Raw genomic sequence first — 72,089 nt, forward strand, 5'->3', positions numbered from 1 at the left:
CTTCCTGGAAAAATTACCAAATGGAAATGCAATGAAATAAAACTGCAGCATTTCAGACACGACTGATGAACTGTATGCTTTTAACTTATGGTTATTTGAACTAATTTAACGACTGAGAGACTTCAGGGAAGCCTTACTTCTTAATTCTCTACACGATCTGCCTAATCAGAAGCCAGGCAGTGGCGCTGCATAAGAAATGCAATGCTATCTCTGTATCTAGGCCTCACATGTTTACTGCTCCGTCTGGAGTCCCTCCTGAAGTGAAAGTGTGTCATCTAATGTATGCAGCCAACAGTCGCTGCTCCTGAGCTGTTCTGGGTATTGGGGATTACATAAACTAAACAGATATGCAGTGTGGAAATGGCCTCCTGTCAGAGTGTGTGCCTCTCTTATACGGTTCCTCTCGCTCCCTGGCAACTGCAGCCATAGCGTCTCAGAAGACTTGCACTATGGGGAGACTTGTTCTGCATTATCATTAAAGACACATATGGGGTGTGGGGCACCGCAGCGCTGCATGTATGTCACACTGGATCAAAAAGTAGGCGTACGCTATGTGCAGATTGCAGCCTCTCCGTAGGCGCATTTGCTGAATATCAGTATATTTTCTGCTATTTTGTATGGCATATCACACAGAGAAGCACCCATAGGTTATGATGAGACAGAGCTAGAGAATCACAGCCCTCTGAAGTGCCTCTCATATTCCTAGGAAGCAGCATCTAGGCAGCAATTGTCAGAATGTGAAGATTTCTGGCAAGTTTTCCATCAGAGCATGTCATCCTGTGCGAGGGAGAAACCAGCGTGTCTCATGTCGAGTGCAAATGTTCCCTTTCAATATTTCCAGCAGCGTGCTACACTTTAACAGCTGGCACAATCTCACCTTCGATACTATTATAAAAAGGCAGCTGTTTTTATGTTATTTTTACCATCCTAAAAAAGCTTCTATGGCTCTGTCTTTTATCCACCGTCCACCACGGCGTTGTCACTAAGACGCACACACTCCACATGCCACGAAGCACACAGCAAAGCATCATCAGTGAGTAATTGAGAGTGACTGCAGGGCAGAGCGTCAACACCAGGGGGAACAGAGCGACCTGGCGCTGGCTCCACATTTCACCATCTCACTCAGCAGCTGGTGATCAAACCAATCCGATATGGCTGGAAAACTCACTCCCCCCCCCCCCTTTTCTATTTCTCTTTTTCTTCTCTCATTACCCTCGGAGCAGCTTGATTCACGTCTCCATCGCAGCTATATGTGGATGATAGCCTGTTTTTCTCTGATGAGTCACACTTAAATGGATACGCAATGATTTACAGTGAGAGCAAAAGTATTTTCTGGGTTGCATTTCATGAAACAAAGCCTTCCAGTGGTGATACACATTTTAAAGGGGCCCAATTATGCTTTTTGGGGTTGTCCCTTTCCTGTAGTGTTTTATATAAGTTTTTGTGCATGTTAATAGTCTGCAAAGGCTTAAATCCTAAAGTACTCTCGAGAGGGAGTTTCTCTCCCATGCCTGAAACACCTCCATTGGACTCCTTTGTTTGCTTCTGTAATATAATGACATCATTACGTAACACTTTTGCTTCTACTGGCTAGGGCTCCAACACATTGTACCTGATAGGCCAAGGGGCGGGACATCTATAAGCGGTTGATACATCACAAACAGAGCCGGCCAGCTAACCAATCAGAACAGACTAGGCTCTGGTTTGAGACAGAGGGTGAAAAGAGGTGCTGCATCACATGAGAAAAATGAAGACCTTTTTGAACATTAAAGCATGTAACATGTCACAGTAGAGGCACAGAATACATGTATGAAACCTGAAAATGAGCAATAAAGGGCCCATAATAGGCAGAAAACACATTTTCAACATTATGATTACTTAACTTACAATTAAAAACAGCTAAATGGATACATTGACATCAGATATGGTCAGTTTATTGCTTTATTTATCACAAAAATATTGTTAATCACATCCTTCACTTCCTTTTTTACAACATAAGGCCGCTTGAGTTACTGACAGCTTTATTACACCAGTCACAATATTGAATTCCAGCATTATTATTTGTGCATGTTTACCACAACTGAAATGTCTCCACTGGGAATTGTATCATTATAAACAGAAGATATGTTCACGGTATTGGAAAGCAGCACTGCACGGTCCATTAGTGCTGGGTGATAATCAGCTACTTTACAGGTTCAAGTGCTCCACAGATCCATGGAAAGTCACAACTGTTTACGACCTGGGCTTAGTTGATATAAAAGCACTGTATGACCTGCCAGAGAGATATGATCCTCGACTGGAGAATATCAGTTTTATTGCAGCCAAGTGTCCCGTATCAAATTAGCATACAATATAACGGCAGCGTAAATTGTATTTTACTACGGACGACATGTCTGGCATAACAGATGGCCACAGGGGACAATAAATAACCCTTTTAATAACAGACAGAATATTTATACTGCACTCACTGGCTAAAGACACAAACTGATAGGAATGGAAAAGCTGTCACTTCTTAAGTGTTCAATACATAAAGCATGAGCACTATATTAAAAGGGTGATCTCTCCTGTTCCTGTTTGATCCAATCTCTGATGGTTAATACTCATGAAGCAGCTTTTTTTAAGTCTTAAATCATATCAGGGTCTTGCTAGGGCCCGTGGACACCTAAAGAACCACCTGTTTTAAAACCTTTCTGGGCATGTGATACTCTTCTGTTAATATGAGATCAAGCTTTATCACCAAAAACATTTATACAATGCCGAGACAGCTGCCCAACTCCTTCCCTCTATGGAGCTGGCTATAATCTTCCTACAGTCATTTGGTCAATTCCACTTATCAGCTAGCTCTGTCTGCACACTCGTGTAGCACTCACAAGCCCGCAAAAGCTTTTATGGATTACTGGGAACTTCAACCCCACAAATTACGTCCGTCTTTCAATATTGTCTTTTGTGCCTTTTATCCTACACAGTTCAGCTATCACATGACACAATGCCCTGCACACTGCACTAAATATATGTTCAGAGCGGTAAGAGAGTGAAATACAGTAAAGCACATCTTGCGCTGTCCCTTTAAGCTTGTATATGAGCTCATACGCACAGATGTTACGATGTTCATGCACATAATTGTACAATCATAATATTTGGCAAATGAAAAGATTCTGATTCCACTGTGGGACTGGCAAAATGGTGTTTTTCCATCTTCTACTTATCCTTCATGGAGTTTACATTCATGTTTCAGTTGGATAGTTTTCTAACAAAGCTCCTTTGAGAGCAAGGGGCCAGCAGCTTGTGAAGGTTAATGGTAAGGAAGAGGTCACAAATTGCTTCATTCAGGCTCCTCCATTATCTGCTCCTGCTGCCAAAAAACGGTACTCTTGATGGCTTCCATTCATAAATCAAATCTCAAGCAGACGAGTAACAAGTGCTCATCTGAGGAGGATTGGGCTGGCGCGAGACCAAAAGATAAGTCCTCCGCTGCACACCTCTGACACGGAGAGGGAGAGCTGGTGATAAAGAATTGGGAGAGGACCAGAAAATCAATCAGGACGCCATCTGGCAGCCCGGCGCTCTGGAGACAACCAACAACTGTGTCCTCCTCCTCCTCCGCTGTGTTTCCCTCGGTCCCTCTGCATCGCCTGAGGGAGAGCCACACAAGTGACCGCAACAACAGGGAGATCTATAGCCGTCTGGTTCTGACCGATGGAAGCAGGAGGCAGTGTGCACAAATCAGTACAACTACCAGAGTCACACCTGTGCACTCAAAGGGGGAAAACATCGTCCCTGTGCGTGCAGTAGGAGCATACATACATGTGGTAAGCAGCTTTGTAACAATTCTTCCTTCCGTACTCATTATATCTGAGACATCATTTAGATTCAGTACAAAAGTATCCTCCTCAAGTGATATCTTAAATTATAATGATACAGTTTGTTTTACATTAAGGCACTCTATGGGCTTCAAGTGTGAAGTTAAGATGGGGAAGAGGATGTTATTATTGCAATTTGCACTTATGATCATTAAGTGAATACATTCCCACTTATTTATAATTAAAGTATTTAGTTTTATGTAGAAATTAAATATTTTAAATAAACATAGTTGACACGACATGACAGAAAATATGGCTATGATTTAGTCTTTTGAAGCTACAAATCATTTAAAGACCACATGACAGAGGCAAGTACATTACGTTGAAAACAAGGAAGCCAAAACCTCCCGAATGACGAATTTCATTTTTACCTCAAAGTTTCATTTGAAAAGCAAAATGACTTGGAGTCTCCTGTTATCAGTAGTTAGGTGATTCAGTTAAAGAAGTACTGGGTACTTGCATAACGCCTGTGATTTAAAGGTCACCTATCATGCAATATTTAGGCAATAGCATAGGTCTCAGATATATAAAAATGTATAAAAAACATCTCTATGAAGTGTTTTGCTCAAAATACCAAACAGATCACCCATTCTAGCCATGCCTCATATCCCTCTATTTCACTTCCTGTTACTAAAGTGCTGATTCGGGGTATAAAGCTTTAAAAAAAAAATTAAAAAAGAGGGGGCGGAGCTTATGCGGGAACCGGCAGATACTGTCTAAAATAAATGCTGCGGTGATGAAACGCCAAAACCACATCAAGGATTATTTCTGAAACAGTATGGAGCTCAAGGGCTTTCTCTCTTGCCGGTTATACCACAAGGCGAGTTCCTTTTTATTTCCTGCTTCTTCACACATGTGCTCTCTCCAGTACTGGTTAGCTCTGAGAGTTAGCGATGCTTGCTAATGTAAACAAAGGCCATATTACGTCCAAAACACGTCGGGCCTTGATTCTGATAGCAACTTTCTGATAGGGCCGTGGGTCCACCACGTGGGTGCCGATATTACGTAAATAACGTCATATCGGATGGCAAATCTAGATCAGCTCGTTGTAGCCCCGTTTTTCAGAGATATGCGGAGGAAAAGAGAGAGGGTTTTATTTTCTGACACTTTGTGAGTTCCCTGACATGCCGGGGGCACATATTTATGTATAAAAGACATCAAAAAGGGCATTTTGCATGATAGGTCCCCTTTAAGGCTTTTCCTAAGCCACTGTGTGTAAGAGTATAAAGCACTCAAAAGATTCCTAACGAAATACCTGAATATTTCTCCAACTTTCTCTCTACGAAGAGAGAAAACAGTAAAAGAGAGGAACTTGCAGAGAGGAGCGTTGGCCCCCTCTACAGGAGAAGTTGAAACATTTTGAAAATGCCTCATGATGATGCGGCTCTGCAAATGTCAGCCACTAGCACATGAGAGGCTTTGAGTTTGTTAAAAGAGATGTAAAACTGTTATTTTCATTAAGACCGACACACAGACGTTTCAGTGTCCATGTGTGCGTGAAGCAAGTGCTAAGTTGAGCTAAAAGATTGCCCTACTAGAGAAGTGTGCAAAGGAGAAAAAAATGCAAAATATCAGCATGTAAAAGTGCCTTCTTGATTAGAAAAAACAATGCATATTTCAGTTGGCTCCTGTCTCCCAGCAACAGCATCCTAGAAAAAATATCCCCCTATATATTTACAAAGTACTTAAAGTAAGTACTTGTCGGTATCATTTCTAATTGGTCCATTGAGTCCAGCTGGCACAAAAATGTGTGGAAAACATATCCCTCCACAGGATATCAGCCCTGAATGAAAAATATAAATATCTGCTAGTTTGATACCATTACATTCTCTCCTCAAAGAACCACTTCTGGTGCGGGCTGTCGGAGCAGGGCTGGAGTGAGGGGGCTGGGGTCCCGTTTTCTGTCTTGTCTACCGCCTGCACACACTTCTGGCTCAGCTCATGGTACAGGCTACCGTCCTGAAACAGAGAGGTGGAGAGAATGCATTTTAAATCAAAGTTATTTGCTGGTTATTCGCTCGAATGGCAAGAGCAGTTAGAAAGTAGCTATTAGCGCTATCCAAGACATGTTTAAATAATCAGCTGCTCAATAAAGTGATATTATCTTTGTCAGTTTACTTCTCTCTCTATATACAACATATATATATTCTGATGCAACAAAGACAGAAAGAGAGGTTAAGCCTTGACACAGCACGGTGTAACTACCCTGAAAACAGGCTTAACAAGTAGCAGTGTTGTGCGGAAAAGAATGCTAACACGGTGTGATTTACAGTTTGGTATCAGCTACACAACTGTGGAGTATCTCTGTATGTGCTTGATAAGAGTTTGACATGAATTACAGCAGATTGTGGCCGTGCAAGGACGTCGTGATTCAAATATCTCAGCTTCAATCCAGTAATAACACTTTTGAGATTATTATATTGTAGCAGATTTGTAAGGACATAATTCACCATTGTCTGTGGTTAAAAACTAGCAATCAACTTATGTGCCTTTTCTGGGATGTTTTACCTTCACACAAGAGTTGGACAGTGTCAATGTGTTACTATGGAAACAGAGTGTTGAAAGTAACGTTTTCACATACTTGCTGAGCTTTTAGCTGGTCAATAAACAACACAAGCGTTGTATAGTCAAAAATACAGGTTGTTCTCGTCTCTTTTTTTTCACAACTTCTACAGTAGTATCAATAAAATAAAATAAAATAAGAATGATAAGAATGTATGAATAGGACAACTTTATATATTGCCAAAAACACTAAGGATATTTTAAAACAAATGAAGATAATAAAATCATCACAGGATGTTCTTGTATGGGGCAAAAGAATCACATCCCTACTAATAAAAGAGGAAAGGCTTTTAGATGATTGGATTGGTTAAGAGCTGGAAAACAGGGGATAGAAACAGTAAGAGCATTAGTGGTGGTTCAAGAAGGAAAGTAATAAATAAATGTGAACGTATGAAAAAAAGAGTCAAACATTAAAAAGGAAAGCTATTCAGAACGTCATTTCATCCTCCATTTTCACTGCCACCATGATGTCACTTCCTGTCTCTCCACACACACTCCCTCTTTGGGATACCTGGGTTGAAGTCCTTACCTCCCGGAGGACAAACTTCTGGTCTTGAGGCATGGGTTGTCCTCGTTTCCGACACAGCTGGAGGGTCAGGTAGGTGCTGATGGGGTCACCCACAACGCACCCAGCAGGCTCCCTGGTGTTGTAGCGGATCTCCCCTTCTGTGGAGTACTCAAAGAACTGCGGGAGGAAGTGCAAAATGTGTAATGTAAATTCAACTTTTTTGCCTTTTTTTTTTAAATCTCACTTAAAATTCCACATGATATAGACTCAAAGAAATATCATGTCATGCATGTAACTTAATTGTTCATTTTTCCACTGCAACTCAACTGATTGCTATAACCAAAACAAAAATGCATTTAGGTTTTGCAATATTTCAGAGGGTCATTTTAGACACAGAGAATGCCCATGTATGTTTGCATGTTTATGTATGACTCAGAAGAAGGCATGTAGCAGGAAGGATAACGGACCCAGCATACTGAGAGATGGCTTGTGAGTGGTTTTTTTATTGTATTACACATACATACAAACATGTGTAATGCAGGTGTGTGTTTAGGGTGAGTTTACATCATGCAGTCCCATAAGGCAGACAGCAAAAGCCTTGGTTCCTATGATACGTGTGTGTGTGTGTGTGTGTGTGTGTGTGTGTGTGTGTGTGTGTGTGTGTGTGTGTGTGTGTGTGTGTGTGTGTGTGTGTGTGTGTGTGTGTGTGTGTGTGTGTGTATGTATGTGTGTGTGTGTGTGTGTACAGAGGGCTGCTGGAGAAACAGTGGTACATTTCTGCGTCCTTGACCACAGAGCATAAAGGTGTGTCACAAAGGTCGACATATCATTTTTCAACAAGGGAAAAGGCTAACTAGTTCCCTAATGCAAGATTTGTAAGATAGAAATACAAACCTTTGTCAAGTTAAGAGGACTGAAGTCTTAGATGTGATGATAATGATTGATTAAATAGTTCTCCGGTAAAACTAAGGCTAATCAAACATTTCATAATGCTAAAGGAAGACATGTAATGCCCATTCCAACGGACTGAAGTGACCCTTTAATGGCTGATGGCCTGAGAGACTGGCGTGCATTACCTGATTCTGCCCCATGCCGTGACACTGGTACAGGATGACTCTTTGTCCCACCACGTTGTGCTCGTCTGTAGGGTTGTAGTCGAAACAGTAGTTGGATTTGCCGCGGCTCTTCAGCTATAATGGAGAAACTAATAAGGTCAATAAATCTTTGAAATGAGATGATGCCAAAAGACTCCTAGACAGACTACACATTAAAAATTGAAAAGTATGGACTATATTTTTCGCTAATGAATGTATATGTGTACAAAGAGTTTGTGCAAACGCTTTTTTGTTTTTGTTGTGTGCCACATTAAAAAACACAACATATTTCCACTCGACTTTAAATGTAGCATTATCTGATTATTTGCATGTGTGCACCTATACCTGTGTGTATGTGTACTGTATTTGCAGAGTGGACAACTGAATATACCCTGAGGAAAGATCTTCATTATAAAAAAGAAATAATGTAATTGAACTTTCTTACAAAAAAAACAGACACAAGCTTCTCAGATGTGTTCTCACCATTCCAAACATGCCCGGCTTATCCTCTGGGACGTGAATGTCGGGGTAAATATTATCCAGATACCACCTGAAGTCCTTACAGCCCAGCTTCTCTCTAAGCTTCCTCCGCGCTGTCACATCTCCAAAGGCCTCCTGAAATCAAAGACCACAAATGTAATAACCTGAGAATCAAAACACTCACAGGAATAACAAAATTGGTACGGTGTTCAAATTAAAACTTGTGTGTGTGTGTGTGTGTGTACTCTTGATACTGCAGTGTCAGAGAGGACACACTCAGAGGATAGCTTTGTGCTGAAATGGTATACAACAGCACCATCTATAGTTGTAATATAGTAATAATAGGACACTTACAAGGCTTGTTTAAAGTGAAAAACCAGACGGTAAACACAAGGTTTAAGATACTTCAATATAAATGTACATACTGCTCGTCAGACTTCATAATAAGTCTGCTGATTCGACCAGCTGTTTGCACTGAATGTTCGAACGAGGTACTATTTCACTTTCTATGGGAATTCCCAAAAGATCAAAACTTTTTAAGGACGTAATAAAACATTTGTTCTTCAAGTTTAATACAAACTTTTTTTTAAATGTCAAATTTCTATATTAAGTCCTCCTGATATATTCCAAACACACAAACATCGGAGCAGACTAAACTTCTGGATTGATCCTAGCAAAGACAGCCATGGCATTTTGAAAGATTAGGACGCTCCTTCCTTGAGGATGTGGAGATTTCAAAATGTATCCGTCTTGAAAAACTAGTTTACATTGCTAAAGGGCAAAAATAATGACTTTGTTCAGCTGTGGGAACCTTAATAAACACCATGGAAGTTGAAAAAAGTAGGCTCTACCTGAAAGGAAATTACAAACTGTTGCAGTGGAATGATTTTGTTGTAATCTTTCTTTCTGATATTTGTGAAATATACATTTTAGGGTAAGTACTGCTTTTTCTACATCATGGTCGAGTATCCATGTGTGTCTTGGCATGTCAGTATGTATGTCTTGTATTTTCTTATGTAAATACCTTTGTGTTAAGGAATAATTCTTCTAGATATCTAACCTTTTGCTCTGTGACGTTTTATGATCTACTCTGACGTCTGTTATCTCCTTTAAGGAAAGGCCTTGGTGCCATATGTGTTGTTGTCATCAGTTTGTGACCGGTCAACTTGTCTGGCACGAAGGGTAATTGTTGTGAGAACGCTGAGGCACTTCTTTATCGGTGTTTGTGGGCTCTAGGATGTGAAATCCTTGAGGCCATGAGTGTCGGACGCAGGTGGCTCAGTGTTCCCAGCTGTTTAGTCTACTCCTTCAGAGATGTTGATTACTCTCTGTGAACCAGTTAAAAGGTCTAGCATAGAGAGAGGCTCTTCAGAATTGACGTGGCAACTCTACCGTGTAGTCAGAACCTCTGACTCTTTGATTTGTGATGTGAATCCTCCGGCCGAATACTCTGAATAAACCCATCAGTGTTTGACATCAAAGCTCCAAATTCCTGAGTCGGTGACTCCATGCATTGCTACACAGAAGTTTCCTCCACAAATTGGCGTTGTCGGCAGGATACCAACAGATCTTCAGAACTGGTAAGTGTGATTTCAAATCTACATTTGGACATTGCCTTACCAGAATCTGTGATTGACGGTATCCTAAAATTATCTGTGAAGCTAAGCGGCTGCGTTTCGTTTTGGTTAATGAACATTTGGGGCTAGTAACCCCAGGGGATCATCCAGGGACTCTGTCCTGGCTGGTTCCCTCTGTGTGTGCTGCTCGGGACGTATGTGCCGTGCCGGCATACACGGAGATGTTTAAAAAGACCTTAATGAGGGCAGCAGTAAAGTGGAACTTCTGTGTGAAATCAAAATAGAGATTTGTAATGAACAAATCGCCGAGATTCCGGGGGTTTCAGCGGCCAACACTAGCAGTTAACACAAGCAGCCAGAGATATTACCCCCAGCGCCTCTAAAAAAAACACGGCTCCAGCTGCGGCTCCGGGGGATGTGTGTAAAATACCTCCCCGTATGGCAGGTGGCTCAGTGTTCCCAGCTGTTTAGTCTACTCCTTCAGAGATGTTGATTTCTCTCTGTGAACCCGTTAAAAGGTCTAGCATAGAGAGAGGCTCTTCAGAATTGACGTGGCAACTCTACCGTGTAGTCAGAACCTCTGACTCTTTGATTTGTGATGTGAATCCTCCGGCCGAATACTCTGAATAAACCCATCAGTGTTTGACATCAAAGCTCCAACTTCCTGAGTCGGTGACTCCATGCATTGCTACACAGAAGTTTCCTCCACACTTTGTGCATACATAGCTGTGCATACACACAACAGTAACCATGACTAGTGATCTATGATGCAGGGAGGATGACAGAGCATATGCTCACCACACCTTCCCTGCTGGAGGAAGAGTTCAGACGCTCTGCAGGATGATGGATGATGGTTAGGGATGTCCCGATCACCTTTTTTTGCTCCCGATCCGATTCCGATCATTTGATTTTGACAATCTGCCGATACCGATTTTTCCCGATCCGATCTTTATGCAATGCATTAAGAGGAAAAAAAAGGTAACAGATAACGGCTGGTCATCCAACGCGATGAATTCAGCTATCTTGGCTGTTATTTTGTTGGCCTTTTCACTGTTCTGGGGTAGTTTCTCTTTCCTTTTAAAAGTCTCTGAAAGTGTCGGTTGTTTCAGTGCCGTTACCTGAGTGGCCGCTGTGTACTCGTCGTGTTGTTGTTGGTGGTGTTTGTATTAGATTGGTCATGTTGAACGTAGCTCTGTTCTTTCCACCACGCGGAACCTCCGCCTTGCAAACATTGCATCTGGCTGTTACACTGCCTTCGCTTTCAATTTTATAATACTTCCAAACTCCTGACATTTTCTCTGTCCCGACTCCCGAGGCACCAGCTGAACGTAGCCTCTTGTTAGCTTACTGCTACTATTAGACACTGCGCCCACTCTGTTGCCAGATTTGAGAGAAATAAGCAACCAGGTCTATGAAAACAAGCCCAAAAGAAGCAACACATACATGATGTTGTGTAATTTTAACCCAAAACTAAGGCCTCAGGATGACTTTAAGACGTGAACATGGTCATTTTTGTTTTGTAACATTAAATAAAATGTATAAAAATATTTTATAAAAAAAAAGAAAAAAATTCCGATCCCCGATTTTTTTCTCCCGATCCCCGATCACGTGAAAATCACGTGATCGGCTCCGATCCCCGATCACGTGATCGGATCGGGACATCCCTAATGATGGTGGTTCGCCCAAACACAGCTTTAATTGGCCCTTCATCAATTAACTTTCTCAATAGACGGATTCCCAAAGGACAGAGTCAGCTGACAATGTGGAGGACCAGTGCGGGCCACTACAGCTTATGAGGCCAATAACAGGCCAATTGAGAGATGGTATTTAAATGACAGTAAAGAGCAAATGTAAGAGTGACACGCAATGACAACCCAGTATATGGATTAGTAAGGGAGTCACAAATAAGGAAGTGTAAACAGATCATGGGAAAACATTGGATATAGATTCACTTTTGTATCCGAGTCATGTCTGAAAACGATACACTGTTGCAATTTGAATCTACTTTATTTAGGTTGCACACCGCCTTATTACTTATTTACCAAGAGTTGTAAACATGAGACTCATCAACTCGACAATTCAGCGATCAATCATCCTGTAACCGTAATGTAATGTTCTGTAGCGTAGCTTTTTTTGGGTAAGATGACAATGTTGCTGCTTTATAAATATTGAAATGATCCATCAATATATTATGTTTAAGACTGACTCAAATGACATACATAGAGGGCTTGGATCCAAAAACTATAATGTGAAGTTGTGATTTAGTCATACCAGACCTAAATTAATTAATTATTTACACAAATAAAAATCTGATAGTTCCTGAAGAGAACAAAGGAAGATCTTTGTGTGTGTGTAGTGTCTGCTTTGACATGTCTGCCAGCGTCACGTAGCAGGAAGTGGGAATATGCCAAAAATATCTTCAGAAAGATACTTGGGTTGATAATCTCTTCAAAAGGTTTGATAAAATCTCTACCAGTGTATATCAAAAACTGCTAAAAATGCCAGAAAAAGTGTCATGAAACCTATGAGATAAAGGCTGTCATAGGAAAGTTTAACAGCATCAAGAAAATAAAACATCTTGAATATAACATTTCTCAAAATGCTGCATGTATGACCATGTGTCTATCTATTAGAAGAGGAGTGTTTGTTTAGAGAGTTTGGTTTATTAGCTTTGCCGAGCCATTGCGAATTTGGCAAGACTTCCTCCTCTCAGGGACATAAGTGCCACCTGATCTGTGTTTAGAGAGCCTCTCCTCTTAACTACACTGCCACACACACACACACACACGTTAGTGCTGCTCTCACTCAAGGACAGGTGGGTGACACCTGTTGGCACGGAGGGACATGGAAAGGTGGTAATCACACACCGGAACGCCTTGACGCCCCTGTCACCTGGCGTGTCTGCCACTCATGTATCCCAAGTGTCACTTAATCAGGGAAGCTTTTACACCACAGCGGGGGGGGCAGGCAGTGTGTGTAGTTTGTGTAAATATTCAAATGTGTGCATGTGTGTGTTGAAATCATGTGATAAATCATCAGTTTTGTGGTGAGTGCAGCTCCATCTCCCATTTCTCCATAAAGAAAAATAAACAATTCAGTCATTGCTATACTCTAACGCTTACTTGAAAATGCAAGTTGTATTTGATTCCACTTGCACGTACAAACACTCGCCATCTGTGCGGACTCACCAGTCGTGCGTGGGGGTTTCGATGGTAGTAGACGTCTTTGAATTCATCCATCCAGACCTCAGCGGCTCTCACACTGTTTGCCAGAGCTTTGCTGCGTGAGTAGGGGGCCTTTTTAGGGAACACGTGGCCCACATGGGAGCATGGGTGGACCTCCAGGCTGCCTCCACACTGCCAAATCTAAGAGACATCACAAACACCAGCACCACGAGGGTTTGGTTAGCCACAGAGCCATGATTCACTGACTCCAGACAAAGCACAGCCTTGTTGGGGCAGAACTTGGAGACAGAAAAGCTGTTTTGTTGTTGAAGGGAAATGTATTTGGGTGACTTCCCTTTGGGAAATTGCAGTTACTGAAAAAAAGGATGTTCAGATTCTTCACTGAAATTAAACTATAAAAATATTTGGCCTGTTCACACTGGTTGATATAATTATTTCAGGATGTTTGGGGAAACTATAAGTCGTCACATGATGCAGTTCTGGATGCCTTTTTACTGCTGTGTGTTTTAGTGTCAATTAAAATGTGCATATTTCATTTTAATATGCAGACAGTATATGAATTGTGAAAATTTGTATACCTAGAGGTACACCCTTAAACAATACATGTACATATGAAACATCATGTCTTACCCTGAAGGAGAACTCCAGGTTCTCCCCCCCCCACACCTCCATGCCTGTGTCGTATGTTCCCAGGTATTGGAAGTAGTTCTTGCTCACAGCAAACAGACCACCTGCCATAGTAGGAGACCTGAGGGCAAAAACACATCACAAGATTATTTCCCTGCATCTTATAAATTATGATTTTTCTGCCGGATGAGAGAACTGATATATCATCTTTAGTGCCAGCTGACAGTATACGAGATAATCTACAGCTCTTTCTTTAAAGTTATCCTTAAACCCGGTATCTGCGCAAATCCAAATTGAATGACCTTAAGATATTTCTTTAATATTTCCACATGCCTGTCTGCCTACTGGCCTCATTGTACTGAAGTGTGCCACGATCTGTTGGCTTGACAACTGTTAGTACCAACAATATCCATGTTTGTTTACATGTCCTGAAGAGACAGGCTGTCAATGTTGCCCATTTAGTAACTTCTACGCTAGATTGAGTGACTTTTGGAGCTAATGCTGCTAGCTACTTTAATTGGAAAAGGGTTTGCAACTTTTTTAAATGACCCACCCTAGCTTTAATTTGTATAACTGAAATATCCAGTTCCCATTTCCCTCACAGGGTTCTTACACCTTTTCCAAAGTCAAATTCAAGCACTTTTCAAGCATTTTCAAGGTGCATTTTCAAGCTTTTCAATAGGGATGTCCCGATCCGATCACGTGATCGGGGATCGGAGCCGATCGTGATCGGGGATCGGGAGAAAAAAATCGGGGATCGGATTTTTTTTTTTTTTTTTTATAAAATATTTTTATACATTTTATTTAATGTTACAAAACAAAAATGACCATGTTCACGTCTTAAAGTCATCCTGAGGCCTTAGTTTTGGGTTAAAATTACACAACATCATGTATGTGTTGCTTCTTTTGGGCTTGTTTTCATAGACCTGGTTGCTTATTTCTCTCAAATCTGGCAACAGAGTGGGCGCAGTGTCTATAGTAGCAGTAAGCTAACAAGAGGCTACGTTCAGCTGGTGACTCGGGAGTCGGGACAGAGAAAATGTCAGGAGTTTGGAAGTATTATAAAATTGAAAGCGAAGGCAGTGTAACAGCCAGATGCAATGTTTGCAAGGCGGAGGTTCCGCGTGGTGGAAAGAACAGAGCTACGTTCAACATGACCAATCTAATACAAACACCACCAACAACAACACGACGAGTACACAGCGGCCACTCAGGTAACGGCACTGAAACAACCGACACTTTCAGAGACTTTTAAAAGGAAAGAGAAACTACCCCAGAACAGCCAAGATAGCTGAATTCATCGCGTTGGATGACCAGCCGTTATCTGTTACCTTTTTTTTCCTCTTAATGCATTGCATAAAGATCGGATCGGGAAAAATCGGTATCGGCAGATTGTCAAAATCAAATGATCGGAATCGGATCGGGAGCAAAAAAAGGTGATCGGGACATCCCTACTTTTCAAGCATCTTACAGCTGTTGTAAATTACATATTTATATACACATACTTATACTCAAATGATTATTTCCCTACCTCACATTAAATCAGATGTTCTTTATGCTATAAACAACCAAATGTGTGTTTCATAATAGCATTCTACATGAGGATGAAAAATTAAATTTTTTAGAAAAGAAAACTAAGTTTAATATTTCAAAATGAGTGACCCATCTGTACGTAGACTGGGCATCCCATATAACCTGGCTGAGCCAATATAAAACAATCAGCCAAATAACTTTTCAACACATTATTGATTACTATTTTTGAGGTACTTTTAGGTTGGCAGTAAACATAAGTCAGAGGTAAATGGTGTACTTTTACTCCACTACATGTATTTAATACCTTTAGTTACTTTACAGATGTGGATCAATGATGTGAAATATAATCAAGTGTTAAATCAGACTTTAGTTCCACCTGGAGTAAATTCACAAGCTACTCTGTAGTATACAAAGTCATTCAAACTAGCTGCACCTTTACCAGCTTTGAGAACACTTTAATGATCAATCATTATAAAACATATCATATACAATTATTAGGGATGCTCCGATCGCCAATTTTGGGGCCAATCGCCGGAATCAGTATCGGTCGATACCGATCGCCGATCCGATCGAGTGGGCGGGGCCTATGGGGATCTTCCATTTAAAGTGATGTTTAAAACTCAGTTAATGGGGCTCATTCACTGGCGCTTCCACAAACCAACCAACCAACATAATTATTACATTCAAATGAAGTACATTATTCAAGTTTATATTAACTTGGGATAATAACACGGGAGAAATTAGCGGAAGCGCTCTCTTTTCCTCTCTCCCTCCCTCTCTCTCTCTCCTGACAGCCCGTCAGTATCTCCTGCAGCTCACTGATCCAGTAATGAGTGACCCGACAGTGAAGAATAAATATATTTATAACTAGTTTAGCTTGTTCCAGAGGTAGATCAAATAGCTAAGTGTGTTAGGTCTAACTCTTAATGTGTGTTCTGCTCCGCTCACCGGTCCGTCACAGCGGGTGGAGCTGCAGGATTTCTGCTTCACACACCGCTATTTTATTGTCATTTTCGGACACTTAAAATACTGCCAGACTAGTGAAGCCATTTTGGCGAGCTTGTTTTGCCGTGCACAGAGAAAAGTGTCATGTATTTTACATGCAACGATAGCCTAATCTAAAATGCTCTACTCTGGCCTACCTTTCGTGTGGTGTGTGGCTCGTCAGCGCAGACTCTCGCATCGTTATTGTTGCACACTTTGCAGGAGGCTACTCTTGGGCTTCGCTTGACCCTCGTCTTAGCCATGGCTTGTATTTGTCTTCTGCTAGCCAACGCTCGTTGAAACGGCAACCTCCTGGCATACTGTCATCTATCACTCTCATCAGAATGCCCAGGTCACACACGTAACAAAAACACTTGCCGGTCACGCGCATTGCGCGAGACAGCCGGAGCGGAGCTGTTTTATGTAAAAGCGAAGCAATTAAGCGCGCTCCGACTTCTTTATTTTCTTTTAATCTAAAAAGCGAAGTAAAGCATTTACAATTTCAAGCACTTTATCCCAAATTCAAGCACCATTCCCAAAATTCAAGCACTTTTCAAACCTTGAAAACACCTCGTACAATTTCAAGCATTTTCAAGGATTTCCAGCACCCGTACGCACCCTGCCTCACTACAGCTCTCAATTAACTTTACCTACAAAGCTGAAGTACACTACCCTTTCAATCAACAAATAAATTGGTAAAATGGTCATTATTGTGGGAAAATATTAGCATAACAAAACATATCTGCAAGGGAAACAAGATCTGCCAGAACCAAGATATAAAATTCATGGGACTTTTTCTCACAACGTCCAAAAAACCCACCTGATGACATCAATAGGCGATCGACGGCGTTTCTGTTCATATTCTGGGACAGTGTGCCAGGTAAAGACCAACCGCCAATCAAAGCCTCCAATCTGAGGTTCACCAGAGTTCCCTAAATACTGGAAAGTGTTCCAGTCGATCACATCAATGACAGGACACACCACCGCCGAAGGCTCCTCTTTGATCCTGGAGTAGAAAGAGGAGGAAAGCTCTTGACAGGAATAAAGTAGTGTTATAAAGCCATACTATGCCCTTGCTTTTAGAGAGTAAAATAACAGCTCTCCTTTAGCAGACTGGATGGTTTTCAGTGTTACACTTCAGTTAAGCCTTTCCAACCACAAAGCAACAATGACAAAACACTCCATTTCCCTGCTGAAGGTTTTCTAACCTGTGAAGCAGAGGCTCTAACCAGCCGTCATGACACTCGCAGTGACAGTCCAGGAAGGTCAGCACATCACCCGTGGTAATGGATGCCCCGAGCAACCGGGCACGCACCAACCCCTCCCTCTTGGTGGCCCGGATCAAACGCACCTTCCTCAAACCTGAGATGTGCTGCTCCAATGGCCCCTTCAGATGAGCTTCAGGAAATACAACAAGTAAACAAACAAACAATCTGATAAATGTGAATTGAAAACTGTTACGTGTTCACTTCAAACATTAAGAGATTAAATGGATCATGGACAACAAGTATGACACAACAAATACATTCTGCAGCCAGCTTTTGATAGCAGCTCGTAAAGCTGATTACCAAAGAAAGGAAAATAGTGTTCAAATGTTTTATACACAATAACTACATTCCGATCATCCATCTGGTGCGTTGTTGGTGGAATAACACAACATGATTAATAAAATGGGCTTTGGTAAATTAATCCTTTGTCCTTAAACAGACCGTCAGCAATCCCTGTTGTTCTGATGGTACTAAGAGTTTATGTTGATTTACATGAAAGAATACAAACATATCTAACAAATATTTTACAATGTATTTCTTTCCGTGCCCGTCTTCTAATTGTGAAATGTTATTGGTCTCTACACCACCTCTTAATCTGAAATCATTTTCTGGTGAATTTCTTCACCGTTCTGTATACAGCCAATGTTAACACAGAGGGTGAGGCAGGCATTGCTTCATTCATAAGACCATGAAGCCAAAATGGTTTTTGAACCACTCCCTAAAATGTCTCAGCTCTTCACAGTTAATCTGCATACAGAAAACCAAATAATTAATGGCCTCAAATTAGTGACAAAAAATCTCTTGAGTTCATCTTTAGCCAGCCACAGAATGCTTCTCTTTTTCCTCTTTCAATTTGAACACTGCGTTTGATCAAACTCTTCCAATTTACAGGAATACTGTTATTAATTATTACTGTACCATTTTGCAAGATGTTACTGTGTCTTTATATTGAAGATAAATACAAAACCAGACATCTAGGATTCTAAACGGATGTGTATAAAGTGTCCCTTTAAGTCTTACATTCACCAGCTGTCACTGTATCTCTGACAAACTGATGATTGCCACCTGTCTGTTTCACGACTTGTGTGTACCTCTGACAACCTCTCTGTTCTCTCTGACTGTCAATCAGCACCCCTGACCGCCCCCAGCCCCTCTGCCTGTCCATCAGTCCATGTTCGTACCTCTGTCACTGTAGTCGTCCACCAGCACCACCTCTTTCAGCAGGATGTCCGGAGACGTCTCCAGGACGCTGTGGACCGTCCTCAACAGGGTGGACCAGGCCTCGTTGTAGAAGGTGATGACAACGGAGGTTGTTGGCAGGGACCTGTAGTCATACTCCACCTCTTTGCAACTGCAATGTGTTAGATATTAGGAGTCATTTTGAAAAGGAGGATGTGGAAGTGGTTAAAACTGCACAGTGGAAGGAGGCAGTAGCATGGAGATGAAATGCTAAGTAAATAATACTATCTATGAAATATGGCAAGCATCGGTTACACCCAATAGCAAATGATTGTACTAGTTAATTTGTGTCTTTTGGAAAAACAATTGCAGTTAGTCAGCTAGATTTTAGCTTTTGAATGGCATCCATAGTGTAGGATCCTATTCACTTTATAACAGTGTTTTTTTGTTTTTGTTTTGTTTGACACGTCTTAACTAGCCCCAGATAAAAAACATTATTATATACCCCACATATTCAGTTTCTATTAGATATGGCAAGCATCAGTTACACCCCAAAAGCAAATTACTCTGTAGCCTACTACTTATACATTGTTTCCTTTAAGAAAAACAATGGCAGGTACTATTGTAATTGTACAATACACAATCAGCAAACAGCTGGATTGTAGCTTCTGCATGGCATCCACAGTGTATACAATCTCCTTTAACTTTATAACAGTGGTATAAAGCTTGACACTTCTCAACTAGTAACTCACAGTGGGTTCCATCTCTCTGGCAAACTGCGGTGTAGCGACACTTTATCACTGACATAAGTGTTTATCTGATGTTTTTTGATGCTTTCTTCCTCTTTTGTCTTCTCCTCTCCGTTCAGATTCAGCTTGACGGCTCTCCCCATTTCACCCAGGGCTAATAAATCCATGGGGGGCCTCTCGTAGACGGGTTTCTTTAGCTCTTCATTCCCCACCTCTCGCTCCCCGGAGGGCTCTTGTCGGTTTGTCACACTCACGTCCACTGAGTTGTGCCTGAAAAACACTAGATATCCCACTAAAGTGACACTCAAGAATGAGAAAAGTATCTTTGGTCGGTGCCTTCTTCCGCAGAGTGCCATGTTGTCGCTTCCTTCCTCGGTGCAAACTTGGGTAGAAGTTTCATGCCCTGAGGAGCGGCACACTGGCACCTAATGTTTCTGCTGCTGAACAAGAAGTGACCCTTTCACATTCACCAGCGTCACGTTTCCGTTTCACCACTTCAAGTTTAGTCCGCATTCTTTCAGACGAAACTAGTAGGCTATCAGTTTACGGAAAATAAATGATTTTGTATTCAGTCTCTCTCAAACATGTCCAACTAAAAAAAAACTTTCGAGTTGTGGTTACAATACTTTGTCGTTGTTATCGTAACGGTCGTTGCAGTAGGACACTCCTCCTACTCTTTTTAACGGTGTTCAGAGGATACGTGTCTGAAAAGGATTAGCAACCACGGATTTAACTAGTTATCTCGTTGGATTAGCCAGTTAACCTGTACATAACCTGAGGAATCCCTCTGGAAACAATCAGGTCAAATCAAAAACCCGTTCACTGTTTCTTTAAGTAAGCGTTTTCTTGAGTACATTTACTGTTACAATAAAAAGACACATGTCAATTTGTAGTGTCCAACTACTATCCTGCCAAACCCTTCTATGTTACCTTCAGATAATCCGTCTGAAATGTGCCTCCGGCTACTTACATTTGAAGTTAAACCTACTGTCGTCATTTGAGCTGAGCTAGCAACGAGGCTTCCGGTTCACGAATTTCAAAATTAAACCCCACAGAAAGCATATACACTATCGCAACACTGGTTGCTAAAGCATTTCATTTGTTCTTAGCTAGTTGGCTTACAAAATGTAGTGATGTTGTGCCTAGTAATGCGACTTTCCTTCACCTAGTCATTTATCAACAACACCCTTTTAATTGGAAGGCAAAATAGTTTAACCGGAAGTGCAATGTGTTAGCTCCTGTAACTTCACACAGTCGAAGTTCAACTCCCTATAGCGGCAGGACAGGTACATATTTGAGAAGGAACAGACCTATGGCCTGAAATATTTGATCAGAAACAGACATTTTGGCTTGAATTTTGTAATGCATTTCCCAAATATCAGTTACAGACTTTATTTATTGACCTCTGGTTTCCCTCATATGTTGTAAAAGCCTAGGTTGAACATGTGACTGAGTTTCAGTTCACTTTTCCTCCCTGTGTTGACTTTTTATCGATAAGCTTCCATTTATATTAACACGACACATCCTCAGATAAGAAACATTATGATATACCCCAAACTCTTTATAACTCTATATCCTCTTTACTGACCCTTCAGTATACCCATCCAAGCAAGAAATCATTTACCTTGGTGGTCCTATTTCATATGCAGCCACTTGTCACTCACATGAAACTGATGAGAACACTCTTGACACCAAAGATGAAATCTGACACAAAATGTATGTTTAAGCAAATTAAATGCTAAATAATTAAGGCGATCCTTCAAGGTGAGAAGGTAATTTGAGTGGCGTATAGTACATAAAACTACAAAGAGAAATGTAACAAGTCAACCGCAGTGTTGGAATATGTCATGGTAGGCTGGGCTTGTAGTCTGTCAGAAACACAATATTAATGTTACTGCATGAGGGCTTTTTCATTTAGGACCGGGTGATGGATAACATTTTCCATGCAACAGATATTTTGTTCAAATATATTAACAGGAAAATGAAACAAAGGTGAACTGCATACATGTATGCACCTTTGGGAAAAGGTATGATCCTTGATGTTGTAACACCACTACTAGAAAGCACACTACTACAGTATGTAACCAGTGTGCAACACCTTTTCCCCCTACTTTCAAGTCAACTTCCAGTGTTCATCACAACCATTGCTGTGTAATAGTAATTTATAGAATTGCAAGAAGTCCTCCATTAATGTTTCCTTTAAGACGATAGTTGTGTTTGTATGAACATTAACAACATAAAAAAAGGATTTCACACCAAAATACTGTGACTATCACATTGGAGAAGTTAATGGTACGCCACAATGAAGTCTCTCTGGAGCAACAACAGTTAAACGTATAGTTGTTAAAGCACGTTATCTCTCCTGGAAAGATAATATAATATAACTCACAAGGAATTTAAGTCAAATAGCCAAGGTGCCCTTAAGTAATCAAAGGCTTCAGTGGATCTTAATCAGATGAGAAAGAAGCCCATTTTTTTGTGATCTGTAAAATTAAACTATAGAGTCCTATACTTATTCAGATAGATTAAGCAGACATTTTACAGATTTCAAGTGTGTAAGGGAACAAAGAAAACAAGGATATGAAGAACATTAAATGTATGCAGCATGTCAGACGAGGAAGTCTGCGGCAGCATCAAGATGATAGAGTAGTCAACAATAACTATTTATAGCAAACAGATCAGTGCAGTCCATTTTAGTTTGCATTAAAAAAAAAAACACTTGACCCTGAATTAATAATTCCTCTTTCCTTTGGATCTTTTTTTGTCTCATTACTCAAGTCTCACCTACTTCCTACTTCAGGAGGTCTCATTCTGATCCTCTAAATAAAGTCACTATTTTTACTACTTTTTCCTTCAATCTCACCTAAATCATTGGGTTTTTAAAAGAACATTGCTCACAATGCTCACCTCTAACAGAAGAGGATGATATACTGTAGAGTTACTGAAAATATTAAAAAAAAATCTGATGGCTTGAATCGATTCTGGCTTGAATCGTTTCTGCATGATGTTAATCCATGATAGGGTAAACACACAATGTGTAATTTGATGTACATTTTGACCTACTCTTTGCTTAATAAAATACACAGGTTAGCTAAATCCTTAATGTAATCTGAAGGTCTAAGTGGTTTCCACCATCAGTAATTAAATGTTTTCTTCTCGCCTGACAGTGTGGCCAGGACAGGAACTATGGTCTGCCCTTGGTAGTCATTGTAATTTGCTTTCCTACCAGGAGGTGGTGCCAAATGACTGAGAATAATGTAATCCATGTCTGAATGGTATGGGGAGAAGGAAGCTGTGGCAGTTTGTAAATGCCAGTCTTAATAAATCCCCTTATCTGTTTCATATAGTCATTTAATGTCACACAAAAAAGAGCCACAGGTAGTGAACCGTGCAGAGTTCACTACCTGAACCCCCTTATCTGTTTCATATAGTCATTTAATGTCACACAAAAAAGAGCCACAGGTAGTGAACCGTGCAGAGTTCACTACCTGAACTCATGAAAATGACACTTTGCATCTGTGGTTAGTTTTTTTTATTCCTTCAATCATCCCAACAGTTTGAACCATTATTGACATCCATCCCATTTCAATCATCACCCTCTTCTTCATATCAAGTAATCATCATCGCCATCCCTTTTGCATTTTCAGTAGTTTTAAAAGTGCTTCACAACAGCACTGTCCCACTCTGGTCCCTTAAACCAAATATTATTTACAAAGTTACAGAAAAACAGGAGTCATCTCACTGTACATGTTTACCTGCTGTATCCATCGGCTAGTATGAATATCTCATATTCATGAATTCAAAGGACACCAAACATTGCTCAGTGATAAGCAGTCTTCGGCAAATACAGCTGATATTCAACAACAGTTACACTGCATGTCTTGGTAACTGAATCCCAGTGGAAACACCAACAGGCCTTCAGTGAAAAAATAAAACAGGACTTTTTCATGATGCTGCTTCAAGTACAGTTTACACACACAAGTCTAAACAAAACAGTCTTGCACTGACAAACTGCTGGATTAAATCAAACAGGCGCTCCCTTTAAGCCATGTATTGCTGTATAAAATCAAGTGCATCGCGCCAGTGTTTAGTTTTGAGCATTAAAAACACATATGCAATTCATTTCAAATCCACTGGCACATTTCAATTCGGCACCAACAAGTTCTTAAAAGATTACAACCGAAGGGTATTCCTAATTTTACACAACAGGTAAAAATAGATTACAACATACCTGTCGACTCACTAAGCCCTCTGGGGTAAATTGTACTTAGTACGAATAATTAACGAATGCTCCCAGTCATGTTCAGGCAGCATCCCACCAGGAAACTGGCTTCACAGACACGAGATAGAATTGAGAAGCAGTCTAGTGTGACCGCTCTCTCCCTGTTGTCCTCACATGATGCAGCATGTTAGGAAGTACTGTAGCTGGTTAGGGTCAAAATGCTGTTGACTTAAAGGACTCAATAAAAATACTTAAAATTAATTGCACATCAAGGTAACATTTTGTAGTGCAGCATGATTTTTGAAATACATTTTCTAGGAAATGCTTCAATTTCTTTAGGAGGCACTTTCTCGACAGTCAAATCAGTTTCACTAATTTCAAGTTGTTGCATTAGATTAAAGTACAAAATTACAATTACAGATGTGCACTGGACTTCACTTTGGTTGCAGAGGCACTTGGATGAAAGCAACACAAATGTAAAAGTCTCAAGTTCTGCTGGTCTTCTAAAAAAAGTCCAATAAACATTGCCTTGCATCTCTCATTCACTCTTCGCGACCTGCACTTAGTCTTTCACACGTGTATAAAAGCTTTGAATTGGGTGAGTCACTGGCTTAAAGTGACTGTTTCACCACCTTTCATTTGCTCCCTGTTGCCATTCAAATGGAGAGCAGTCACAGAGAAGACATCCACTGTAGTAATTGCACTATGGTGAAAGAAGGTCACTTGAGGTTCCCTGCAGCTCTCTATCCCTCCTACGACTCAAACTTCCACTGCTGGTTTTTATCTCCGGGGGTGCATCGCTTCATCTGGGTGTCTGTGCGGCCCTCTGGGATGCGGTAGGCTGTCAAACACATGTCAGAGTGATGGTGGTAGATGGTCCCGTCCTGAAAGGTTTTAGGGAGAACATTTAAATAAGAGTTTTTAGTTTAGGAAGTCTTGTGGAATAATGGGGGTGTATTTGTGAGTGGAAGTGTGTGAACTCCTACCTCTCTGAAGTCCCAGGCGACACTGGGAGGGTTGAGCAGCCCATCATGAAGGCATGTCTTCATCCCGATGTAGGTCTGGCCCTCAGGTACTTCAGCACACAGCTCTGTCACGGAGTTGAAACGGATCTCCTTTTGAGTAGTGTATTCAAAGTACTGGAGGAGAAAAAAAGAACAGGTTCTGTGTTTATCTTTGTCTGTATATACAAAATGAATATGCTTTTCCATGGAATGGAAATGACTGGTTAGAAATCCAACTGTAAGAACAGCAGTGACTGAGAGTGAACACTGTCCAATTGTTTTGGTACATCTCTCTTTCTATCTTAATCTCTCCTCTTTAATGAGAAAGCCTTTCAACACAACACAATAGTGCAGTTGGCCATGTTTTTCCAACTAGGATTACAGGATGTTTTTCTCTTACACTGCAGTGGGATCAGGTCCTGGCTAAGCCAGCATGGCATGTCTGCGTGTGTGTCGAGGGGTCTCATCAGTACAGACAGGGCCGCGGCCCTCTCAATCAACCAGACGTGAACACAAACCAGCTCGTCCCTCTCTGGTGTCAGCTCAACATCACAGCCAATAGAGACAAAAGCTGCAGCACTGCCTGGGCTACCCATTAAACGGAGGCTCAGGTAATCAATCTTCATCCTTACCCTTCCTTCTCTTATCATCTCATACATCTTTCAGGTGCATTGGGGTCCATAATGGTAGTTTCTAATAAAAGACTCAAGGCCCTTGTGGCTGGCTTTAAAATTATTTACCCAGGCTGTGCCGTTCATTCAGCGGCGAGGCTCATGTATCTTTTAAATGGAACCTGGTACTTATGTGTGCCAGGGATGGAGGAGTAGGAGGGAGGGGGTGAGGGGGTGAGGGGGGTGAAGGGCCTTTCAAGGTTTTTGTTTCAGCGGGGAGCCATACAAACATTGATTTTCAGTCACACATGGTGCTTTTGTGTCTGAGACACCTGATGCAGTGCATCAGTGGTAATCAGAGATATCGAGCAGGTTGGAGATTCACATAAAAGGAGCTCTGCCTGTTGTCTGACTCCAACATTAAAAATACATCTTCACAGACAAACAATCTTCTGGTTGCTAACCCATCCATCACTGCAGTTGGCAGGCATTCAGTTTAAAAGTACCTGTGATTTAATTGAACAATATTTTATACGTGGATACAATTCCAAACTTAGTTGGACCTTTATTCAATTCAAGTCATGCTCTCCAGCAGAGAGCCATTTCTTGTTGTGAATCAACTGTGGCAGCTTGTTTAGGGGTTAGCAGAGAGGGTTGACATTTCAAGATACATCTCCCACTGGGCCAAGAGAGGTTGGGAGATTGTGACAAGAGAGAATATGTGCACTTGAGCGAGGTAGAAAGACAGAATAAAGAAAGTGTGAAATGTTTGACCTACCTGGTTGCCTCCCTGTCCGTGGCAGCCGAACAGAGAGAGGTGGGCGCCTGTGGGACTGTGCTCTGGGGAGTTGTAGTCAAGACACTCAGAGTGAATCCCTAAGCTACGCACCTGGCGGGAAGAGAACAATAACAGTCAATACAATAATAAAATGAAGTGCTTCATTGATTTCTGTGAGGGAGTTTCTATTGTTGCTTTTATTTCTTTACAGTCAGACTATAATGTTCACATACAGTACAGCAACACTGCGTCTGGGAGACTCAGTCCTCTGATTAAAACAGACTTTGCTTATTTTCCACATTATGACATACCTATAAAGCAATTTAAACCCTTATCCTTACTTTTCTATCAAAATGCTATTTATTTGAAAATTCGATATATTCCGGTTATGTGTCCATGTATTTGGTACTATAAGCGTGCATACAGATCTTTGATCATTATAACCTTCCAGATGTTTGGGCAATGCCCTGATAACAGATAGCGTGTGACTTAACAGCTGTTGAAGGTGATTTTTGGATGTTCAAGGGATAGTTGGGATTTTTGAAGTGGGTTTGAAGGAGGTGTTATAGTCAGTGTATTACCTACAGTAGATGACGGCTGTTACACCCTCAGTTTGCTGCGGACGTGGGCATCAGCAAAACTATTTCTAAGGCTCCTAAATATAATCAATATTGGTTTTAGTGTACAGTACACTGTATTTAGAATATTTTCCTCGCCTTTTCCAATAGGGAACTAAAGTAATATCAAGTTTTACCTTGTTGCGATATCTTGTTCTAACAGTTACTTATATCATTTACATTTTGTATTTGATTATCCTTGTGTGAATCTGTACCGTCATGTTTTGCACTCTCACTCTGTTGCTGCTTTAAACTCCTGAATTTCCCCATGGTGATTAATCAAGGTCCATCTTATCTTATCAATCTATGCTCTTTTTAAAGCCAACAGAGTCCTTTGCTAAAAAGTTGCTATTTTACCTAGCAAAACTCATGCATCAACCAGTTAGTTTGTGCTATGGTGTGACTTAGGTGATTCCAAACGAACCCTTTGAACCACAAAAGACACACAATAACTAACTAACGGATCGAAGCAGCAGAAATACATGTGCTGCTGCCCCTTACCTCAGCGGTACATTGCTTAGCTTTAGTGTTGGTACTCCTGTCTGTTTCTCCAAATCCAGTGCGTGTCTACTGACTATAGACCTCATGCAACCCCTCTTCAAAAATGCAGAACTATCCCTTTAAGGCCTTAGCAATCCTTTTTTCTTCATTAATCATTTTAAAACCTAACATTAAGCCAACCGAGACTAACGTGCAAAGCATTTTATACTCCACCAGGTGTCCGGATTGTTATGTTCTTGATCCCAGTCCAAATGGATTTCAAAGCCTTTGTTTGTCTAAGTCCAGCTTTCTCACTTTAAACAGGATTTTCACACATCCCGCCCCAGCATAACTCAGTTTTAGACATTTAAAAAAAAAAGGAATTTAGAAAGCAAGACTTAACTGCAATGCCATTTCTCTGTAACTAGGCTGGGACAAGTCAGCACAAGATGTGTGGTGATTGTCAATGAAACACTGATGCAGCTCTTTGATTGCAACAGGACAAATAAAGGAATTCAGATAAGAAGGCAAACACTCACAGCACCATGCCAGCCCCCTCTGTCCCCAGGTACGTGTAGTTCAGGGTAGATATTTTTCAAATACCATTCAAAACTTTGGCATTTCAGCCTCTCTCTCAGCAGCAGCCGCTCCGAGATATCCCCATAGGTCTCCTGGGAAGAGAACACACAACAGAACATTCATCTCACACTGGCATCCCAAAGTGTTATGTATTTATTCATTATAATATCCACAATATTCTTTGTTGCTAATGGGACATTTTCTTATGTATTTGAAGCTAGTAAAATTAAACAGTCACACCATAAAGGTAAATATTTACTTGACTAATCGGACCCGGTAAACAAATAGCAGGGTATTGGTAGCATATGATATCAATTCAACAGATAGCTTTGTTTGCTAAGGTTGTTAACTCAATAACGTTCAAAGTCCACATCATTCACACACATTTCACACACACGCTGGAGGATTGCGGTTCTCAAAATACACTACATAAAATTAAATCAATAATTTAGGATTTTAATATTTTTTTTCAATTACATTTACAGTTAAATCATTTTACAATTTATCTCAAAATCCAGGGCTTTAAATATTCATTAAAATGAATGTTGTGTTAGCTTAAGAATAACATGCAGGTGTAATAATTTAGGACCTACTATAATTACGATAATAACAGATGGAAGACACAGTGAGGTGGTCTTCAATCTGTTAGAACATCTTTCTTGTTTTCATTTTTATAAAATGGTATACCAATTTATGTATATTTATTTAGGAAGAGGCATTAATAAAGATGAGCACTTGAGTCCATTACAGTCTGTGGCAGGTTGGTGGCATGAAAAGAAAACATACAAAAGCAAATGTGAACATCTAAGGCACATAGGCACAACTTAAGCATAATCACTTGTTAATAGGGAAACTAGTTTTATTCCAAAAACAATATTATTTACTGTAGCTCTGCAGTCTGTTAATATATTATGAGAACAGCCTAATGTACTTGAAGCTGTTGATGTGCTCTGGCAGAGCTCTGTACAATCTCCCCCTGAACAGGTAATTTATTGTTTGATCAAAGATCCCCAGCATTAATAATGTACTTTTTTCAGATAGGTGAAACTGAGATACATGCATTTTTGATGGTGCCCAATACTCAGAACCTGAGAGGTACAAGGCAGACGAACCACATGCACTCTCATGCAGGCCCTCTCACACAGACAGTGTTCATTAGGGTGAGATCCAGACAGATGAATGTTAACATAGTAAAACCTCTAAACCTAACATCAACATTAGCAATATTAACATGACGCTGCTAGAGCTACGATTTAGTCACAGTTGAATGAAAAACAAGCCTTTTATAAACGAGCTTAGCACCGAGAAAATCTATTTGTACGATGATGATTCAGCGAGGAATCTTAAAGCTTCTCACAGCAGCAGGCCCAGCTAGACACACTGTTTAAAAACTTGTGTCGGTTCATTTGTAACTGTCTTACCTTTTTGGCAGGGGGATTCCTGTTGTAGAAGTGTTGTTTATAAGAGTCCATCCAAACTTCTGCGGCTCGTACGGTATTCTGGAGGAAGTTGGGCCGTGCATAGGGGGCCTTCTTAGGGAACACATGGCCCACATGAGAGCAGGGGTGAATCTCCAGGCTGCCTCCACACATCCACACCTGAGGGGGTTTAACACAGGAAACCATTCATTTATTTTGAACACTTAAAACTTGGGAAACAAGTTCTGTCATTTTGTGGTTAATAGCATCCTTAAGCAGATAACCAAACCCTAGAAGGGAGCTCATATTTATATAGCCACTACAAAGTTAAATAATGAGAGAATAATATGGATGTCAATAGCGAACACTAAAGGATATACTAGCATATATTTTATGCATTGACCTTTCAATATGGGCTCTTAGAATCATGTAGATAGTCACGTAGTATAATACAAATCAGCAGTTACATATAACTGGATATGGTGATCATTAACCAGGAAGTATTGTACTCGGTGAGATAAAAGGATGTGTGACACAACAACTGGTGAACTTTGGCACTTCAATTTACGAGTAGTGTTTATTACTTTGTCATTCAAGTTTGACCTACCTGACAATATTTACCAGGTGGTTTGCAAGTAGCTTTTTAATGATAATAGTATAGAGAATTTGTGAAGTAGGTAAAATAACCACTCCAAAATGGTTAAAGGAAAAACTCATAATATCATTTTAGAGGGAAATCAATAACAATACCCAAGCAGTTAAAGAAATATATTCCTGTGGTGGGTCTACATCCACAGATAGAGAATGATGTGTATAACTTTAACCTGTAACTCTGCAGTATGATATATTAAGCCCAGAGAAGTTAAAAGGAGCGCCATCTATATATGGATCTGAGAACACGGATGTGGATAAAAGGCACAAATCAGGGTGTAGCGACTGAGCTCATAATAGAGGCACAAAGGGCAGGCCAGAACTGATAGGCGCTTCTGTGAGATTTATGAGGACAGGTGTCGAGCAGAAGATCAATGTGTGTCCTGTTGACTCAGTCAGAGGTTCCTCATGTTAGGGGAACATGGACGAAAGCTGATGATTTAAGGGCTGTTTAACGGCTAAAGTAAACTTATTTCATTTTCAAAGGATTACAATTTGTGGTATAGCCAAAACAATGGGTTGACTGGGTCAGGGTGACTTGAAAACTCAACTCAAAGATGTGTGACCCATAATGAGTATTAAAGAACTGAGGCATCTGTTGTTTGAAGCCAGACATGAAGTGCAAAACTAGACTCCCACTTTGCCATCAAATGTAACAGTTTGCAAGAGACGCACGTGAATTGTCGAAAATGTACTATGTTCGTTTCATTTGACTGTGAGTAGATGTATTAGTAAGGCCCAGGACAGCTTGGTTATTGACTGTATTTATGTGCGTTAAAAAAAACAGCAGGGAAGAAGAACATCAAGAACTTCCATGTGCTTTGTGATGTGTAACTTAAATTCTTGTGAACTGAAGTTACTGTGGGATCTCAAGCAGTCAGCTCAAAAACGTTCAGTGTCATTAGTTGGACCATTTAAATACACGCAAAGAGAAAGAGACTTGAAAGTAACACCACATTTTCAATAAGTCTGCTTGACGGGTGTTGATTTTGTGACAGATGCAATGCTGAAAATGATAAACACAGCTCTTTAACTTCAACCTGGCAACATAAATCCAACCCTTTGCCCATTTTAAAGCAGCTTGGATGTATAGGATACATTTGCATTGTATAATTGCTTCATATTTCAACATAGAAAAACAAAAGATTGAAAGGTTGTTAAAACGGTATTTTCTAATACTTGGCTGAGCTATGTTCCTTTCACACAAAGCTAAATTATAATCATATATCCACGGCCAAGCAGCTGTACATGAGAGTCTCTACTGTCTTTATTCACTTGGCGCTTTACCTTGCACCATATTTGTTTTAGCACTCTGGGTTGAAAAGCAATTCACTAAAAAATAAATTATGTATAGCAAAAAGTCCCAGCGAGAGGCATTTTTATATCCACATGCATAAACACATCACTCAGGGGAACAACCCATCCGTCTTCACACTGAAACCACACACACTATAAATCATGCACCAGGAATCTACCTACCTATCTTTGCATGCTCCTGCTACAAGCTCACACATATCCTAAAATCTGGGCCAGTTTGATTGACGCAAACAAGTGAAAAGCGACACCAACGTCACAACAACAGCCAATATCAGGGTGCAGTTTCAGGTGCCGTGGCTGACTGAGACCTGACACTGACATGTGTCCCACTCACACCAAATACCCACTGGCTGACAGCTGTGAGATGGATGAATCAAAGGATCTGTGGCATAGACTATGAAAAAAGGATTCTCTTTGTGAAATGAAATGTCAATCAACCTCATGGATGTCTGCTCTTCACCTCAACAACAAAGAATCTTAGTCAATGGATGTACTGTCAGAGAGGTTTTTGTAACAGTGCAAAATGAGATGAGTCACTCTTTGTCAACATTTTTTAAAGGCCGTACTCAGGTCTCATATTGCTGAGCGGCTTTGTAATTGTAAAACAGGGACTCTGTGGTCACTGAAGGAGAGCTGGACTCACCCTGAAGGAGAGCTCCAGGTTTTCTCCCCCCCACACCTCCATGCCCATGTCATACGTGCCCAGATGCTCAAAGTAGGCTTTGCTCACAGCAAATAATCCACCTGCCATTGTTGGAGACCTGGGAGAAACAGTGAAAATAATGCAATGTTATGATAGTTATTTTCATCCGTTCCAATACCCATCCTCCTTTTTTAATCCAATGCAAATGTGGTTTCTCAACGGTCTAATACCTAATGCTGCATTAAGAAGATAAGAAGTGCCTTATTAAAGCCTTTGAATAGTAGCTTTACCTAAGCTAATAATCATCCTGCTAACACCCTGTACAATGCAATGCAAACTTTCAAAATCAGCATTACAGTTGGGTGTGATCCAAGCACAACAGACCACATGAAGTGCAGCAGACTTGAACCCTTCAACACACAGAGATCACTTCAGGTATGCCTTCCCTCAAAACTACACATTGTGTGAAGTGTTCTCTCTAAAAGTAGCAGCTTTAACTCGAGGAAGAATAACTGTATTGTTCACAGAAAGTTGCACATACGACTTTTACCTGCACTGGTACCTGCCCATTTAAATGTATATATATTTAACCTTTTTCACATATCTGTATAAATGTACCTGATTAGAGTTAAACTTGTGTTATTTCTAATCATACTGTTACTACATGTATATATTCATGTGTACTATATGTGTTTATCTCTTATTCTGCTGCTATAAAACCTGAATCTCCCTGCGGGGACCAATAAAGTTCCATCTTATCTTAAGTTATGAATTGTTTGATTTACATTTTCTTATGGATTGGGATGCACCACATGTTTCAGTATGGGCTTTTTAAAATCAACACATTTTAATAGATACCTGAGGTGGTTTATTGAACCCAGGGTTCCAATACACATTCAAACATTCTCTGGGTGTAATGTGAGTGGAAATATAGAAAGTAAGTAATACAACACGTGTATTAGCAGAGGTGTATTACATCTTTAAGAGCTACACTGGTACGTGCCAATCTGATAAAGTCATCTCCCATGCTTGAAGTTGTTGTGAAGTATCATACTTGATGGGGTCTATGCGAGACTTTCGCCTCTTGCGTTCCACTTCAGGGACCGAGTGCCACTGAAAGGTGAGTCTCCAGTCGAAGCCTCCGATCATTGGCTCGTCTGTTTGCATGTAAAACTCAAATGTGTTCCAGTCAATGGTGTCGATCACAGGGCACACGATGGTACTGGCATTCTCAGCAATCCTAAACACAAAGCATTGCAAATTACATTCAGCGAGCAGGTAACATTGGTTTAGCATTTACATTTGATTTCTATTCAGGTTCCTCCAATACAAAAGATCTTCACAAAGCTTTTACTAGTCTGATGAACCCACCTTTCAAGCAGAGGCTCAATCCAGCCAGGGACGCACTCACAGTGGCAATCGAGAAATGTCAGCACGTCACCCGTAGCGTAGGTGGCCCCGATGAGACGAGCCCGCACAAGACCCTCCCTCTTCTTGGTGCGAATGAGCCGCACGTGATTCACTTCACTGATGTGTTGGGCCAGTTGGGATTTCAGGTACACTATTTTTCACAACAAATACACACACACGATCAATATTTTTAACATTAAACGTATGTTGATTCCCTGTCTTACAAAGTATTCAGATGTGTTTTACTAGATAAATATTACTGCTTTCAAAATGTTCATGAAGTAAGAGTATAAAAGTATTTACATCAATTTATTTTGTATTATTGATGCATCAATTTGCTTTTCATTTAAATGTTACAGTTGTTAATGCCGGAGCTTATAGTCAAGCTATATGTTTTCCGTGAATTTCCCCCTGGGATCATAAAAGGAAGCCCGCAATAACAGATGATCCTTTTTTGTTGATTATATTTAGTATCATTTGTCTAAATCTGAATCTTCAAAGTAACTAAAGTCGGCAGATAAACATTATTGAGTAAAAAGAACAATATTATATGCCTCGGAATTGTAGTATTAGGAAGGAAAATACTATACCGATATTGTTAAAAGTATCTCAAAATCGTACATAAAAACTGAAGCTGACTGGAAGTATATTTGTGGTTAATAAAGGTAAAACACAAAAGCTGAAAGGAAGCTGTCTGTCTGTCAATCACTCTGTCTCTCAATCCCTGCTGCCTGTCTGTCTGCCTGTCTGTCTGTCTGTCTGTCTGTCTGTCTGTCTGTCTGCCTGTCTTTCTGTCTGTCTGTCTGTCTGTCCGCCTGCCTGCCTGCCTGCCTGCCTGCCTGCCTGTCTGCCTGTCTGCCTGTCTGCCTGCCTGTCTGCCTGTCTGCCTGTCTGCCTGTCTGTCTGCCTGTCTGCCTGTCCGTCTGTCCGTCTGTCCGCCTGCCTGTCCGTCCGTCCGTCCGTCCGTCCGCCTGCCTGCCGTCTGTCTGTCCGTCCGTCTGTCTGTCCGTCCGTCCGTCTGTCCGCCTGCCTGCCCACCTGCCTGCCTGTCTGTCTGTCTGTCTGTCTGTCCGCCTGTCTGTCTGTCTGTAGAAAGCCTTCTGGTCGGGGAGTGGCATGTCGGGCGTTCCATTTGGTCAGGGTGGTCAGAGGAGAGGAAATGATGTCATGGCAGCTCAGTGCAGACTGAAGTCATTATTATGGTGTAATGTCTTGGATACACACAGACTAGACTAGCTGGGACCGAATACTAATACCATTAGGACAGGCAGAAATCAAGCTACTACTATATCTAGTTTCTGAGATGAAGTATCAATCACAAGGTTTGCTGGTGGACACCATGAGATAGGGTCGAAAGTTCAGAAAAACTGGTCAGTCAACCTTTGAGTTGTCATATACACTTCCTTCCCCAATAGACACGCTTCATGGTCTGGAGAAGAGAGCATACAAAAGACACACACACCAAGAATGAGACAGCAAATGCTTGAGCAGGGAAGCAGGGAGACTGACTTGGAATGAGCTGAATCATTTGTAGTTACTTAGCTTTTATAGTAATGATTGCAGCAGTTTTAGAAAAAAAACCTGCATTTATTAACCTTGCATCTTTTCAATAACAAAGCAATCCACTTCAAGCATGCCTTAAAATACCGCTACACCTTATTTCATCATTAAAAGAATGTGCACAAATTAGTTTCAGAGCTTGTTTTTCTAATTGTTTTCAGAATACATCCAGAGGCATTATGTATTAGTATGCATTGCTCCATTGATATGCATCTTTTCATTATTTATAACAGTCCTGCTTGCCCTGTTCTCTTCCACGTTGTGAATGTGAAGAAATCAAAGAAAAACTGAGGCTTATTTTGTTAGCTTTACTAAACTAGGCCAAGGCTCTCAGTCCTCTTTAAACACTTTTTTTCTGTCAGTTGTATTGTTGTGTGTAGAGAGTGTCAGACCTCGGTCACTGTAGTCATCGATGAGGATGATCTCCTTCAACAGGATGGCGGGCGTGGTCTCCAGGACGCTGTGAATGGTCCTCAGCAGGGTGGACCACGCCTCGTTGTAGAAGGCGATGATCACAGAGGTGGTGGGTAATCGCCGGTAGTCAAACTTCTTACTTCGGCATCTGAGGTATGTTCATGTGTGTGTGGGTGGCGTGAGGGAGGAGACACACACAGTTGACATAAGCAACATGTACATATTTATAAGAAAAGGACAGCATGCTAAAGGAAGTCAAATGATTTTCTCATATGGCCAGAGCGGCCACAGCAGTTACTGTAGCAGGGGGAGGTATCTGGTCTTAATCCAGATGGCAGTCATTAAAACAATAAAGAGCCGAAAAATATGGATGGGGGTGGGGAGGGTATCGCACCAGTGAGCAACATACCACAGCAGTGCTCTGAGAGAGACTACAGAAAGTTGAACAAACAGAGACGAGGGGAGCAGAACAGAGAGAGGGGACAGGGGTAACACAAAAGTACTGTAAACTTATAACTTGAAGGAATACAAAAAAAAAGGCATGAAATACAGAAAAGAATACTGTGTTACTAGAGAACTCTATTGTTATGAGTCAGTGGGGTAGAACAGTTTAAGTACTGGCACAGGTTGAATGACTTCTTATCATTTTGTAGCCACGGGCTAAACCCACGATGATGACACTGTTGGAAGTTAGCCAGGAATAGAACAACATTGTAATTCTGTAGCACCAGTTACAACCAATCAAATAAGCCGTTTCCCTTTCTTTAACAAAGCAAACTGTTCATGTTTCATAGTGGAGAGAAAGAGCTGTCCAAAGCGACGGATTCACCCTCCATTAACAGATGCATGTGAAGGAGGCACTCCACAAATCCCACTCCTTGTATAATAGCCCGTAATGACAGACTGGCAGTTCTCGGCTAATTAATAGTTACTTAGATCATTATAAAACATGTCACAGAACCAGTCTATAAGTTTACAAGCAAGTTTGCCTTGCCTTGCCTTGCCTTGAAGGCCTTGCCTTGCCTTGCCTTGCCTTGCCTTGCCTTGCCTTGCCTTGCCTTGCCTTACAAGTAAAATGTGTTCATGCAAAAATAGCATTAGTATTACTTCCCTTGTAACTCTGTCATGGTATAGGCAGGCAGTGAAGCACATGAGGAACATGAAACTAAAACAGCACACCACTTCATCTCTGCTTACTCCTTCCTCACTGTGTCTATTCAGTTGTGCACTTGTCAAAAATGTCACTCTGCCAGCGCAAATTCCCGTCATGCACTGTCATAAAAGTGACCGTTTGTGCAATGCAGGGAATCTGGTCTCCACAAAGGGCTAAAACAGAATGTGGTTTTGCAGGAGGACTTTCTTGTTTGAACACTATCTTTGCAGAAACAGGTTTATTACCAGGTAGGTTTACACGTACGAGGAATTTGACTTGGTGTCGTGGTGCATAAGAAACAAGAATTAAAAACACAGGTAGAGAACTAGAAAAATATTTAAAATAATTAAAAATATAGTAAAATAAAATATAACAGTATTTACATTGCAATGGAATGGAATAGAAGGAATAAAATATGGAATACAAATCAGCAGTAATACTTGACTTTCAACCTTCCTGGCAGTTTCCTCAGCATCTTATTAGTCTACTATTGGATATGCAGGCATCTTGCTGGTAAAATGGTTTATTCCAGTGTCACCAGGGCAAGATTAATATCTCTGTGCCTCTAGTTTTAGGGATAGAGGGAAACATGGAAAGATAAACTATTAATAACATTCATCATACTTTGTGTGTCATCACAGAGGCTGAGAATAGCTGCGGACAACAACTCGGGATGGAATAAATCAATTCAGCCAGGGAGCTGCTGCTTACCAGCTTCAATAAGCCCTGCAATGCATCCAGAGAGCTTTCATCCTTGTGTTTGACTGTCAGGGGAAAACTGATCCCAGTAACGAGCTCAACTTAATCTCTATTGAGTAATTTATCCCTGACACAACTGCAGCATAGCTATCAGCTGCATGCAGGACAGAGATACACATACATGTTGGCTAGGACCTCAAAGGAAATAAGAAGCAATAAAAGATTAATTAGGGATTTTCTTGAGAAACATTAGTCAACTTAGGCTCACTTTCTGACTAAGAGGCCTTTTTGCCGTACTCACTCATTCATCCTGTGGTCCTGGATGTGCCGGTGGAGGGAGATCTTATCACTGACGTAGATATTGATGGCATATCGCTCCACACTGTCCTGCTCAAGTTTCTTCTCCTCGGGGCTGAGGTTGAGGTGTGTGGCCCGCCCCCACTCCCCCAGCGCGTTGCTGTCTGGTGCTGGTTTATTGTAGAAGGGCCTAGCCAGCTGACCATCAGCCGCGGCCTCATCCAAGGACCGCTGTTTCGCCCGAACATTGCGGCCTTCTTCATCTTCTTCTTCCTCTACAGTGGAAGAGGAGGGGAACGAGGAGCCTGCTAACAGAATGTAGCCCAGCCACAGCACCCAGAGCAGCAAACATGCCTTGGCCAGCACGCCAAGTTTTCGAGAGCAACGCCCCCTCATGACGAGAAGCCTGGCAGCGTGACTGGCTGAGCTTCAGGGTGCCCCACAGGACACAAGCCTCTGGAGGACAGAAAGAATCAAATAAATAATGATTATTAAGGTTTTTATACAACATGTAAGAAACAGAAGGGACAGGAAAGTGTAGACTTGTGAGAAACATCAAACCAAGGCACCAAGAAGCTACCACTGACAGGAGGAGATTTACAAGATTGAACTCTTTAATCACAGCTCACCGCATTACAACACATTCACAATCAAGTGAAGTTACACCCAAGTAAGTTAGTGCTTGCTTCTAAATTTGTGAATGCCCCCAAGGACACGGCTCCAATAGAGCAGACCAGGGGTAATCAACAGCAACATCATAAATGTAATCGCCTGCTCAGGGCTGCATTAAGATGCTCATCAAATACAAATTGCAAAGATGGAAGAAGCTAAATTAGAGTTTACAGTACAGTAATGTGCTGAATAAATTAAGTCTGTGATGCATATACTCTCATTACAGCGGTGCCGTTTAAGTGCCATTGGACAAAGTGATCTTTAATATGTAGGTTTTTACTCAGGGCTGTGCATTGGCAATAATCTGGTACGTGACATGATACAGTGGTTATGATCATTCCATGTTGATATTTTGTGATACTCCAAGCGAGGTGATATATAGTAGCAGTAGAGTAGAGAAAATAAACTTTACTTTTTAAATGCAATCAATACAGTGGGGTCTGCATTTGTATTTCTCACAGTCCCTGTAAGATCCAACATCATAGCACTACTTTGAGTTGAATGTGAAATGTAAACTATTGCTGAAAATGGATTGATACTTTATCACAAACATTTTTTTTCCAATCTGGCAATAAGTGGCTATAAGTGTTTCAATATTTCCTTCGTTTCTGCCAAACTGCGCTGTTGTGATGTTGCACATTTACACAGTTTTCAAATATCATGTGAATTTTCCAATTAGCCAGTTCACACTTCTGCTTCTGCACCATAACCAAGAAAACAGCAACAGCTAAAATATTCCCTGGTGCAGTGAGGAATCACATTTCCAGTCATTATACAATGTTCCTAGTACCCACAACCTATTAAATGGCATTCACAGCTCTTGCACAATATCTTTAAATCGAAATTAGCCTAGAATTTCGATTAAGAATCAGCAGTTTGAACAATTCCTGATTTTAGGATTTCATTTCCCTTCCAATGAGACTCAAAAAAAGCAGTGGGCCAATGAATCTGGGTTAAAAAATGTGCACAAGGATGGACCAGCTGATTTTGAAATAGGATTTAGATTGGTACTGCAGGTGCACAAATTAGGCAGTGTCGACATTTGTGTCTGACAGATCGGCTTAGCACGCCGGGGCATAAAGAGGGCCGCGGGAAAAACAGACCACTTAGCTATGTTGACACCGACCCGAATGTAATCACATAATTGTGTTGCATTAATATTAGAGCAAGGTGCCATTTACAGTAGGGCCAGCCAGTGCCAGAAAGGCTTAGCAGCAATACTGAAAGGCACACGCACTCTTACACACAAACAACAACAGTGCGTTCCCTTCCTCACACCAGCGCACAATGATTTCCTAATTCTGACAAACAATGGTTATTCCTAGGAACAGTGACTTAATAGAGAAAACCCTGTCACATAAAGATGTGTGTGCAACGGTCTGTGTGGGAGAACATATATGGTACAGACAGAGTCAGAGGAAACTCAATTTCCACTGAGAGTCCTTCAAGGCAGCAGCACAGCCCTTTCACTCCAATCTGGGCCTCGGCCAACGCACTCGGGAGTCCTGAGGTTACAAAATGGAGACGCAGTCAGACAAAAAACCCTTTTATTGGCTATCCATCACACCTTCCACTCTTTCTGAATCTGATAGCCTTACTGGGCAGCCGTTTGTAACGAGCCGTAGCGGACAGAGGCCTAAAAATGCAGCTTAAATACGGCCCGCCCAAAAAAAAAAAACCTGGGTAATGGATATGATTTGCATTTGCTTCCCAAGCTGCAATCTTTTCAAATATATCACGCTAACAAGTCCTTAAAAAGAGAGCGATGAAAAAGATGGGTCAACAATTTATGTTACAGTTATACACAAGAAACACACCAGGCTTGATGTGTGAGTCACTGGATTCTCAGATGTCAGGTGAACTATGTGGTACATGAAGGAGACTCCAGTGCTCTCCATGGTTCATGTGGAATAAGCAGCATACTGTACAATACATGGCTAATTTCCTCATCAGCCAGTCAAGAGAGGAAGACAAATATCCAAGCAGCACCAGAGGAACAGGTTACACAAACAGTAAACCAACACGCCCCCCCCATTAACCGGTTGGCCCTTTTCAGTTTGTAAAAGACCCATAAGAGAGGATCCACGATTCCTCTCAACAACACAAACATCTCTTTGCTGCTTACACTCTGTGTATACAATACTGACAGAAACTGTGTTAAAGGAGCCAGGCTGTGATGCAGGATGAAAGGCTAAAAGCTGAACAGAGATTTTTCCATCACTATGTGTCAGACACACATCCAAATAAATCCAAACAGACACATTTGCTTATCTTGCTTGAATTGAGCAGATTGGATGATAAGAAATGCTGCATTTGAAAGCAAAAGTAAAACTCAATGCCCCCCATATTTAATCAGATGTCAGCCTAAAGCCTCTTTATCTGGTGATCTAACTGTTATCTTTTTGGAGAAAGAGGTGTCACAGGTGTTAGGATGAAAAGAAGAGATTAAAGAGGCAAGTAGCCAGTCGCTGTCACCAGTATAGCTGCAGTCAAAACACACTTTAGCAACAGGTCTCCTCGCCTGTCACATTAAACCAATATTAGGATTACAATCTGATGTATAGTCTGCAGACAGAAGGAAAGCTCTCAATCAACGTCACATTGTGTGTATAGATTAGAGCAGTCGTGGCTCAAAAGAAAGACTAATCTCAATTTTTAAACTGGCATCTACGAAAAACAATTATAAGAAGCTTCAAAGTGACATTTTGGAGCTTTACGTCAGAATTTACGTCGTTGACAAACCACAGCACCGACTATTGAGTGACTTTACCGGTAAACAAGCAAGGAAGTTATCGACAACACTTTGAACACAATGTACACGACAGTTGCAAACGCGCATTTATAGTTAGATAGGAACGAAGTAATCTTGTTAGAGTTTACCTTCAAAAACAAGTTACATGTCTCGGAGTTTCTTGAAGTTGCTAAGGCCGTTGTTTGTACGCCTGCCTGCGGTGTCTCCAGTCAAACCTCTGGCTTGCAGATGTCAGCATACCCACATCCTCTCCTCCACGTTGGGCTTCTGACCTGGGGCAAAGCAGCCATGCTTACAATAGAGCTTCCGGTAAGACTTTTCAAAATAAAAGAATAAAACAAATCTTCAATCAGGAAAAATGATATACATGTTTTCTGGTAATTCAATAAATAAAATGTGTATATGAAATAATAACACGGTAAAGAAAGTGTAAGCATGTGCTTTTTATAAATGTATAAAAAAGTGTAAGTCTGTATCACAATGTATCAGTATCATAGATCAGTGTATATGATTTCATCGTGACCACAGTCTATGATCGTGACACAGGAGTTCAACATATTCAAAAGATAGAACGAGATAAACGTATAATACAAATACAAATTAACATTAACAGCAAATATACAAATTTACAGTAGAACATTCACATATCACTAAAGTATCTAAACAATACACAATATGAAGAAAATACTGAATAAATGTGAATACTCTACAATAAACAGTTTCACTAGGCAACAGCAAATATATTACAGAAACAGAAACATATTGACATTGTAAATGAAGTAGACAATAAATAGGCTACTATTTTGAGTGCTTAGGGTATTTTATGCAATCTCGATCTTCCCAAACTTACTTGTTTAAAATATAAAGAATTAAATGTATTTTGACTGTGGTTTTGTTAACATTAGTTTATTACTTCCTCTTACTGGTTTCTCATACTAACTTTCACACACAAAAATAAACATACTTTATTGCTCCTTACTTCCGGTGTTGGTGGCATCGTCTCCAGTTAGCTTGACGCAGCCTTCAATGCTAACCGCTGTTAGCTGTCATGTGTCTGCTGCGATTTGCCTATGGGGATATATACAATTGCAATGTATAGAACTATATAATCAGTATGTACTCTGTGCCACGTGGCCAGGGTGAAATATACAGGTAAGTAAGTTAAACGTGTAACCTGAACATTTATGTCCGAGTTGCTTTTCTACACTTAAAAAAGTTTTAAGTGTAGAAAAGCAGCAATAATTCAGAGTAATTAAGGATATCTATAGGTGTAACCACTTCAAAATAATTCACTTGAAAGCAAGGGGTGTGTCTGTGTGTGTGTGTGTGTGTGTGTGTGTGTGTGTGTGTGTGTGTGTGTGTGTGTGTGTGTGTGTGTGTGTGTGTGTGTGTGTGTGTGTGTACCCTGTGAAAAGCTCACCTTAACCTGTCAGTTAGGTTAACTTCACCCTCTAGGGGTGTCTGAACATATCTATAATTATGTAATTAAAATTACATAAAAAAGTTACATAAACACACTGTCACATGTTCATGAACTGAACGACCTTTAGCCTGTATGTGAAGATAACATAAGGCTGCTGGATTCTATTATTAACCAAAAAAAAGTAATAAACGTGTGCAATAAACACCCAAATGTAATGGAAATGTAATAATGTGTTAACTTAATTGTGTGCTCAAATTGCAACAAGTCAGCAAATAGGCATCAACTGTATATGTCAATGTCAATGTATATGTCAACTGTGTATGTCAATATGTTAAATGCAGAGGCCAAATTTCACTGTGTGTGCTGTGTGCTCTGCATGTGTGACCATTAAAGAGGGTTTCATCCCTCCCAATTCTATTCTATTCTATTCTATTCTAAATGTTACAGAATATAAATCACTTTCACCGGGATCAAAAGCTTTACCGGAGGAATTAAGTATTCAATAGATGATTTATGAGATACGTCAGTTAAATTAAACATAAGACATTTGTTTTCTCTGTTTAGACTCCGGACTTGGATGCCGTGTATGAGTTTCCAATTTTGTCGCTTTAAGAATCTATTATTTAGGGAGTGTAGCTCCTTTCTTCACATAGCTTTACTTTAGTTTAGGATGGATTTAACCAAATTTAAAGTCACAAAGTGTCTTAAATCCTGTCTTGATGTTCACAAGAATGGTGAAAGGATCTATTCGTCCAATGCATGAATGGACAATGTGTCACACACGCACGCACACACACACACACACACACACACACACACACACACAAACAGACCTTCCCTCTGTGTGTTAGCCATTTTAAGCTTGGTTTGTTTTCCCATAGTCTAGGTCCTGCTCAGGCCAAACCACACTTGCCTAGAGTGTGCAGATCATGGTGCAGCCTGTTGTTAGGCCGACACCTGCACCTCTTGGTAATTTGCCAAAGTCTTTTATTCCTCCTTCTCTCTCCTTCTCCTTTCCTCCTCCTTTTCTTTCCCCAGTTGAAACCAATTGACTTCTCCCTCTGTGAGGCTGATGTGCCCCCATCCGGACCTGAAAGGGGTCTCGTTTCCATGATAGGGATCTGGGGCTTTCACAGCAACAAGGGGGGTCTTGTACAGGTCTTGCGTTTCAACCTTTCCCCGCATTCAAACTGTTAATTACTTTGCCCTGTTAGCTTGTCATAGCTACATTAGGGGAAATGCTATTTAAATCAATTTCGAATCAAGTAATGTTTTACACTCTCCATTGTGAGGGGGAAAAGGATGTTTCCAGTTAAAAGCTTTTCTACTAACCTAAAACGTATATAAAAGGCTAAAGCTTAACCCAAGTGGATCAGTTCTCAAATTATGAAAAGGTCCCTCTTTTTTCTTTAAAGGTTTTATTGAAATCCAAAGCAATTCCAGTGTTTTTGTGATTAAGATCTTTCTCATTTGATGGATGTGAAGAACATGAGTCAAGCGGATTGAAAGAACCACATCAGTCAACAGTTGACCCGATGCCAGAGGCAGTAAGATCAGAGGAAAACAGTTCAAGCAAAGAGCGCCATCTAGTGACTGCATGGAATACATCCTTTTTTAATTACTTCTTACCCAGTACAAGAGTAATGCCTTTCCTCTTTAATGGGAAAAAAACAACAATCTGGACCAAGCTGGTTGCAGAAGGGAAAAAACACAAAGAGGTGGTCCTCTCAAATAGCATGGTGGTTCACAATTTGGACTGAAACTGACCTGCTAACAGTCCTGAGTTCACTCCTGAGTCCCCACCTATGCCGTCCTTTTCAATTCTACTGCAATATTATATAACGGATGAAATATTACAGTCAAGTGACCCCTACCCCCTCTTTTTTAGTAGACAATAACTCAGGGTTCTCTTATCTATTTGGATGAACGGTCCATATCTTGAGCTGGAAAACACATGTAAGATTGATGAAGACCTTTGTGAGATTCTGGTGTCTGGTTGATAAAGTTGCGTTTTATTTGAGCAAATCATCTAACCTCTAAAATGAAAAACACAGAGCTCCATGCTAAGTTTGACAAAGGATATATAAGCTGCCCCACAACAGCACTGCAAGGAATGTGTGTCTTCTCTACAATTCAATTACAGCTCTATTCACTTGTGAACTGACTTAACTGTTGGGCCAATGATTTCATTAACTGGTTGTCCTTTGTGCTTGATGTTCATTTACTGTGTTCGAGCAATAAATCATAGCAAGTAGAGGTCACTTTGTGGGACCAGGCTCCTTTAATGTAATGGAGATGGATTCTGGCCCACACCCTTCCTTTGCTTATTAGCTCCCCATAGAGCGGGATACACAATGACCTTCAGCCATAAGGACTGAATGTGTTAGAAATGAGTGAGCCTGAAAGTGAAGGTGCTTCTTTTATGACCTTGGTTCTGATTTGAATGAATGACCTATTATTACAGTTATTGAACCATGTGTCCTTAAACTGATGGGTGTTATGCACACAATACTGGTTAATATTTTACGTTCTAACCCTCAGAGAGGTTGGCAAGTCTGCAGTCTGATTTGGAATACATTAGAGAGAGATAAGGAAAGACGGTCACTAGGAAAGAAAATGTTCTGGACAAACAAGGAAAAACACTTTTGAGCTTTATTCGTTACAAAGGACAGATTGATAAGGCACATTGCCCAGCTCAGATTATGTTTCACCTTGTAAGGAGAGCTATTCGTTTACAGTTTGTTGAATGGTCAGAGATAAGACGTTCGGCACACCCCTTTTGATTCTGTGCCAGAGACTGCTGCTGTGTGTGAATGAGAGAGGGAGATTTCAATCAGTCTGAGCTTGTGGTGCTTTGTATTTACAGAATTTGGCGAAAGGCTTACAGAAAAATGTCTGACAGCTTTGGCTTACAGAAAAATGTGCAATTTCTTCATCAAATGTGGAATTAATGAGCATATAAGCAACACACAAAGCTAATTACCAGTAAACGACATAATTAGAAATTCATTATTGCGAATTTTACACTCAAACACTCAGCTAATCTGCTTCATCAGAGCTGTATCGCTGTGGTTTGATCAGATTGCCTGGCAAAATAAGCAAACATGACCAAACAACTGCGATCAAATTGACTGATTCTGAGATAGGTTTTCGAACAAAATTAGAAACTAATGAATGCCTCATAAAACATGTGAAAATATGTGACATCACAGACAGACATATCTGAATTCAAATAACCAAAATAAAGTTTCTTATGGAGGACCTCCCTTATAGTAAAAGGCAGATTGACAACAATAATGTTTCTTTTATAGTTCTAAAACTCAGTGAATAAATAATCAGGTCATTTTGGCAACATGAATTACAAAAGAAAACAATTAAGTGAGGTAGGGTTCATTTAAAGTGGAACTTGTATGTGCAAATAGGTGTTAAGTAAGAAGATAAATCATGTAAACACATACAACTTTAAATGTGAAGTAACTAGATGACCAAGCTCTGCTGCAGAGTTGAATTGTCTGGGATGTGCCTGTTAGCAGCAAACACTTAACAAGCTGTATTTCTTCTGTTTCTACTTCTGTTCTTCATTGTAACGCTTTGGTGTTTTTTGAGTGCTATTAGTTGTCTCTCATGACATAAAAGTGCAGTTTTAGCAGATATTCCGTGGCTAGTTATTTGCTAGCTTTGTAGGGTTGTCTTTAATACACTGAAGACACGTGTCACATTTATACCAGCACAAGTGTAAACAACAACATAAGTGATGACTGAATCCATTTAGCTTCTGTTGTTTTAAGGGTACTCTGCATGCTGGCTCGCTGTCAAACTGTCGTGACTGTGCTTTTCAAAGCCAAGACTTCTCCTGCAAAATGGATTTACAGTTATTAAATAAATCAGGATGTTATGAAAGCAGTGAAAAAAAAGACCCACTTTAATACATTTTAGGTTGGCGAAGCTTTGATTTTCTTAATCTTTTCAGCTAGTAAGAGTGGTGGATGTTAAGGTCAACTTAGCTTCATTTCCCTGCAAGCTAATTATACAAGGAGAGCCGGATCATTGTGTGTTATCCTATTAAGTGGTTGCCAACAATGTCTATGTGTGCTTGTCTTTTTGTTGTACTGTGTATGTTGGATGACCGTTACACCATCCAAATGTGTTTATGCAGCTGAAGTGGACCCGGAGCAGAACGTGCCATCAGCATTACACCGCGAGGGAGGAAGAGGAGAGAGAGGAGCAGGCGCAGGTTGGGCAGGGGTTCGTCGATGTGCCAGTCAGCCCACTCAGCAGTCAGTCCTCGCCAGCCAGGGGGCCCAATGGGAGTTTCTAAACACACACACACATGCTCGCACACACACATCCACCTCCTCACTTTTCTCCAATCTCTCAACCAGCACCAGACTCCCCAGGCCTGTCCCTCTGTTGTCGAGGCAACGCATCACATTCAGCCCAGTGAGCATCCAACTTGTTTGTTTCACTTCTGATTCACAATGGAAGGGGATGAGAGGTGTGAGAGATCAAGGGTGCGACAGAAAATGGAGGAGAGGATGGTGGCATGAAATCTGAAACGCTCCACCAGGATAGGCCAAAAGTTCTGAGTATGCAGAACGCCATGTCCGCCCCTTTGAAACGGGATCTGAGCACAACTGTCAAATTGGTATAATTGGCTGCTTCACAAATGAGTGTGACAGCTGCTGATCGTTTTTCAGAGGGGGGGTTTTGTGATAAAGAATCTTTTCTATCTCCATTTCATTTGGGTATCAAAAAACCCGAAGGATGCGTAGACTGGAAGAGAGAGTTGTATATCAGACTAATTTGTATGGAAACAGTGTAATATTTGTAATTAGAAGCAAAACAGATATCATCATTGGGTGTTATCACACAGCTGCCAAAGATAAAAGTGCATGTCTAGACTTTAAATATAGATGGCATTTACTTAGCTTTCAAAGGAACTCCCACATCAGGCAATAAGTCTTTCATTTATTAGTGTTTATTTCAGTTCAAAATATTCACATCATAAGCAGGTGTTGCTGTGAATGCAGTGTGATGAAGGTTGTATTTCACAGCTAGTTGGTAAAACGAATGCATTGTGTCTGCAAGGTCAAACCAATCAGCCGTTAAGTGTATTGGAAGTAGAGATTTTCAATCATTGGGTAAACACAGAAACACAATTGCCTCCAACCAATCTATGAGCACTAGCACAAACAAACCACATCAGACACTGTATCCAGCTCTTTGAATCCCAGCCATGCAGCATGGGGACCCACTAATGAGGCCCCTCTAAGCTTAAGGGCCCCTTTGTCCCTCTCTGTTTGCTCCTGATAACACTGCTGGAGTCGTTTCTCAGCCACCCTTCACATTTATCAAAATCCCTGTGACAATATCATTGTTTTAGACCTGGTCCCATACACTAGTGCTTTCATGGCAGCAATGTACATCATCATCAGCACCAGAGTCCTGCTTCCAAATAAGCAATTGCACCAGAAAATGCACCTTTCTGTCCACCATTCATATAACTTGTTTTTTTCAAGGTTGGATGTACTACAAACGAACTGTTTAAATGTGGCTGGGGATAAACAAACAAAAAGGGTTTAAAATGTAATGGAAAATTGTTTCTTGTCGGAAAATTAAATGAAAAACCATATTTTCCCCCCTCCGGATCTTTTGAAACTTGAACACATTAAATTCACATTTCTCTGATGGATTACAATCACTTTCAGGGGTAGAGCGGTCTCTGTTGAAAACACATTATTCCAGGCTGTCAGGAAATGCAGCAATTCATCACTTCAGCTTTCTCTTCTTGGCCCATTTTAAAGCTCTGGCCCTTCATGAAACACCCTGATAATTGGCCTCTCATCATTTCTGAGTGGATCTGACAGGGTGTCAACAATTACGCGCTCCCTGTCCCATCTGGTGTCATTTCCCTCATTGAGTGTACATCGAAGCTCTTTTCTAAACAAAGCAGGGATTGGTGTATGTGCAAGAATGCTTGATTTGCATCCGCCCTGCAGGGAACCTCTTTACCCTTTAAAGTTTTGTGCAAATTCAGAATGAGTGAATAAACATGATGAGTGTGCCGCAGGGAGCTGAAAGTGAACACCTGTCACTGTAAGCAGTCTGCAGCTTCCTGGCTGATTCACTGAAGGTCACCTTGTGTCTGCAGGACCGGGGCGAGGGGGCTGTCAGCTGATAACTCAACACTGGACTATACTCCCTCTGAGGGTAGGGAGGGGACACTTATCATGACTGACCCCTATCTGCTGTCAACTGGAGGTTCAGTTCTCAGCTTTTGAAGCTCGTATCACCCCCTCTGTCCTCTGTTTCTCCCCCTCTGTCCTCTGTTTCTCCCCCCTGTCCTCTGTTTCTCCCCCTCTGTCCTCTGTTTCTCCCCCTCTGTCCTCTGTTTCTCCCCCTCTGTCCTCTGTTTCTCCCCCTCTGTCCTCTGTTTCTCCCCCCTGTCCTCTGTTTCTCCCCCTCTGTCCTCTGTTTCTCCCCCTCTGTCCTCTGTTTCTCCCCCCTGTCCTCTGTTTCTCCCCCTCTGTCCTGTCTCCCTCCCTCTGCATCTCTCACAGGAACTTTTCATATTTTTTTCCCACTTCTAGCAGGGATTGAGTCTTTTTAGCACATATTTTTTCCCTCCCATGCCTTTCTCTCTCATTTCATCTCTGTCCTCTTTTCTGTTTGCCACGTTTTCAAATGACTTTTGTCTTTTTCTGTCTTTGTTTTGCTCTCTACCATTTGTTCTTCCTCCATGACTCTCCCTGCCTGTCTCCGCATGATAACTCTCCATCCGTCTGTTTGTATATAAGTTTGGCTCTCTGCTTCACTTGTAGAAAGATTGAAAGGCTTTCCTTTCTCTGTCTGTCTCTGTATATGCCCGTCTATCTTTAGACACCCACTCCCCCCCACCCTGCTCACCATGAGCCCTTGAGCTGGAACAGCAGTGCTCCTGGGAGCTGACATGGAGAGACGGTGGTCAGCCAATCCAACACTGGAGATGAGAAAACATTTTTTTCTCTGATCCAGTTTCTTCCCATCAGTGGAGGCCATTTTGCTGTGAACATAAAATCTAAAAGAGGTCGGATTTCTATGTAATCTTCATAAATTGCTTCAGCTCTGAGAATTAGGTTCAACTCTATTTTCGCCGCACAGATAAATCCCCTCAAAAGCGGTGTGATTTTTAATCCGTTCCTCATAACTTAAAATAGCATAGAATCGATTTTGTCCCAGGTGTCAACATAGGGATGGCATATAGAATTTCATTAAGATCCAATTCCCCTAAACTACAAGCCATCAGCCCAGTGAGGCTTAGCATATGTTAACGTTTGCATTATCAAAGTCACACTTCAGCAGCTTAAAAGTGATTCCAGAGGCATCACGAAACGTCTGACTGCTTGTTTCTGCGACACGGCTCTGCGGGTTTTACAGGAAATCTGTCATCGAAATCTCTCCAGCAACTCAATGAACCTCTCAAAGGCATCTCCCAGTGCAAGGAAGGACTCACACACACGTGCAGACATGCACATACAACCACAAACTGACATGCAGACGCAGTATTTGCACGAGGGGGATTCATTTGTGCAATATTTAATAGGAAATTTGAAGAAACCATATCCCTATCACACCGATGAAGGTGAATCATGTAAGGTTGCAAGTAATCATTTGGTAACTCCCCATTAACAAACATGCACTGCAGTTTGTGTTGGAATATGTATGACCTTTTTCTTGGCAAAGCAATGCCCATGAAGCCTTGTGATGATTATGCGGTCTTTAAAGTAATCTCTCACTGCTTTGGAAGTTCACATCAAAGTGTGCCGAGTGCTTTAAAGCTGACAAACCTCATATGCCCTCCTAATGAACTCTTACATTTTTTTTACAATTCTCTTTAAGTTACTATCCGTCAAATTATGTTTTTTTCGTCTCTGTCTGTGCAAACGTTGTAATGTAAATGGGTGCTTTTGTGTGCTGACGCTGCATTGGGTGAAAATGTGTTTTTATTTATTCTTCCTCTCAGAGCGACTGCAAGCTATTCTTGCATGCAGCGAGATTGTCTTGTTTGTGTTTGCTCTGCTTCAGGTAAACAGGCACAATGGAAAACAGCTTGAACACAAAGAGAACAAAACAGAAACAGTGAGGAGAAGGAACATCCTGTATCTGAATTCTGAAACAGTCTTAGTATCCTCCATGGTCAGACTACCAAACTTTATTCAGACCTTTTTTTGCTGAACAGTTGGGCAAAGTTTTTTTTCTATTGACTGATGTGTCACTGTCACTCGCCTTGTCTGAAACTCTGTGAGAAGTGGCAGCTGTCTCTCTAGAGTTGACTGTTGCTTGGTTTTAATAAATCATAGTCACTCTCTCCCTCGCCTCTTCCCGTATCTTATCCTGACGGCTTTCCCTCCACGCCACTCTCTATCTCTGTTCTTTTTCTCTCCCTTTACTTTTCCCTGGGTCTGTCTTCATCTCTGCCAGCTGCCAATCTCTTCGTCCCTCTCCTACCATTTCCAACTCCCCCACTTTAATACTCAGCTTCCTCTTCCCTATCTTTCCGGTCTCTCTTTAGAAGCTCTCATCATTGCTAAGTTGCTCAAAAAGAGCCACTTCCTCTGTCATCTCCTCCATCTTCCTCTGAGTGCTGGTACATTTAGCTTGTTCTAAAAGCTCAGAGTCCTTTTTTTATGAAGTCAGCTACTGAGGGTTTCTCACTTTTGAAAGGCGATGGCAGAGGAAAGGTATGATTAAACGAAAAGGACTTCGCTCATGCACTCTCTGACATTTCTTCAATAGGTTTTCTCTCCTCTTTTTGCCCATATGCTTCCAGTCTCTCCACCTTTGGCTATCTCACCCCTAACGTATTATATGTGAGTGTGAATAGATATATTGTGACTTGAATAGACTGAGGATTTGATAAGGCTGCCATATGCTGCTCATAAATGATGGATATTAGAAATCCTTCATCACAGTGAGCAGGCCTGACTTTATGAGTCCTTGGCGTCCACTCTTTGTCTGTGACTACAATTACAGTAAAATGCTGTCAACAATTCAATGTTCTATTCCTCTATACCTGCACTCCAGCATGAATGACTGCACTTAAATGATATTATAAACCCAGATGTGACCCATATAAGTATAACTTTTTTCTAATTTTAAGTTTCTCTTTTTTAGAGCACAACACCAACACTATATTTCTCCACATGTCATTATCAAACAAATGTCAGTCTAACCTGGTGGGGTGCCCGGGGGTTCCTGCCATGTCATGCGCTCGCTCATCCAAATATAACACATTGTGATGAGACACCTGTTTCATGAAGACTTCCTCCCACTCCCGACCCTGTCTTCAGTCTCTCTCTTCAACCCCCCCCAGCTGTGAGCTGAAAATGCTTCCATTTAATATTGTGGCATTACCATACCAACTAGGCCATTAGGGTGGAGTTAACGCTGCAGTAGCAAAGGGGATAGCTCTCTCTCCCTCGATATAACTGCCGATTGCAGACACAACGTGCACTGGTGTGGAGAAATAGCAAATTCTTGTTAAGACCCAGCAATCTGTTGGATCTCAGACAATTGATCACTCCAGGAGGTTTGTCAGAAAAAAATTGTTGTCTGCACCCTGGGCTACTAACAAATAATATAAACATAGTCAGCCAATACCAGCTCACACAGCATTCAGCACACATCCTCCTTTCAATCCTTCTGGTAAACAGTCTTGGTGGGGGAGATTGAAAACAGCAAGAACCCGCGCCCGCATTTACATTCCAATCACGTGACACCCGTGCTGGAAAATGGCTTCATTTTCTCCAATCTAAAGAACACACTCACACAAGGTCCATTATTACAAAGATACACACACACACACAAAAGCACACCTGATGTACACAAACCAATTCTACTCATCACAAGCATCCCTTTTTCTGTGTTTCTGGCTAAGTCTGAGTTTCTGGAGCGTTCTAGTAAATCTGTCATCTCCCTTGCTCCCCTGAAATGAGAACAAAGTCAAAGGCTATCTCTCTTTCACGCTCCGACCTCTTTCTCAATGCTGTCCGTTTGTGACCCGGGGCGAAGAAGACGAAACATATCAAAGGGATCAGACAGCCCTGGTGCCTCTGTAGCACCTGCCTGCCTCACCCAGAGGTACATCACTGCTGACCTTGTCACGAGCCATTGCACCACGATGAAGTGTTCTCCCTGGGAAAGTCAGAAGTCTTGCTTCATTTGCTGCGAGTCAAGGTTCATTAAAAAGCTATATTGCTTGCCTTGTGTTTATGGTTTGAAAAGAATAACAATCCTCGACGGTGCTAATTTTCCTTGAATGCCACACTGCGAATGTCACAGCGAAGTTATTCTCTTTGGTCTGCATCTATATCTAAGATAAGACATGACCTGAGACAAGTATTGCATTTCAACTAGAAGAACTGAGCAAACCTAATTATAGTCCAAAACAAAGCATCCTTGAATCCCACTGATGGCATTATAAATGAGAACACAAGAGTAACATTTTACTTTGAAGTGCTTTATTTTCTAACTGTACGACAAAATATGTTGATTTGGAAAATTACACTTCCCAATGATATGGGAACAAGCGCTGTAGAGTGAGGAGCAGGGTCTGCAGTCGGGATCCATCTGTTGTGGGAGCTCAGTCCATCAGCGGTGTGAAGAGAAGCAGAGAGGCGAGACCACTGGCTGCAACACAAGACACGAGCGGGGAGGACAGGCGGGACCCATGTCCTGTGTTGCAGCCCCTGGCCCAGCCGACAAGTCACCTTCAGCTCAGGACGGCGACAGCTGATCCACTGTGAAGAGGAAGGAAACAGAGAAGGGAGAGGAAGGAAATGAGGGGGAGAGGGAGGGGGCAGAGAGGGAGATAGTCAATTACAATAGATTATTGTGTGAGAGACAGAGCCAGCCGACGTGAGAATATGAGAGGGAAAAAGTGACAGAATTTTTGAGGGAACAGAGAATGAGACTGGAGCGGAGGGGGGAATGAACGAGAAGGATACTAATGGAGAGCGAATGAGAGCGCCAAAAGGGCGATGCACCTCCAAAGACACCACATTCATCACCTGGCCAATGAGAGTAGCCTTTCTCACCGAAGAGGGGGTTGGCCTTCCAAGCTTCGTCTCTTAAGCACCTTGTTCTACAACCAGAGAAAAAGGCTTACGCCCAAATTGCCTGACTCGAAGGTTAATGACTTTTAGTGCCACTGGTTCACAGAATAAGATCCCTCTGAAATGTCCATATGTTAAAGCCCTGTGGCAGATTGGGAGTGTGTCATTGGGATTAAATATAATCATTATCGTGGTTGTGCATTGTATATTGAAAATAAATCAGATCATCCGGGTGATTTTGGCGTAAAAATCTGAAATGTGTGCAAGCAAAATGATGTTTATGCTATCTATAGGTCTCATAGCGAAGCAGTTTGTCATCAAAGAGGGAGAAGGCATGCAATCAATTTCCAAGCCAGCCCCAAGTTATTCTCTCTCCCTTTCTTCTCGTATCTCTTGGGGAGTCTGCCGTGTAACTGGCATTAAAAGGTCATAGCCGAGTGAACTCAAAGCTGCTTGTATCACAAACAAAGGTCTGAAAATGCCATGGTTTCACTGGCATGATATTTGCAGATGGAACATCAACAGGCTAAATAACAAAGCATAATCAAACACCCTTTTTTCTGTGACATTCAACCCAAATGTTTCGCAGTGGTATGTTCCCCGCTAGGATTTGATCCAATCCCCCAATCCCTTTAGAGATTCTTACATCAGCCTCACTTTAAATCAGACTTTTGTGATGCAGTAGGCAATTACATGAAAATCTTTCTCTCGCCTAGTTCCTTGTATGAAAATGAGTTCAACCTAGATTTGAAACTGCAGGGATATGAACTCAGAGGACAGATGAAAGGAGCTGCAAGGACGAAAGCAAGCAAAAAAGAAAATAGAGGAGAGCCACGGGCAAAATTCAATTCATTTAACCCTTTCTGCTATTCTTAACTCAAACCTTAGAAAAAGAGAATATTCTGAGATTGAGTCCGAGTGAAGTCAGGTAACAATGTCTGATAGAACTGCACAGATATTTTATCAGAGAGGAGAGATAAAGGCTGCCTAACACTTGGGAATGATGCTTTTGAAGTTTGCTCTCAGGAAAAGCTGATCTCCTACATCAAGTGCATGAGGCAATACGAGGCATTGGCTCCTTTTGTAATGGAAGTTGCAGTGTACCTCTCCCTCCATATAGGACATTAGACAAAAAACATAGACTAATAATGGATGGCATACTACTGGAAACCGCTCAAGGCGACTTGGCTGTGGTGAGAATGAGGCCACCCAGATTGTACATTCAATCGTTTACGTGAATTGCCTTTCATTACCGCGGCAACAATGACTTTCTGACAGGACTGAAATGACTTTGCCAGACGAATATTGCAGCAGACACAGTTTGCAATTAACTGGACTTGTAATTGAAGTACTGCCGCTGAGTATTATGGCCCAATAATTCACTATAATCAGGACAATGATCACAGAGACTGTAAGGGATATGTGCCGTGTCCCTTACAGTCGAATCATTAAAAATGTTCCTTCGCTTTTCAGAAACTCACACAATGGACAACTCAACAATGGTACATTGTGCCAGCAGCTACAATGGCGTGGCTTCTCTAATCAGTTTGTGATATGGAGGAAGATTTCAGTTTGCTGGAACAGAAGTAGAAAAAAGGGTTTAGGGAAAGACCTACAAGGAAATTGTATGAGGAAACAGAAGACAATCACACATTAACATAATGCCTCAACTTGATGTTTATTGATATCCCTGTATAAACATTCATAAAAGGACAGTTCATTATCACATAAGGCGAAACACATCACCGGGTCTATCCATAATTGAAAAGTGATGACTATAAAACTTTGCATAAATTAATTTGCATGAAGATCCTTTTACATGAAATGTGTCTGTAAATGTGAGGTTGCTTGGCCTTTCAGATAGGCTCTGCTTTAATCAGTTTGCTGTCTGGGATTAAAGAGGGAAAAGAAAATAGTTTTCTGGCAGCCACTGGGTGTGAGGCTCTGTGCTCGTTCATTCTCTCTTCAAGCAAGGCCGCAGGGAGCTAATAAACAAACAGCCACCATAACTTTAACACCATAGTTTTAGACATAACTCTTTGCTTTAAAGCTTGACATCCAACCGGCACATTTTAACGAGGACTTAAAATGACAACCATGGTATAAATCACATCAACAGGCCAAACATTTAGCTTAACCTGAGGTTGACTGTTTGCTATCTGTCGAACACAGAGGTTAGGCTCTCCCATCATACCTTTACAAAACTAATGTGCAAAGAGGCTTACTAACGTGTTACCATGAAATCGTACTCTGTAAAGCTTTTGAATGCTTTTCAGGTCTTTGAACACTAACCCTCTATCATTTCATTTTGAAAAAGGAAGACGGCTTTACTATTCCTCGCTATTCCTCTCCTTGCTATTCTCCATGGATACACAACCTTTTACAAAGACCTAGCTGGTCCCTCCACTGGGTGCCTTCCCTTGTGAAAGAGCCACTGTTCTCTGGGGTTCTGGATGCTTGGATCATCCTGGTCCAAAAAAAACACTGTTTGTAGAACCAACATCTTTGTTCTCTTTAACATGATTATGCATGGTGTAGAAAAGCAGTCTGTCCTCACAGCTCTGCTTTCCGGGCCATCACATAGGAATGTACACACTGCCTTTTTGAGAGACACACATCCTTTCATTGCTTTACAATCAACTTTGATACTGAGATATTTAAGGAATTATTCTCTACAGAAAAGGAGAATAAGCTATATACAACAAGGTTGAACCAGATCACCTCCTTTTGAGTTATCACACGCTCTTCTATCAGGAAGTACAGTAACTACAGAAAGGTTCCGCTGAAAATAGCACAAGAGAATAATGAAGTCTCCGGGCCTGTACATGCTTAGTTTCCAGTAACAGTTGAGTGACTCAGCCGTCTTCACAAATCATCTCCACGGAGAGTGGTATCACTTGTCAAATGCTGAATATTAAATCCTATGTATCTTACAGAACTACTGATTGGGAATTAAGCAGAATGTGAAGTCATCGAGTTAATGTTAGTGATGTGTGTTCACTCCCAACGAAGCGAGACAACTTCCGACCTGCACACAGATAAAAGTCCTGTGAGTAAGTGATGCTGTGACCTTGGATTTCTCTCTCTCTCTGTGTTCCTGCATCAGACCATTCATTCACACTTAATCTGAGGAATGGCTGTGATGAATGCATCACAAGCAGGGGGGTTTGAAAAGTGCTTACGCTCAAAATGATGCATTAATATGACAATTGCTTCCGTAACTAAGAAGCATGTCTGCAATACAAACACACACGTAGAGGAGCATTAAACTCTGCACTGATTTTAATAGCACAATCTGCGCTTAGAATTTGAAAGAATGCATCAATTGCAGCCCATTATCAGGACACCGCATAGAAACGGAGTCACTGATCGTATGGCCATCCATTATTCATTAAAATGGATAATTACACTCATTACGGAGTAGACTATTAAACTCAGTAGCTGCAGATGTATGAAGTCAGAAAGTGACTTCAGATAACAGCCGCAGACAAATGCATATCTGCGTTCACATCAGTATGCAGGAGAACGAACACACACACACACACACACACACACACACACACACACACACACACACACACACACACACACACACACACACACACACACACACACACACACACAGCATTACAGGGCATTGTGCCTTTTCACCCAAGCTTTCTCAGCACTATTGGAGTTTGTGTTGCGTTTCAGAAGTGATAGCTGGCTCCATGGCCGCTGCTGGGATCGGCTTTTCCCTGCAGGTGCTGACAGGACACTTTGGGAGGTGTCTGCCTCCCTGAGGACCTCCATAGGTGAAAGCCGAGTCCTGCTGGCACCAGACCTGTCTCACCACAGCACAATGGAGACAAGTGTGGTTCAAAAGGTCTCAATAAGTGGTGCATAAATACATTTAGGGATGCAATATTGGGTTCCCCTGGTAAAACTGATTCCAAAAATTCCGCCCACTGTGGACTCAAGTGCAAAACAAAACCATTATGATATCTAATGTGTGGTATCTCGGGCAGCCTTCAAATATTTACTAACACTATAATAGCGCCTGTCGCTGATAATGATTTAACTCCTTTGGCTTCAGGGTTTCTGTGCCCTGCAGGAAAATTGGGTTCATTTATAACTGTGCGGAAGAGATTATAAGTATTCTTTGATCATGCATTTTCATAATATTATCACACAACATTCATTTATTCCAATTTACTGGGAGTGAATAATAGTCAGCCTACCTTTCCATCACCTCTTTTTCATTTCAGCAGCACGCAGCAGAGATGGGAATGTGGTCGCACTTTGCGCACAATATGAACCTCTCGGTTTCTCTGTCTACCTGACTGTCTGTCTGTCTGTCTGTCCCTCCCTCCCTAGTAATCGCAAGTCAATTGAGTCCTGTAGTGAGGGAAAATCCGTTTATCCGCGAACTACACGCAAGGAGCTGCACCGCTTGGCTGTTTCAATCTTGTGAGAAAGCGCCTGCCTGACAGCGCCTGATAAAGTGGAGATTTACTCGCGGACAAAGTGAGAAGCAATCCCTCACACTTTAGCTTACTCCATCAGTTTTTGTGCGCTCTATACTGGTCCGATGATTTAATATATCTCCAGTTTCTGGTGGCACGCCCCCCCCCCACACACACCGAAATCTTTCTCCCCATAAACTGACGCGCGCAAGAAAACAAGCATTATAACATAAAAAGAACAACATTTTAAGTATGCTCCACAGCAGCAACATGTGATATATAACATATTATCTTAGCCTTATTACACAATTATGGATGCAAATCATACATATAAATAATCATACAATAATGAACCCACTAATAAAAGAGAAATACTATAGGCTACTGCACAGCTTACCTGGATATTGCACTTAAGTATGAAGTTCCAAAAGGAAGATACGAGGATGGAAATTCAGTTTTAACAATGGAAATGATTGCGTCAGAGCAGAGGCTATTTCTGTTTTAACTCAGGTTCACATGGGACATCGATAACTCATAAGGGACTAGGTACCACATAATTGCCTCCCTTAAACTAAAATTGCTGCATTTCTCGTAAATGACTGCGATTAACCAACCTACTGTTGGTCAGAGTGGATATTCCGGGAAAAGATGTGCGTAAAACGCACAGGTCCGGAGATCAGTCCATGGGCACCTTGAGACGAGCCGAGCAGGAGTGTGTGTTGTAGTGCTGAACGATATCCCCTCTCGTGTCGAACAAACCTCTGTTATGTCTCTGTATCGCGGGTGTCTGTCTGACCGGGCTGCTTCATTTGGTATCAGCCCCCCAGAGGGTGTCCATCGATGCGCACTCAGTGAGCTCACCCTCCCTGTTGCTGCTGCTGCTGCTGATATAGGCTGGAGATATACAATTTCACATTGTCGCTCTTTTTTCCCTGACCTTAGAATTCCTTGATGCAATAATTCCACGACATACTGCAGGAGTTTTGTAGACTCGAGCGATACATAACCTTCTGGCACAGCCTTTGTGTTCTTGGACCCAATAAACCTGGTTTGTTAATGCGCAGGACACAGCAATATTGATGTAAATACAGCCGGTAATGTCGTCAGACATTAGCAATTCTTACTCTCCCAGTATACAAGAAATGATGACATCAATAAAGAGGAAGGTTGCAGTAAATGAATAACCGAATTACCTAATGTATCTCTGAAATGCTGTCATGAGTTAGTGTCTGACTTTTAACTTTAGGAAACGTTACTGCCTCCAAACTGTGCCTGTTAATGTTAATAACCTAATTTGTGATTTCCTACCTGAACCTTGCATGCTTTGAAAGTGATCTTAAATAAGATAAAATTACAATATCAATAAAAACTACCATGATATAATCACATTTTTAAATAACTACTTTTGGTGTATTTACTTTTACCTTGTTTAACCAATAGCCCAAATAGAAGAGCATGATATATTACATTATGCTATCTAAACGAACAAACCAGTCGCCCCGCAGTGTACCTCTTGTTTGACTCAATCTCCCACAATGCACCACGAGCAACGTCACAGTCTTGCGACCCAACGTGGATTTGCAGCAAAAGGTATATCGAGATTCAAACGTACACATTTTTAACACGTATTGACCACTGCAGCTCCACTAGAGAGTGCGTGAATGTTATGTTATCCTCTATTCTCACCTCAGTGGTCACTTTAACGTTTTTCGGAAGACGTTTTAACACGTTGTTAGTGTCGCTCCAGTTCTCCACGAGCCACTTCAGCACCCTGCATTCAAATGAAGTTTCATCAAGAAGGAAAAACAGTGGACTTCCTGTTGGACGCTTCCTTGCTGTATAAAGAAACATGCCCGGAGCTATCACGGTTCTTACTGTAAGAAACTTTGTTTAAAATCCTACATTAATTTCACTTTCACAGGTGCTGCTTTCTGTCGTGTATTGTTGTAATGGCAGCATGTAGCCGCTAGGTGGAGTAGCCGAGCAGTGTTAGCTGTGGACCTCCTGCCTGTAACTGTGTTTATATGGACTGCTGGAAACAGTATACTGATATGTTTCATTTGACTAACATTAGTTTATCCCAGAGTGGTGTCTTTATACTTTCTATACTTTATCCATTTTTAATTCTGTAAATGCTAATAGAAAGAGCCAGTGGGAAAAATAAATGCTCTGATTTAACATTTAACTTTAGATTCTTTTAACTAGAATGTTCCTTTCCTGTTCACTCGGCATATATGGGAGTTAACACTGAAGTAGAATAATCTTTCTCTAGTTACACACAGTATATTGTGATAATTCATTTTATAGACACTCACAAATTGAATAAAGATATGTTTAACAAAATCACACACATTTAGGCTTTTCTTATATTGAAATTGATCATATGTGCTTGGTTTACTAGCATATATTAATGACTGTAACAGACCATCAACAGTATTAGAAAGCATATGTAACATATTTATTTGATGCCTAGTGTTACACTATGTTTCAAGAGACCTGTCAATCAATTAAAGTGTTATAGCATTGCTCTTTTAACCCTTAACCACTGGAAAGCTTATTATGTACAGTTGTTTGAGAACTAGCTTTTTCACCTTTTACATTTTAAATTTGAATATGGCTAGGTAATGTGTCACATGCATATCACTCCTTTTGAAGACTTGCCCATATGAGGATAGGTAACATCCACTTTGTTGTTGGATCATTAGTGACTGATGAACATTCACAGCTTGGTGTATCAGTCTTTTTCCACCTCCACATTAAGTCTGAGTAATATTTGGCTGTTGCTTGATTACTGACTTTTTTTCTTTGATGATGCCACATATTATTGTTGTTATACGAAATTATCTTCTTATTGTGAAGCATGGCTGTTTGTTTAGTTCCAGTGGCTATTCCCATTATACGATACGATATACTTTATTGTCCCTGTAAGGAAATTTGTTCTGGACTCCGTCCTGCAGTTCCGCATACATATACAAACATAGTAAACATTAAAATACATACACATATCATAACTCATACACCGTTTGAACAAACACAATACACAGACGCACATACTGACAATGGCGACCTATTGAGAGGGCATTGTTGACCCTGACGTACTGAGTGCGATTGGTTAAAAAAGAAAAATACCCAAGATAAAAGGATTTATACTAATCTTTATCAGTTTTTGAAGCAAGATGTGAGGCTGCAGTGTGTTAAAAGCCGAGCTAAAATCAACAAACAGTAGGCGTGCATAAGCCTTAGGGTCTTCCAAGTGTTTAGTGACCAGGTGTGTGATGCTATTTAGAGCATTGTCTGTGCCACGCCCTTGCTTGTAAGCAAACTGAAAAGGGTCTAAATGTACATCTACCTCTTTCTTTAGCAGCGGCACCATGATCCTCTCAAAACATTTCATGACAATGGATGTCAATGCAACAGGCCTAAAATCATTGTTTACCTTTGGACAAGGTTTTTTGGGAACAGGTGTTATTATTGATGTTTTCCAGAGGGTGGGGATGGTGTGAAGATCAACAGATTTTTGAAATATGGGACACCATGCTGATGTCAGTTCTTCTGCAAATGTTTTGAGGAGGAATGCAGAGATGCCATCTGGCCCTGTGGCCTTCTTAGTACAGGTGTGCTTGAAAAGTGATTGGCCCTTTTAAAGGGTCAATCGCCACCCTTTCATCCTGGTCAGTAGCAGAGATTGTCTCTAAGATGTCTGTACATTCAGAGGAGAAGTCCTGGGTTTCAAATCTCATGTAAAAGTCATTCAGTTCATTTGCTTTTTGCAGGTCATCAGAGGTACAGAAAGTTTTTTTAGCTGGAGTCATATTTGTGATTGCCTTCATAGTGTCCCAAAGTTCCTTGGAGTTCATTGTAGAAAAGTTCTGTTCAATCATTTCCTTATGTCTCCTTCTAGCTTCTCTGAGCATGTGATTAAGCTCCTTTTGCACACATTTCAGTTGCGTTTTATCCCGGTTTTTAAAAGATATATTTTTACGATTGATTATACGAGCTGGTTGTGCCCAGTGGCTCATGTGCAGTTGAATGGCCTGGGGGATTTTGTGCAGCATGTGTGAGCTATTGCAACTGATGAATTCAATTTAAACGTACTCTTATTAAATCATGTGTATTTTCACAGTGAGTTTTATATTTCATTGGTGAGGTCACAGCACCTCCCTAACAAGCTTAAACATGTGAACAAAACAGAGAAAACGAAGTGCTGCCAGCAAAGACAATTCCTCTTATCATCGGGTAGGAGAGCAAACAGAACCTCGCCTCTTCTCTTTCATCTTTTGCAAGGTTGCCACAAGGTCTCATAAAAGTCTTTCCCAACTGCCTTTATCTAATAAGCCTCCGGTAGTCAAGTCTTTTCATCCTTATTAGAATAAAACAAACTAATGAATGCCGGTTCTTAAACTGCGTCATCATTCACAGTTCATTGCTTCAATTTGTTTCTTTGCCAAAGTGTATTTCTCTGATGGCGTATCCCACACATTGGTGATTATCTTATTGTGAGGAAAGTCAAAGCTGAATGTAATTTCCGGAGAAAGCCACTTTAGTCTCTCTAGTGTGTGTGAGCCCTGCCACTCACAGGTGTGTCTGCGTGCTTTTCTCTATCATAATGGTGTTTTAATCCATTTGAAGTGTGTACAAGTGTGTGTGTGGACTTTGAGTTGGGTTTCAACCATGTCCCCACATCCTCCAGGTTGTTTTCATTTCCACCTGAGCCAGGAAATCTGTGGGCAGAACCATGAATGGAAATCAAAACAGAGGTTTTAACGGTGAAACCCCAAGTCAGGGTCATTTTACGGATGTGTGCGAGGCCAGTGCTATTAAAATACATCGATCTATTCCCCAGATTTCCTGGCTATGGAGGAGCTGTGGTTAAAGAGAACATTTCGACCACATTTAGCCTAACTGTGACCAGCTGTCTAGCAGGCAAGACACGATTCTCAATGTTTGGACCAGTAGCTCAAAGACCTGGCTGGTTTCATGCCAAAGTGCCTGGCAGAGAAGACACAATAAGCAGCCACAGCAAAAACTCAAAAGTGTGATGAGCTAATTGAATTTTGAATTTGATCTTCAGCCAGCGTGATAATATGGAAAGCATATCAGGAGGGAAATGAATGTAATGAAATAGAGTTCCAGATTGAGATCTTGGACGCAGTGGATCAGTTAACGGAGGGGAAATGAAAATGTTGTCGTCAGCATTGCTCAAATAGCTGGCATAAGCGTTGAGTGTGTGTTGAAAATGCTTTTAGTCCTAATGAACCGCAACTGTCTCTCCATGTTCCTCTTGGGCTTTCCAGTGCCTTCTCGTCTCCAGTTATGGTTTTGGTCATGCGTCACTGGAGTGTTTTGGTCGTGGGAGCGCGTCTGCACTCATAGACACTACTACACATATTTGTGGGAGATTGTGTTACTGCCTTCTGCCGCTGTCTTCACCTTCTGTCAGGCTGATTATTAACTAACGTGTTTTTGTTTGTGTTTGCATCAGGGCTACAATTGGTTAGTTGTTTTCTCAGTCTTGATTTCAGTACACAAATATAAATATTGCCTTGTAGTAAAAGCGTTCATGAAATTATTCCAGGCGAATGTTTGTGACGGCCTGTTTGGTCCTTGTTTGTGAACTGACATGACTTTATTGTGGCTCAAGTCGCCAGACTAGTGAACCTGTTTCCAGTAAATTCATAGTCATAGTTATTTGTTTGGTAACTGGAACCGGACTGGTCTCATAACCAAAGTATGCAAGATGTCTGCTTGACAAACGCACAGTTACTCAACTATTAAATAGCCTCAAGTGTTTTTGTTCCGCATTAAGCCCAGTTACATGCACTCTCAATAGAGACCATAAAATCGTCTTATATTACCAATAAATCAATTATAATCTCATATTAGCCAATAGTATTGGAGTTCTGATTCCAGTAGAGGTCTGTGTTCAGTGGACAATATTTAAAGTAGAGTACTATTATTTTATTGATTATTTTTATTATCAAATGTTTTGACAGTTTTTTCTGAAATAATGTCACGTAAAATGTCAGAAAATAGTGGAAGAAATATCCTTATGGTTTCCCAAAGCCCAGGGTGGGGTGTTCGAATCCTATCCTGAACCATGCTGTGAGGCGGTCCTTAAGCACTATGTTGTTTTTACTTTCACCAAGATAATGCAACATGAATATGTTTGGCAGGTATAATGTTTAATATGTGTACCTCAGTTTCTTAGGTATAAGTTTAATGTGGAAGCTTGCTAATATTTGCTAATAAGCACAAAACAAAGTACAGTTGAGGTCAATAGGAATGCCATTCGTTTTGCAGGTATGTTGTCATAAACCCAAGTATTAGGTACATTACAATCAAACCAAACTTAACTTGACATAAATTATTCAATCAAGGGGCAATTACTACTTTGGTCAACATTTTTCGCTAAATGTATTTTGTCCTAATGCCAACATCTTTTGAGACATGGCACAGACTTTGTGTCTCTCCGCTACGTCTACACACATGAAAGTGACTCTAGACTGTAAGAAACCTGCTGGCCTCTTTCTGTCACTTCCAGCTGTTTAATAGCAACACTGCCAGACTATGCTGTAGTAGGATACAATATCTAGTGTTCACTAATTGTTGCTGAACACACCTCTAGCCGAGCCTGGCTGTTTGTGTCGAAACATTTTTGAGTTAAGAGACTTATTATGGTTTTTCTTTTTTTAAATACAGCAGCAGTAGCACTGTTACCCTGATGGTAGCAATAACATGTTCATAGTGCTTTTCATTGTGTGCTTTACCTCAGCTAGCGCTTCTGTCTCTAATTACATTAGCCAACTCTCCCCCCCCCCCCCCCCCCCCCCCCCCCAACCCTTTGGCATCTTTAAGGATCACTTTATGGCATCTCCCAGTTATCAACAGTTCATGTGTAGGTCCCATATCTCCAGTCACCACAACTAAGTGTGCCCTTAAAAGGAGATGCATGACAAGTATGATAATTAGATCGGGGCAATGGAAGAGTTTCTTTTTGCGGTGTGCAGTTCCTGAAAGCTGGTTTATCACTAGAGCAGCGGAAGGAGAGGTTATGGGAAAACAACATCTGAAAAATCCTCACAGTGGAGTCATCAGTGGTTTGTTCACAGCCTTGTCAGAGAGTTTGCTCCGTCAGTAGCATGAACAATGTGTCCTTTTATGAAGTGTTTGTCAGTGGTGTCAAGTACAATTTCTGATTATTCCTGACGCAACTACCTCAGGAAGTGGCAGACATTTATATAAGCCAAAAAAGAAGAAAAGCTTTCTCGGCAATCGTCAAAAGTGTTTTTGGGGGAATCTTTTGAGGCCTGTGAGTTGTTATCCATCCTCTGCGGAGCCACAATGCACCACGCCAGCCTCGAACAACTCCTCTTCATTTCCAGTGTTTTCCTCAGGGCTTCTATATAATATGACAGTTTTAAGTCACTGATTATTAAATTGTGGTGGATCGTGCGACGGTGACTCAGACTGTGTGAAAAGTGATGACAGATATGTAGTAATCCTTCTCCACCCACTTAACGTCATACAATACAATGCGCCATCTCAAATGTAGGGTGGTTAAGAAGGCTAGTGGAGACCGTCAACAAAGCGCTGACAGCATACGCAGCTGCAGTCAGTGGGTCAACTCCAGATTAAAGTCGACCCCCCCCCTCTTCGTGAACAGCCAGCCCCCTTTCCTGCCACACGTGCAGCTGGACAGTACATTCCCTCTCATTGATTCAAGCCCAGGGCTAATTTAGTGGGACTTAGCAGTAGCTTAGTTTGAATATTTGCAGGAATATCTCATCGCATGCTTTCCAAAGTTGAAGGCAGCCTAGTGGTCAACGGGTAGCTCTGTAGTGGGGGGGAATAAAATGGTGTGGACATTTGCCTTGTATTGTTTTGGAGAGGCCGGATGCTTTCCACATTGCTAATGGGAAGATTTGTTAGTCACAAGCTGTTTTCCAATGTGTTTATTTGCATGTATTTTAACAGCATTGTTAACTGTCAGTTCCTTTCAGCAGATTCTAGGGCTGTGCGATTATGGCAAAAATCATAATCACGATTATTTTGGTCAATAATTGATATCACGATTATTAAATACGATTATTCATTGACTTTGAAAACATCCATTTATTGAACTTTAAAACAAATACAAATAATAATTTGAACAGTATCTTATAACTGTTGATTACCCTGAACGTATAATTCAACTGAAAAACTTTAAATAAATAATATCAAAATAATAAATACCAATAAACAAGATCAACAAATATTTTGGAGCGCACTTCCAAAAGCTACTTATCATATATAAAAATATGATAAATACAAATAAATTAGACCAAAATTAATCAAATATGTTGTAGTGCACTGTCACAACCTAGCAAAGCAAAATAATTGTTTAATTCGATTATGTTGTTTTTGTAATTGTGGCAGGCCAAAATCGTAATTGCGATTAAAATACGATTAATTGCACAGCCCTAGCAGATTCATACATTGAAAGCTACGTGGAACTAACTGATTCCAAGTATCCTTTCCCTATTACATTACCTTGTTTACAGTGTGAAAGGCTGTTATGCAAATTGAAAAGGGCATTTTTTAATAAACACATTTACATGTTGACTTATATATAAATGCTTTTCCCAAGAGAACCAAAAACGTTTTAAATATAAGTTTGACTTTATAATTATCTTTTACTAATGGTTTTTACAGGGTCGTGTACAAGGCCAGTTGACGAAGCAACAGCCAATTTGAATTCATTGAAAAAATTCTTTATATTTATATTTTTTCTTTATAGTAAAAATGCTATATACAAAAAGATATTAAGATGAAATACAAAATCTAAATAAAAAGAGGTTTGTCCCACGCGTCTGGTGTATTATTACGATGCTCCGTTAATTTAAAATCAATTGTTCTCATGGAAGCTAGACTTTTTCTAATATTTCTTTTTGTATTTTTGATTTTTTTTTAAATCATATAAAACATGCTGAAAAAAGTTAGATCAAATTAAATCACAGTATTCTTGTCTGGTATGAAAAGCATCCGTTCAAAATATCTGATCTCGTCTCTTTTTGTCCTCCCTAGGCAGTGTCCTGTGAAGGCTAACGGTAAGTAAAACACCTCCTGGATGAATCTGACTTCTGAATTACAATGTTTGTTCTGTTTTAATTTCGGCATGTTTTCGTGAGTGATGCCCGGGACTATAATAGCTACAAACAGCTGAATGCAGCAGTAAGTGGAACCTTGTCACCAGCTTGTCTAGGTTGATAAATCTCACTTTACCCACAGCCAAACACAGCCACATGTAGCAGTCTGCCTGGTGGGATCTCTCACACACACACACACACACACACACACACACACACACACACACACACACACACACACACACACACTCACACTCAGAGGTACATGCCAAACAAAGCCACATCAGTAGGTAGTGGTGCTATTTAGTGCTCACACTGTCTCTCTTTCTCTTTTCCTCAGAACAACGGAAGCACGGTCCCTCCACTCTGCTGCAGAACACCTCCGTGTGTCAGTACTGTTATCAGTGGCTGCATCCAAACAATTATCGGATGCGACTTCGACCAAAACGGCGTCCGTCGGCACGGGTGCAGAGTCTCCTGCTCAGGAAGGCCCGGGGCAAACGACTCAGCCTGATGCAGAAAGATTTGCTGCAACGCTTCCAAAAGTCCTCCTCTGTACTGGTGAGAACACAAAACACTACAACTCTGCAGAACACTCAGTTATGTATTGCACTGCACTGCAGCATAGTGTCCTTGCAGAGAAACACAGGGACATATTCCTGAATTGTATCCTCAGCTGCAGTGGTGTTGAACTAAGTTAAGAAGACTCTTTGACCTCCGACCTTCGAAGCAGGAGAGACAAAATCATATCCCAGGGGTGCAACATTTCTTATAAAATCATTGATTATCGTGACAAAACAAGCCCTGCATTGTCTCCTAATGTATTGTCTCCAGGCGTTGTTGCTTTTTAGATTTATGGACTCATTCGTATTCATTCCACAGAAAGTGCCTGGTTTCATTATGGTGCTCCGCTCATCATTGCAGTCTTTACAGTGGTCCCATTATGCTTAACTGTAAGATAACTAATGTTTCCAGACAGTGCTTTGTCAACACTCAGCCTGCTCCCTCCCACAGCCCTATAAAGTGTTGCAGTATTCCCTTTTGACTGCCCTCGTAATGGATGGCACCAGAATGGAAAGCTTTTTCTTTTTTATTAGGGCCAGCACTCACCCACTCTACTGATAAGGACATTGGTTGTGGAGTTTGTGGTGATGGGGTCATTTCCCCCCCGACATCAGAGAGCACTGATAGGAGAGAATCAGTGAAGAGCCCCTCTGGTGAGCTGACATCAGCCCTAATGAAGAGCTCTAGTGGAAATGCTGCTGCCTCATTACAAATCTGTTTGGGTTCATTTAACATGCAGGTATTCATGCAGGCACTCTGAGCCCACAATCCACTATGTCAGCTGACTCTGAGGAAGACAGAGATGGAGAGAGGGATCATGATTAACAAGGGAAGAGAGAAAAGTGGACGAGAATAACAAAGGAAACATAAAGGGTGAACAAAGGAAAAAGTTAGAAGGCAGATAGACAAGAGAGGTGAACAGAAGAAGTCAAATGATGGACTGCGCGAGAAAAAGTAATCTTGTAACACAATTTTGGTTTAAAGAAGTGGCTATGTGCTTATTCCTGTTCTTCTTTTGTGGACTGGAGTTAAGGTCAAATCCAGGTCTGATAGGGAAGTCATCTGGAAAAAAAGGATTTGAGAAAATATTTACATTGAGGATGTATTTTAGTGGTCAGCAAATAACATATTTCCAGTAATACACAGTTAAAATGATAATTACGTTTTCCAGAGGCCCCAGATTACCCAGACTGCCCTAAATATAATGATACAAAGCATTTTGTTAGACACCCCTGTGTTGTAGAATTAACCTTGAATCTTGAAAATCAATATAATAGTGCGTACATTTGCCCTGTTAGCAGTTTTAGGGGATATGTCACTCCTTGACAGTTCTAGTGTTAAATCGGTGTGGCTTAGTCAAACATAACTGTGTAGTCCCCTGAAGGCCTCTCTACAGAAACACATCTGGGACTGAGGACCTCTCCTCTTACTTATTTGTAAACAATGTTGACTTCATCATTACATGACTTCCTAGTAAACCAATACACCCTGAGCTTGTGCTCTGAAGTATTTTTACCCTTTATTTGCTCGGGTCACTTGACTGTCATGTACTCGGGGTTCAAGGGGCAACGAGTTCTGCAGTGGTGTGATAGTGAGGCGATACCCTAAAAATGCAGAGCGGTGAGATAAGAGGAGGAATGTGGACTGCTTTCCTATCGTTGTCTCCGTGGCTGTTTGCTGATGAACAGAGCACAACAAACCAGACATGGAGAGGAGCCTGAATGAGATCCGCTCGTCTCCTTTTTAAAGAAGCAAGCGCGGGGTAGTTAGGATGACTGGATAAGCCAATGTATAAGAATTTTCTTTTTAAATCGTCAAAGTTGTTCTTTACAGTCTACAATGTCCACAGACTTGAGAATGGTTTCAGTAGCATAACGTGCCGCAGCGACCATGAACCCTTAATAATGTTTTTTCTTTGTTTTATTCTTGCATTGTTTTATTACAGTGTGCTAGAGTCGAGTGTTTTGGCTGTGTACACATAGTGTTCTGCCCTTCTTACTGTTAGTCGCCTTACATCTACAGGAAGTAGTGGGAGATGTATTGGAAGAATAATCAAAACATGCTGTTCTATAAATGTATTGTCACATTCAGGCCATGTTGTGTGCAGGACGAAGCTGTCGTTTATTCAGAACACGGTGTGAGTATTTGCAGACATCCATGTTTGCTTGTGTTCTCAGTCTTCTTCCAAGTGTCAAAACAATTCTGTGGAATCTTTTATGGGAGGGTTTGTGGGAAATTTTGAAGAGCTAATTGTTATTATGAATGTTTTAAAAAAAAAAAAATCTATTTTGATTAGGCCAAGTTGCATTATAATATATATTTATATTCAAGCTTTTGTGAGTAAACTGTAGTCTTCCCAACAATATGTGTAGTACTGTAATAGGGATATCAATGTTAACATATCCCTGCCTGAACACAAATAAAGCATGCACATGACCAGTATAATGTTCCCCTTCATACACATGGGTGGTGTGCCGTCCCTCGGGGTGTAAATCCCCTTCATTTCACACCATACTGCTCTCCCTTTAGGATGTGTGTGTGTGTGTGTCGCCCGCTGGGTGGGATGTCATATGCTTTCCTCAGCTCTGTGAAGCGGTGTCTTTAGAGGTATTATAAATCAGCCGTGTTTATGCATGCTGGGCAGGTTATCTAGCAATGGCTCTGGAAATACGTTGGATTGTAGCTCCACCAGAGAAGCAGAGACCCTAAATGGAGCGAAACATAGCGCATACGTCTCCTCCTCTGTTCTTCTGTTCTTCTGTTCTTTCTTCGTGAGCCTAGATTATGCTTTCCAGCGGAGTTGTTTGTTACAAAAATATGTAGTTCAGGTCTTTCCTGAACATGTACAATATTGTTGTTTTAGATGGGGAATGTATGCCTTGTTTTTAACTCAACAGTTACTTACTTTGGCAATAAAAAGTGATGCTAGTAGCTCCCAGAAGAGAGAACTGAATATGTTTACTGAATGTGTAGTCACGATGCCTTCTAAATAAGTGTTGTAAAAACAACACTCGAAACCCTTGATGGAACTCGTAAAACAACACTTGTTTTTCTCTGAAAACAACATTTGCTTTCAGAATAACAGATAAACCAGGCAGGAAAAAAACAAATTGACAGTACATAAGAGGTTGAAAAACCTTTCCCTTTTCCCGTAAGGGCCATTTCTTCCTGACGTAAGTCAACTCTCTTTGTGTGATTTACGTCACCACTTCTCTGACCTCACTGGCCACCTCTCATGCTCTCGTTCACTCTTCTTCTGTTGCTGTTTTACCTCAACTCTTCGACCTGACCGCCCCTCTCACATTCATCTTAATCTTTCTTCTCTCCTCCTTCCATTCTTGGCCATCTCTTCACCACATCCCTCCGTCATATTTACCTTTCCTGGAGTTATGTTGTTGGAGAATGTGCCTCATATGGGGATGACAGGAACCAGGAGACAGAGATGTCTGGCTGTTTCTTCGCCTCTGTTTTCTCTCAGGGAACACCAAAAGCTCCGCCGAGGGTTTGGAGGCCTCGACGTTGGGCAGCGAGTGACAGGATGACAAGATGGGGACATGTTTGGGAAAAGAAAGGCCAGGAGGGAATCTGTGGTAGTGGCCTTGAGATACAAACACAGGAGACTTGCTGCAAAGAAGACACTCACTCATGTCTCACGTGTTTAGCGATATAACAAAGTCTACATAAAGTATTTTAAGCAAGTTAACACAAATACAAAAGCAGCAGCAGTCGTGGGAAGTCAGTGCCAGCTGGGACTGTCATGATTCCTTGGAAGGCTTCACACACACACAAGCCTTGCATAGTGAAGTGCGCATTGGTGTTGTTTTTTTGCCCTGGGCTAGGATCAGTTTCTGATCACCGCTGTCATCATGTCTGTAACCCAGCTTAAGACTTGTTGCAGCTCCAGAACAACATGTCATCTGTCAATAATCCTGTTCAATTAGTTGCCTGGTCACTATTAAAAGCCTGCTCTCTAACTTGGAAATGGCTCCTATAGGCTCTAATGTGAGTTGGCATAGGTGTCAAGGTTTGGAAGCCGCCACTGTTTGGTTTTCTGATCCTCACTTAGCAATATTTTTACGGTATATTGCTCCTGTAACTGATTCTGACTGCATGTAAGAACATTATTGTCATTCAACACATATCTGCTGTAAAGCCACACTTGTGCCATTAGTTTCCTTTTATATTGTCCACAGAGGAGCTCCAAATCTAACAGCTACACCCTGAAGCACAGCTGCTCCACCCAGGGACAGATGCATAAAACCGTGGCACCACTAAAACATGTGGACCAACAAATGATATACAAACCAAAATATGCATATGCATTATTTATGTCTTTTGTCAGATGTATACATGCCTGGATCTATTTAATACATCTCAATTGTGTGCATAAGCTCGATCTTTACTTCCACAATGAAATTCTAAATATTATTTTACACACACACTCACACACTCGTTCAGAATGCCCTGGAGAAATGCTGCACAGGTAATATTTAACACATTTCTTTGTTCTGAAAGTTCTTCTCAGGATATTTACTGAAAGGATGTTATCAGGCATT

At 41.0% G+C, this 72,089-nt stretch overlaps 3 protein-coding genes across 4 annotated transcripts in view; 1 reads left to right on the forward strand and 2 right to left on the reverse strand.

Annotated features, from left to right (window-relative positions):
• Nucleotides 1-4,752: 4,752 nt before the first annotated feature.
• galnt12 (UDP-N-acetyl-alpha-D-galactosamine:polypeptide N-acetylgalactosaminyltransferase 12) lies at nt 4,753-20,573 on the reverse strand. The gene is made up of 10 exons (XM_034125361.1): nt 19,610-20,573; nt 18,860-19,029; nt 17,619-17,808; nt 17,231-17,416; nt 13,897-14,014; nt 13,270-13,446; nt 8,508-8,639; nt 8,007-8,120; nt 6,952-7,107; nt 4,753-5,819 (listed from the first exon to the last, which is right to left on the reverse strand). The coding sequence occupies exons 1-10, from the start codon at nt 19,960-19,962 to the stop codon at nt 5,682-5,684; spliced, it is 1,734 nt and encodes a 577-aa protein (XP_033981252.1). The 5' UTR covers nt 19,963-20,573; the 3' UTR covers nt 4,753-5,681.
• A 2,550-nt stretch (nt 20,574-23,123) lies between these two features.
• On the reverse strand, nt 23,124-41,155 carry poc1bl (POC1 centriolar protein homolog B (Chlamydomonas), like). Its single transcript, XM_034124772.1, has 11 exons — nt 41,012-41,155; nt 37,464-37,915; nt 35,289-35,458; nt 33,298-33,487; nt 32,981-33,166; nt 31,927-32,044; nt 29,319-29,495; nt 27,858-27,989; nt 26,222-26,332; nt 24,815-24,967; nt 23,124-24,712 (listed from the first exon to the last, which is right to left on the reverse strand). Exons 2-11 carry the CDS (start codon nt 37,853-37,855, stop codon nt 24,581-24,583), a joined length of 1,761 nt encoding a protein of 586 aa, XP_033980663.1. The 5' UTR covers nt 37,856-37,915; nt 41,012-41,155; the 3' UTR covers nt 23,124-24,580.
• Nucleotides 41,156-59,417: 18,262 nt separating this feature from the next.
• cunh18orf21 (chromosome unknown C18orf21 homolog) overlaps nt 59,418-72,089 on the forward strand; it is a 21,398-nt gene continuing 8,726 nt past the window's right edge. Inside the window, exons 1-4 of one of the 2 annotated variants that reach the window (XM_034124297.1) lie at nt 59,423-59,434; nt 59,592-59,720; nt 66,908-66,930; nt 67,310-67,530. In XM_034124297.1, the coding sequence (XP_033980188.1) occupies nt 59,626-59,720; nt 66,908-66,930; nt 67,310-67,530 (339 nt within the window). In that variant the 5' untranslated portion in view covers nt 59,423-59,434; nt 59,592-59,625. Of the gene's footprint in view, nt 59,721-66,907; nt 66,931-67,309; nt 67,531-72,089 lie in introns of both variants that reach the window. The other variant, XM_034124298.1, reaches the window with a different exon arrangement.

This window comes from Trematomus bernacchii, unplaced genomic scaffold (assembly GCF_902827165.1).
Source record: "Trematomus bernacchii unplaced genomic scaffold, fTreBer1.1, whole genome shotgun sequence".
In the NCBI taxonomy this organism is placed as follows: Eukaryota; Metazoa; Chordata; class Actinopteri; order Perciformes; family Nototheniidae; genus Trematomus; species Trematomus bernacchii.

Excerpts from the sequence above, each read along its gene's own strand:
- galnt12 (XM_034125361.1), bottom strand. The coding sequence starts at position 19,962 with ATGGCACTCTGCGGAAGAAGGCACCGACCAAAGATACTTTTCTCATTC. Across the intron at positions 17,809-18,859 it reads GGACGACTACAGTGACAGAG|CTCATCTGAAGGGGCCATTG; the intron begins GTACGAACATGG and ends TATTTCCTGAAG. Across the intron at positions 5,820-6,951 it reads AGAAGTTTGTCCTCCGGGAG|GACGGTAGCCTGTACCATGA; the intron begins GTAAGGACTTCA and ends TCTCTGTTTCAG.
- poc1bl (XM_034124772.1), bottom strand. The coding sequence starts at position 37,855 with ATGAGGGGGCGTTGCTCTCGAAAACTTGGCGTGCTGGCCAAGGCATGT. Across the intron at positions 26,333-27,857 it reads GAGGGGGCTGGCATGGTGCT|GTGCGTAGCTTAGGGATTCA; the intron begins GTGAGTGTTTGC and ends TCTTCCCGCCAG. Across the intron at positions 24,713-24,814 it reads TCGCCTGGGACTTCAGAGAG|GACGGGACCATCTACCACCA; the intron begins GTAGGAGTTCAC and ends AAAACCTTTCAG.